The sequence below is a fragment of the Anomalospiza imberbis genome, chromosome 3 (assembly GCF_031753505.1).
Source record: "Anomalospiza imberbis isolate Cuckoo-Finch-1a 21T00152 chromosome 3, ASM3175350v1, whole genome shotgun sequence".
NCBI lineage: Eukaryota > Metazoa > Chordata > Aves > Passeriformes > Viduidae > Anomalospiza > Anomalospiza imberbis.
Window position 1 is genome coordinate 77,685,588 of NC_089683.1, and position 72,089 is coordinate 77,757,676.

A 72,089-nucleotide genomic window follows, 5' to 3' on the forward strand; every position below is an offset into this window, starting at 1 on the left:
ATGTTGTTCAATGTCATGAACAGAAACATGGGCTGGGATGTTTTTAGAGCCCAAGAGTAGAAAATACTATAATGTTTACAAATATTGTAATGTTTAGAGGGCCCTGTAACACTCTTAACAGTGAAAAACTGAGTATTGCATCTTGTAGTAATGATCAGGCATATAACAAGCCAGACCTGAAGCCACTGTACACAACAGCTGGAAAATGGGTGAGAGGGGAGAAAGGAAAGGCCTCTCCAGGGTAGCATTTTACTGTGAACATTACCTGGCAGGCCCAGTGGCCTTTTCTCAGGGTGGTAGGTGAGCAGTTCTGGGCAGCAAATACATACTCCTGGAGTGACACAGGCTGTTCTGCCTTCCTGAGAGCCACAGATATAACATGCAGTAGGGAAGACATCTGGCATTCCTTATGAATCTTAGTCCTTTCCCCTCCAACTGCATGCAGTGCCCTTCTTCCAGAGGAAAGCACCAAACAAGTAAATACTTCTGAAAGAGTACCAAGATGATTTCATACCCACTTCCCTGGGACCAACTCTTAGGATAGGCTGAGGGCCAAACATGTCACTCCTGGATCCATCTTCCTAAGCACTTGTGCAAGTCCTGGTGCACCACTAAGGCCCTTCCAGCACTCACTGACAGAGAAAGGTTAATGGTCCTTGCCAAAGTTAAATTTCTCCAGTTCACTGTATTAAAAGAATGACATAGGTTATTAGGAAGCAGTGTTTGTCCCTCATCCCCACAAGCAACTGTATGTTCTAAAACTGCCTTAACAAAATTAGTCTTAATGTTTGTTTATACAAAAATAAAAGTATAAAAAACTGACATGTAGTGAATGAGTTTTCTTTTGGTTGGCAAGAAAAGACTGGTAACAGTTTGTCACCTTTATCCTGACTCCTAAAAGCTGTCCACAGTTCCTGTTTGTGCTCAAGGGCACCTGAAACAAGGCAAGTGAGGACACAACTCAGATATTTCAGTTACACTGCAAAGTGAAGCACACAGCAATCTGGGGGGACACTTTTACTTCAGGTACTTTCATAGTCCTTTACTGCGGATGACAACATACTTCCCCTCCTATCATACAACTGAAAATAGAGCACTGAAAAGAGGGGAAAGTCTTTGTTTGAATTTATATTTTTTGAGAGCCTAAATAACGTTCATAGGTGACACGTGCAGCAAGGCTCATACTTTTCTAGATAGAAATGTCAGCTTTTTTGGTACCTCCTTAACAACTCACTCCACACCTGTGATTAATCAAGGATTTGTGGATTAAGATGAGAGACAAGACACTAGAATATAAAACCAAACATTTAAAGCAATTTTAAAATTACCTATTTTAAATCTAAAGCTGTAACAAGAATATGTAAACTTGCACTAATGTTTACAAGTAACAGTTTTAAGTCACTTGTTTGTAATAGCAAGTAAAAAAAATCAACTAGATCATGCATTGCAGGCTATTTCTTCCAATTGCTAACCATTTCTAATCTCTCTTCCTTTTCTGAGGCTGATGACAACTGAGGTGTGGTGGGGAAATGAAAGCCCAGGATCAGAAGTCAGTTTTCAAAAAGTAACAGTAGGTTCTTGGTTTTGCCAAACAGAGCACAAGAATGAGATTGTAGAGTTCTTTTCTAGAAGACAAAAATGTCATGCAGAGCACTCCCTGTTCACAGTGCAGACATTCAAGAAGCAGTTATCCCTTAGATAAAAGGCAGTGTCAGGAATTGCCCATCACCCTCTTTTCTCAGAAGGTGACTGAAAGGGAGAACCTTACTTCTGTTGTGTAAGAAGCATCTCACAGTACTCATCTTAAAACTTGACAAGACACTGCCTATTATAATACAAGAGCAGCTTATTCCAGTTAGGTCACCTTAGCAGTCTTATCCCTATGTTGCAAAAAAGTTTAAAATGCGGCACACTCCCACATTTATTTTTAGAAGAAAAACCCTTCACCAACATCTCCTAAAATAAACCATTTATTGAGAAAAACCTTTTTTTTTTTTAAATTTCATTAATCAGCCTTGTGCATAACAAATCCGAAGCTTGCCAAAAACAAATAAACAAAAACCCCAGTAAAAGTTCACAGTCAGTGCACTCAAACAGATTAAAAAACAAGGTCCATAACGCCTGATAACACTACAGCATTTTTCTGAACCTAGAGAGTTCAAAAATACTACATATTAACAATACGAGTTCTCAATCAAATGAGAAACAGAGAAGGAACAAAAGGGGTATGGTCCATATACAGTAGTAATGGCACTTTCACTGAAACATGCAGCTTCTTCCAACTTGCAGACACGTCACATGAGCAACATGTGCCAAGTAAAATGTACAGGAGCAGCAGAGGAAGTGACACTGTCACTTGTGCAGTCTTCGTTAAGGTCAACTTTTATACTGTTTCTCAGCGCAGTCTTTATGTAAATATTACATACAGTAGTGATTAAAATCTTGTCAGAAAAGAAAAGGCCAGAGATTGAGTAACTTCATTCTTCATCTGTGCAAACCTGTGAAAGAAGCAAAAGGCAATTACTTCAGCCATCTCCCTCCTGCAGCAAGATGATAATGGATCAATTTCTTTAGCATCTTCACATCTTTGAAGTTTTTTTTCTCTCCCTTGTTCCACAATAATGCATTACAAGTGTTTGTATGGGAGTACTGCCATTCCCACTGTTAACTGCATCCTTTAGGTGCCTAAAGCAATGTCCACCTCTGATGGATGGGATTTGCTACAGCTGCACAGTTGAAGGATGAGTGATGATGCCAAACACACTGCTACTGAACCAGAACACCAAACTTATCAACTTTATGCTGGAAAATGAGACAGAATTCAATAACCTACTGCACTCCTATTTCTTCAAAAAAGAAGTTACAAATACAGCTTAATTTGTAGCTGTGAATATTTGCCTGTTCTTAAGGAAAGCATTGCACTGTAGTTCATGCAAGAACTGAAGACTGTTACAGCAGCTGCCAGATAAAACATTCAGTATGAATGTTTTAAGTATGAACTTAAAAGAAAAGCAGCTCTTAGCACAGAAGAATGGGAGAGTTCTCAAGCATGTGCTGGTTACACTTTTTATGGAGGGGCCCTTATCTCTAAAAACCTGTGCACTTGGACTTGCTGAAGTTTTTGCTGCAAAGCCCAGTTGAATCCTGACTTGCCTTTTTAACATAATGCATTTCAAAACAGCAGTGAAAGTTTATTGCATGGTGCACACCACATCCTATAGTCAATATGCTTCCTGAAAACAACACGTGCTTCTGGAAAGTTGCCAATCCATCTTTCCTGGACAGCATCAATTTGCTAGCAGCCCCTCACCATGCTACCAACCTCAGTGGCATTACTGAGAACAAAGAAGCCAACTAAAAGCTGTTCCCCATTCCCATCTGCAGTTTTTGTAGCCAAAGTCATCAGACAAACCTTGACAAAAGGATGATCAAGAAGCTGGCTGGCCGTCCACCTCATCTTTGGGTCACTTTCCAGGCAGTGGCAAAGGAAGTCTTTCCCTTCTGGGCTCACTTTGTCAGGAATAGGAGGTTTATGACCCATCCCCACTTTATACATGATCTGGAAGTTGTGCTCATATTCATGCCAAGGCCTCTGCAATAGGTGACAGCATTGCTAAGTGCAAGCATTAGTGAGTAACTTGCTACCCACTAGAGCATGTATTTCTGTGCTCCAGGAAATGAAAAACCATCCCAGTCCTTGCAGACATGAGTGTGACAAACTGCTGAGACCAGAACTTGCAGAAAAACTGCTGAGAACGGTTTGCTTTTCATCAATACATGAAACATCCCTACCTTGCCCGTGACCATCTCTATGACAACACAGCCCAGGCTCCAGATGTCTGCTGCACGTCCATGCCCTTCTCCTTTAGCTCTAGTGATTACTTCTGGAGCCATGTATGCTTTGAAACAACATATATGATGCCATCAGTTCATACAGCAGAAGGAACCGTATACATCAAGTGATACTACTCAGGTTTTCTTGCTAAGTTTTGCCATTTGCTGGTTTCTTGGTTTTTGACATGTTTTCAGCACAACTGTCTTTCAGTTTGAAAAGTGATATTGAAAATGCTGTTAAGGTACATGCTTTCAGTGACTGCCGTTTTCTGAAAATCTATTAAGCAGCTGTTTGGTGAAGAGTACTATTTCAGTAAGGCTGCAGAGAAAAATACAACCCCAGAAAACACATGCTCCAGCATCTCTATAGTTACAGACAAACACCATTTTAACTCTCACATTATATCATTCACTTATTGTTTTGGCCTCTGGATGTAAAGCACAAAACTAGCTAAGGTAAAATCAAGTTTCCTTGAAACACATGGTTTTATTCCAGACTTCTGGCGGAGGTGTCTTCCTTTATGCTAACTTGACAAGTACCTGCCTAGCACAAGCTTCCTCACCTGCAGTCCCCAAGGTACTGTTCACTTCTCCAGGCATTGTCTGGGTATTGTTCTTCAGCTTCACTGAGCAGCCAAAGTCTCCTAATTTAATCAATCCAGATGAGGTAAGAAAGATGTTGGCTCCTAGGAAACACAATGAAACGCAGACACACTTGTTTAAACCAGAGCTGAATTTGAGGGCTTCTCAATAAAGTCTTGGAGGTTGCAATGGATAATAGCTGAATTCACATTTAAATCTTCACCTGTGAATTAAGTGTGGAATATGACAGCATTAAAGATGTCCTGGTGGGTTTGTGCTAATATGAATTGTACTGGAAGTTGACAAGTGTTCAACAAAAAAAAAAAAAAAAAAAAAAAAAAAAAAAAAAAAAAAAACCACAAACAAAAAGTATGGCAGGCAAATTAAACAGCTTTTTATACAAGCTTGTTACAAGAAATTACTTCCTCATGAATTCCAGTGCTTCTCCTTGTGAGCACTAAACTCAGAAGAAACCGCTTCCTGGCAGAGGCCATTGCTATGTCCCTCCCACTAGTACCTCTTCAGTTCTTCTGAGTCAAGACAGATGATATCATATTTATCAATAAAAATAGTGTGGCCAGCAGGACAAAGGAAGGATCATCCTCCTGTATTGGGCTCTGGTGAGGCTGCACCTCAAGTTCTGTGTCCAGCTCTGGGCCCCTCACTACAAGAAGGACATTGAGGTGCTGGAGTACATCCAGAGAAGGGCACCAGAGTCGGTGAAGGGTGCAGAGCACAAGTCCTGTGAGGAGTGGCTGAGGGAGCTGGGCGTGTTTAGCCTGGAGAAAAGAAGGCTCAAGCGAGACGTTATTGCTCCCTACAACTGCCTGAAAGGAGGAGGTAACCAGGTGGGGGTCTGCCTCATCTACCAGGCAACCAGGGACAGGACAAGAGTAAATGGCCTCAAGATGCACTAGGGGAGGTTCAGGTTGGACATCAGGAGGAATTTCTTCACTGAAAGAGTGGTCAGGCATTGAAACAGGCTGCCCAGGGAGGTGGTGGAGTCACCGTCCCTGGAAGTGTTCTAGATACAATTGGGCATGGCAGTGCCGTGGTTTGGTTGTCTGACATAGTGGTGGTTTGTCCAAGGTTGGACTCAATCTTGGAGGTCTTTTCCAACCTTAATGACCCTATGGTCACAGTTGACTTGCAAAAGAGAGTTTAGAGCATTTTATTACTTTTACTACCGAGTGTCTGCTCCTATTGCACTTCACTTCCAGAGTAATTGTGGAGTAGGACTACCATTAAAATAACTTGCTATACTGGCAGCTTACACAGAACAAACTTCCCTAGCATAATTAAAAATCTCCAAGGGGAATCTGCAAGCAGCTTCAAGTCAGTTGTTCAACAGAACAATACAAAATAAACCAAGTGGTTTTGACAACCTGTGGTTTTCTTTCATTCAACATCCTGCCAAAATATTCATTTTGACAGCAAGAGAAAACAGGTAGAGCAGAAGGAGCTCCTTATGTCAGGCCACATTCTGAACTCTTCATGTATCACAATGAAAGCACAAATAGGCTACAAGTATCACCTGGCAGAAATAGAGCTTCAGCTGTGGTCTTTCTGGAGCAAAGATAGATAGTATGCACAAAACAAACTGCTCACCTACTCTAGGAGTAGGCAGATGTTGGGGATTTCACTACACATAAGCCCCTTCCCATGTCACACAAAAGATTAATTCAAAAATGGCTCATCTCAATAGAACCTTCCGAAGTTTCTCACTTTTGTTCCACTTTAAACAGTGCAGAAATTCTTGGCTGCTCCTCCTTTGTGTTAGTCTTAGTTAATAGCCTTTTCCCATTCACTTGCTTGGGCATCCCCAAGATATTCATAAAGAATACAAAGAATCCTCAAAAAGCTTAAGTCAAAAAAAGGCAGTGCAGGTCAATGATGACAAAACCCTGCCCACTTCTCAAAGGACTCTGACTACTCTGACCATAGCTGATAACTATTTAGTCCAAGAGGTGTTACATAGAACTGCAACTGACGAGTGAGCAAAATCATTAACAGAAGTAAATGCCAACCTTTAGTTACTGTAGATTTTTACAAGTCCTGAAAGAATTAATATTCAGGGAATACAACTCATCTCCACATTGTGTGCAATGGTTTTCCACTTCTGGCATTCAAATGCTTGGACATCCTCCAGAATTCTTTCACTGGATTCTGCAATTTGCCATCAGTGGTACCTATGTTCAGAGTCACTCTGCAATCACAGGTATGTGTAATGGAGTTGGGTAGACCATCTCTCAGCTCCTTGACTGAAGGATCCAGAAAGACACAAAGCATGGAACACTAAGTATGGACAATGCATTAGGAGAGTGACAGCTTCTTCCTTTAAACTGTCCACTGCTTTTCCAATGTTTTCAAGCAGTTGCTTGTCAGATAGAAAGGAGGTGCACTTAGCCTAAAAAAAGAGCTTAGGAAAAATAGTCCTCACTAGCAAATAGTTTTTCAAGTTCTGGAAACTTTTGCTTCCATTCCTCAAGAAAGCAACATGAAAATTTCACAGAAGGCTACAAAGTGTTTCCAACTACTACAGTGGATGGAGCCTGGCAGTGCTGAAGTGCAACAATCTCTCTTCTGAAAGAATTTAGGCTACTGGAATAGTTTAGTTTAATACAGTTCAAAATCTTCTTCCAAGGCCTTGAAAACTAGACTTTATCCTTTTTAATAAAAACTAATGACAATTTAGCCTAAGTATTGCCATGAAAGCTCTTGTGAGCCTTTTTCCTGAAAGCACTTAGAATTGTCAAATGGAATAAAGCACTGAATCAAAGTTTCAGCAAGAAGCCAGAGACAGCACATGAAGACTCATGTTGCAGACACTTTCTGTCAGCTTCCACTGATGTGGTATCACTGGAGCTTGTTTTATAAAATGATTGTTCAAAAACCAAGACCAGACTGCAGGAGAAGTCTGTAAAAGCAGTAATTGAAACCTGCATAGATCCAGCAGTACCCGTGTAAGAAGAGCAGACAAGAGGTCAGTACTTTGAAGATGCCTGATGCTTTTTTACCTTTGACAGTTAACACTACTGGGAATGTAACAAAAGTCTTACACATCCACATGGTCAACAGGCAAAATAAAACCAAAGACCATGAGTAAAATGGCAGAAAGGGACCGCCCCCCATCTTTTCCTTCTCTCCCCTTACACATGCACTGTCTGAAGCACCATCACTGGACACCCTTGGCAGAGGCAGGAGGTTGCCCAGTTGTGCACAGCCCTCCTGTTGTTACACCACAGGTCCTCCTGGGCACGCTGTGAAGAGACAGTGCCAAAAGCCATATTCCTGCTAGAGCAGCCCAAACCTAAAGCATTTAAACTCAAGTTTCATGCCCTGTACCTCTGCCAAATCAGCCCCATAGTAAGAGCAATGAAAACTGCACCAGCATGATAGTCCAAAGGTTTTGGTGGAAATCCTGTGAGTACATGGAGCAGTACAAAAAGCCCCACTAAACGCTGTTCTGTAATTCCAGAAAAAGAGGCAGCTCAGACATTCCACAGCCAGTGCTTAAGCACGGCAGCAGCCAAATTCATTCAAGAAACAAGCAGTCCAAATGCTACCCTTGGATGAGAAAATCAGCTTCCGCATACTCTTTTTTCTCAGTCTCTTAGAAAGCATGACACATGCCCACAGTCTCCTGTTGCAGTTTTCCAGCGCTTGCTAAATGACATTCCTTCCTTTGTGCTCATCAGGAAGACAGGATAGCAGAAGTTTTGAGCTAACAAGATTACAAGAAGACAATAATACAGTAGCAGTTTGATGAAGACTTTTTTGTATAGGGCATCTCATTCGAGGTTTCTGATTTACTAAAGCTGCAGATAAAATCCTTTCATTTTGTGTATTTATCCAAGCACTCTTCAAGAACATGCCCTTCTCTCCTGAAGAGAATCCACCAGGCATGGCCTCATTAATTCCTCTCAATTCTGCACTTAGGAGATCACACCTTGAGTGCTGTGTCTTGTTTTTAGGCTCTCCAGCACAAGAGTGACAATGACACACTGGAGCAAACCAGGACAGTGACGTCAAGATGTTCAGAGGGCTGGTGCACCCAACGTACAAGGAAAGGTTGCAGGATGGGTTTGCTGAGCTTGAAGAAGGGATGCTCGGAGGAGTGTGTGTGCAGGGGATTTACTGCTGTTTTCAGCTGTGTAACAGGAGGACAGCAAGACTGCGGAAACAGACTTTTCCCTCAAAGGCACACTGAAATGGTCATGCAGCAATGGACACGATAGCAACCTCTGCAGATTCCACGCAGCTATCAGGAAAAAGCTTTTCATAGTGGGAGTAGGTCAGTCATTGGAACAGGGCATCTCCATCCCTGGAGAGACACATCTATGTCACCTCAACAATGTCCTGAGCAACCTGATCTGATCTGTCATTGGATCTGATACTAAGGCTGGCTCTGTTTAGGACAGAGGGCTCAGAGATGTCCACAGGTTCCCTCCAGCACTAAACATTCCATCATCCTGCATCACTGACCAGAACAGCTTCCTTACAAAAAGTGAAATAATTCTAACCAAGGAAACAGGGCTTAGCCACAGGAATTAAAATTCAATACCCAGAACAGAGATTAAAAGAGTATCACAAGAGACTATGTCCTGCTACAGACCAGCACCACCCGCTTTTCAAAATGATGCAGACTAAGCAAAAGCAGTGCAGCCAAATGTAATAACCAGCCGACATAACCCTGCATCTGCCCTCACCACCACAGGCTGAAAAATGTTTTTAGCAGCTGTATCTTGGTCTTTTATCCACACAGAGCTGGATGCCATAATAGCATCTGAAAGACAACAGTGGCACAAGGGGACACTACTAATCAAAAGTCTATTTTTGAGCATAAGGTACTTGCAGACACCAAGTACAGGTGTCTTGCAGGATACAGATAAACAGTCATTATAAGAATTGCTTATCTGCTGCTAAAGAAATAGATCAACAGTGATGTTAAACAAACTGGCTATGAGAGATCTAGTGTGATCTGACAGCGAGATTTTCACAGGAAAGTAGTTTTAACAGTCTGAATGTCATTTTTCCTTATCAGAAAAATAAGAGTACCAGTCTACCCAAGAGATAAAATTAAAATTGGAGTGTTCTTTACTGCTGTTAGCCTGAAAACTTGGGGATGCAATGTTAGCATAAAAGAAGTCAATGAGCAAAAGACTTCCAATGCATCAAGTAACCTTTATCAAAATACCCTCTGTGGTCTGTCTTTATATTCTGCCATGGAGTTTCAGGAAGGTCTATACACAGATGTGCCTGCAGTGACCCACTGTTACTCTCAAGAAACACTCCAACATTTGACGTAAGGAACCTGTTGCAACAGAAATGCTCTCAGGTAACACAACATTACAGTTCTGTTAAACAGCTTTTCTCACTCCATACATTTCCCTGAAGAGCAGAAGACCTATTTGGAAACATATCCAGATATCAGCAATGACATTGAGCAGCACAAAAGAAATCCCTGTCAGCCAGCCTTGGATTTTGATCACAACGAGCTTCCAGGAGAGTATAATCCAGCTAAGCAGAACCTGGACAAGGAATGATCAAGAAAAGGGCAAGGAGGGAACTGTGAAAAGCACAAAGGGAAATCCACAACTGGAAAGAAACCTTTGGTGAGGAAGGAGAACCAGAAAAGGTAAGATTGCTGGGGAATGGGAGTGAGGGAAAGTGTTTTCTAGGAAAAAAAAAAGCCAAAACTGACTCAAGAGTGGCCTACCTGGGTGGAAGGCCTCTGGATCGTAGATAGTTCTTTTCCCAAATGAGAAGCACGAGGCCAAAGGACCAAGAGCAACTGGGAACCTCCTACACTGCTGCGGTGATTCAAAACCCTGTGAGCAAGAGGGACATAGAAACCCAGCATCGTTGGGTTGCACTGCCTTGTCACAAAATGAGCATTCACAGGGCATATTGTGTGCATTGCTTCCCCTACCTTCGCCTAAGTTTCCTGCCTTTGGTGAGCCAAATATGCCAGACTAACAAAACCAAGATAACCAGACATGGAGGATGTTGTTGGAAGGCGCAGAAAAAGAAAAATGAACCTGAAATGAGGACTGACACTGGGTATCTTAAATGCCAAGCCCAACCCCCCTTTGGTTACTGTAGTTTCAGTCTGCTAATTACATATGCAAATGCTGACAGCCAGGCACAAGAAGATAAATGTACGGAAAAAAAAACACTAGATAAAGGGATATCCTAGAATCACTTAAGTTCTTTTAACAACAGTTTTGTTACTAAGTTTAATCAGCCATTCATCTGAAATTCCAAAACTCTTTGGGAAAATGGAATCACAAGGAAAAGTTCTGATGCACAACTAGCACTGTACACTGCCTGTCAGCTCCAGAAAACACCACTTATTTGCACAGACAAGAAGGAAAACAGCATTACATAACTCAGTACATTAGTGCTAAAAATGCAAGGACTAACAACTGAGTTCAGATAAATCCCCAATAATCTTAACAACCTCTAAGAAAACTATATAAATCATGGGCAAAATTTATGAGTTTGAAATGACAATTGTGAATGTTTTTTACGATCTACACATAAAAGAAAAAGCATGAAACTACCCAATAGCTTGTAAATTGAAAACTTAATAGAAGGCTTTATACAAATAATGGCTGCATAGATAATGCACACTAAATATGCAAATACATGCCCCCATCCTTCCCCCTGCTCATATCTACCACACTGAAACAACATTACCTTTTTGGTTAACATTACCTTTAATGTCTCGATGAACAATACCATGTTCATGTAGTACATTGATAGCAATCGTGATCTGCTTTGAGTACAGCCTAATGACATGCTCCTGAAGGCCCAGTTTTGATACCTCCTCCAGAGTGCCCTCATCACAGTATTCCATGAAGATGTACATTTCTTCCTGTTTTGGGAAGCAAACCAGATTTCATTAAGTTTTTATCTTTTAAACACTGAATTAAGATATAGTTTTCCCTACATCCTTCATTGTTCATTAAATAAATAACAAAAGTATCACGTAATGCCTTAATGAAAGTATCACTTACCACGAAGTATCTAATATTCTATTGCACAGCTATGGAAACTCTGCTACATGCCTATCTGCATCATTTGTACATAACTGATACTATTCAGTGGTATAAAAATACAGTGCTTTGGCATCAAGCAAATGACACTGTGGAAACCTTGCAGGCATATTACACAGACATTTATAGAGATTCTTTCCTTATTTAGAGAAGGGGGGAAAAAAGGGCACGAAATTATGTTTTGGGCTTATATTTTATCCCTTCTCTCTGTCTCAGTTCCTGCAGTATCATGTGTTAACTGCATGAAATGGGCAAGCTTTTTGTTCTTTGCTGTGGCTTGAACAAGCATGCCAACTCTAACTCACTCTAAGGAAAAAATTAGGTTTCTGCTCCCACTCTGTCTCCAAGCCCAGCTGATTTCAAACAGACTGAATTAATATAAAAAGATGGCAAAGACACCAAAGAGACTTAGAATCTAGTCCAAGAAACCAATGACGCAGTGGCACAGACACCCAAATTTGTGTCTCAAATAGAGAACTGCAGAAAGCAGCCTATGTCCCCTTCTAAACCAGCAATGGGTCACCAAAACCACTTCTTTCATATTGAGCAAACGAGTCAAATCCAAGCAGCACTTTCCAGCAAGACATGAGGACTTAAGACTCACAAGTGGGAAGAGCATGTGGAAAGCAGAAAGTAATAAGAAGCTGGGTATCCCAGTACACAACATTGGAATCCAACTCCATAGAAAAATACATTTAATTAGCTCTGCTGCTCAAGCAAGAAAACTTGCTTTTTCCTTTTGAAGAGATGCTAGCCAAATTCCAATACTTGTCTGGAGTCAAGATTTATATGTCAGCAGATTTTTCCAGGAATCAACATGATACAATACAGGTACAACCTTTGCTGCTAACAGGGACAGGTTTTAGCCTGTCTAGTCTTTATCTACATACAGAAATTACCATACCATATATGATATAAATTGCTTTTAGACCAGTTCAACAGAATAGCAGCATAGAATAGTTCCAGGATTACTTACTCTATTCACTTATTTTAAGCCTCCTCTGTTTATGTACCAGTTCCAAAAAGTCTCTCCTAACTATGTTTCAGAGACCTCAATATCCAGAGGAAAAAAGCCACACTGCTACTCACAGAGATAACCCGACAAGATTAACTAGAATGTTCTCATGTAAAAACCTCCAATAATGCAAGGCTTCTTAAAATTTTCACTCTGCCTTAAAAAAAAAGGCCCAATCATTTATGTTTTCTTACCCTGTGGAGCTCCACACCAAAATAACGAACCAGATTAGGGTGTTTGATGCCTTCAAAAATCTTCAGTTCATCAGCTGTTTCTTTGATGGTTTTGTGATCATTAGGTTGAAATCTTATCTGCAAGAAAGATTTGCCATTATTTTGCTGCTATTTCAAATTAATAAGGAACAAAAAAAGCAAACAACCCATCCTAAACTCAAATGCAACAAAAAGTTTTTGTTGTTCTTGTTAAATAGCGTATCACACAAAAAGTCCCAAATTACCCCTCCCATCCCCAAACTGAAACAAATAAAGCACACTAAGCTATTTCTGGAAAACTACCTACAACTATGATGATTTAGAAACTTTAGAAGAGGAAAATTATGTTACTTAAATGTGTCAATACACTTGTGTGCACATATATAGCTCTTCTGTGCTAGCCTGCTTGCATTCTAGCTTAAGGGTGGTATACAGACACAATACAAGAGAATCTGAAAGCAATATCAGAGAGAGCTATCATTCAACAAAGATTTTCTGCCAGGTACTTCATCACCAGAGTCTAAGTGATCTCTTTAAGGAGTTTATTCAATGAGAACAAGGTAGCTGCAAAAAAAAAGATGTGGCATGAAACAAATACAATCAGAAGTTTTGATGAAAGGAACAGGTTTTCATTACTTCTACAATTTGCTGTGATGGACTGTTCAATGGCGAAAAACATTATCAGGTATTCTGAAAAACTGATTTAAAGCTTCTAACCATGCAAAGATAAGCAAGATGAATAGCAAGTTATGGAAGATGCTACTTTTACCATGTTGTTAGAAAACAGAAGCTTCATTAATTGAGTGCAGGACAATTGCTAAAGAAATAAATTCACATATATTGTTTTCAGTTGCTGGGATGTTATGATTGTTATGTTCTGTGTAACAATTCCAGGATACAGTTTGTACTCAAGCAGTAGTATAATTAAATATATGAAGATTACAAAAAGATGACAAATGATATTCAAGTATTTTACATATTCCCTAATGCATAGGTGCAATACTATGTATTTGTAGTAAAGCTTGTCCACTATAATCTGAAGTCATTTTAATGACACTGTGGTTGAGGTAATATAACCACAGTGTCATTGGTGCAAGGGCAGGGGAATGCAGTATTCTTAACCAGTTTAAAAAAAAAATCAATAAATCTATCTTCCCCCAAGTTATTCTTAAAGAAATCCAGAAAAGTCTTTTATTTGGAAGTTGCAAAGAGTTTTCATTCAAGCCTAGTGAAACAAACATCTCTCAAACAAGATCTATTTATGAGCTTACTTCAACTTCTACTAAAGAGTACACACACATTAATCTGTAAACAGCACCTGCAGCTAGAAAGCAGCTCTGAATTACAGAAACAGAGTGCAGCTGATGGGGAGGGGTGGAAATGTTATTTCATCGGGAGCAAAGAAACATAACAGCAAAAAAATCTCAAGTGTTGGTATTAGTCAGTGACTGAGTATGGTACAAGAAGTTAAGCACAAGCCCAGTCTTGCTTTTCTACACCTTGGACATTCATAACCTACACCTCTACACATACATAATGTGCGTATGTGTGTGTGTAAGAACTGGCTCATAAATTGTAACTGCTGCAACATCCAGCGGCTGTCACAGTAACTGCTGTGAACACTTAATGCTTGCAGTTGTCTAAAGATGTGGAAATGCATTAAAACTAAACAATAATTTAAAAGAAAAACAACCACGAGGTGTTGTAGGGAAAACAGATCTCTACACCTACACAGCTTTACTTACTTCTATCCTGAAAACTAGATTTTCTGTACCCACCAAGTTAGTCAGTTTTGTGACTCAACTTAGCTCACACTACGGGAGAAGCTGAAAAACATCTGATGTCACAATTCCTATCTTTTGCTCTAAAGAATGAAGAAAAAATTAATAAAACGTGAGAGGAAACAGTGCAAAGTAAAATATAAATTTGTGTAAAGTCTTCACTAATCTCTCAAAATTATTTAAAATCTCTTAATGGAAGTTCACATATATTAAGCATTCATTTAAATTCACAACCATCCTATGAGATCAGTAAAAAAACCATCCATTTTACAAACATTTAAATTGAAAGTTATAAACTGAAAAGCAACTTGAGGAAAAAGTGCTAACAGCAGCTGTGGCTACATGAAGAAACAGTTTGTCTTCCTATCCTTTCCCCATTAGCTAACAGCAGTGTGCAGAAACCCTCAATGCCTCATACGTCACCCACATTTGGTTTAGGAAAAAAACAAGGGCAGCAGCGATTCTTGTATTCACAGTACTCACTTCCTTCATAGCCATCAGCTCTCCAGTGTCAACACTGATACAGGTATACACCTTCCCATACTGGCCTTCACCTACAAAGTTAAGGTAAGGAAAATTCAGTACATTGCCTTCAACAAGCAACAGGTACATCAACTGCAATGAGGAAACATCACTGCTTTTTACCTTCCTTTTAATTTACAACTCCAAGTTGCTTTTAACTGTAACAATACCACATTCATAGCCCTGAATTCAAGCTGAATGAAAGTAAAAACATTAATCGACTGACCTGAAAGAAAACTTCTCAAGAACAAATATTTTCCCCCAAAATCCCAAACCAGAGAGTAAAATATGATAATATGGGGGAAGCAATAATACTGGTGAATTAAATCCCAGAGTTCCAACTAATTTCCATTCATATTTCTGGTTCTTCCAAATGTAGAACTTGAACATTTTATAGGTTTAAACACAAGGAGGTAACACAAGATCATACCTAAGTAATAGTCCTAACCAAGTCCTTCTCCTTGTTTCCTGTTATTTGACCAATGAAAACGTCAGTGACCTTCTACATTAAGAAAATTCTAGCCACAACAATATTTTATATTTTAACATTTTGATTTCAGTAAAGTTGACAATACCTATGCAGAGACAGAAAATTTTTAAACAGTCTTTGATTTCCTTCAAAAATATGAAGTTTGGTATTTTAGCTAGATAAATGAAAGTATAAAGAACATACCAATTTTGTTTCCTCTCTGCCACTTGAAAGTCACTTTTCTCAAACCTACGTGCATGACATTATCATAAGATTTTGGTGTGTCACAAACTTGGCCAATGATGTTCTTCCTTCTCATCTCTCTGTATCTCCTTTCTTCAAACAACTGAACAGACCTTTGAACAGCTTCCATCGGGGCTTGCTTGGAAGCAGTGTCTAAAAAGAGTGATGAACAATTTCCTTGATTGAGAAATATTCACCATTATATTGTGTTATCTTTTGATATCACATGAAGTAACCAGAGATAAAGGAAAATTATTTTGTGAGTCTAATTAAGATGTAGGAAAAGAATAAGACATTTTAACAATCACATATGAAACTATCATTACGAATCACATACGAAACTAAGGTAAAATGAGAACAGTGATACTTTCCTAATCATCTCTTACTTGATTCAAGGAAATCACATTTATGAAATGCAGCACACTTGTCTGTATTTGACCTGTAACTAACCTCTGAGAGCGGAAATATATTAGGGTCATAAAAGCACTAAGGAAAGAAGGACAGGTAAGGTTGTGTCTTCATAAATATGAGAGGTTTCTTGAAAGAGCCCTGGCATCTGCTATTTCAAAGATTTAGATGTATTAGAAATTCCAGCTCTCAAGCCTTATCATGAAACAGCATCCTAGTAAGTGAGACCAGAGATCTCAGGGCAGTGTTCATGCCCTCCTAGTAAAGCACAAAAAATATACATCTGTCACTGCTGACATCAGTAGCCTAACCTGTTCCTGGCAGTCTCCAAAGGATGGAGATGATATTCCCAACTATATATTCTACTCTGCTACCCACAGTTAATACTAGTTCTGCTGTACCAAATATACCTTGCTGTCGTTTTAAATCCAAATCTTTGTCTTATTCACAGTGGACAGTAAATCCAGTTCCCATTACAGCAATCTTCTAGAAATTTTCAAGTTTTCCTTCATTCTTCTTTTTCAGTTTAAACAAACTGAAATTCGTTCAGTATTTATGTTCTGACTTCTAGATTTCAGAATAAGAATTTGTAATTCTTCCTGTGTTCTGTGTAACACACATAAGGAGGCCAGTTTCCAATGTGACAGAAACGTTTTTCTCATGTTTCATGAGGTTCTACTCTCATATTTATGTTTGCCACAATATATGCAAACAAGCTTCATGTATCGATCCATACAGTACAGGAGTGTCTGAAGTGATCAACTTACTTTCAGTTTCATGAAAATCAGTAGTAAGACAGAGAGGAAGGAGCCCCACAATAGCCTTAAATTTAGGAGACAGTGTGGGATCACACACTATTAGACACCTAAAATCGGAAAATCCCACACTGGGGAGAGCTATTGGGAAGTGAGGAAGTGCCTCCTACTGTCATAACTGGGCACTGAATAGGGATAGCAAACTTCTGCAATTTCTATATAGTAATAAATGAACTCAGTTTTGTAGAACACTGAAAATAATTAATTTTTATAAAGTTTAATTACCCCTACCTCAAAAAGTACACCTTGTGATTCTGTTAGCAATATCCCATACCTGCAATCAGGGTTTTATTTTTTCTCTTTCCTATGTATAAAGCTGTGAAAACCTCTTCACAATCCACAATAAAATCAAACCTTTCAGTACAGCACTAGTGTAACAGACATTACATTACAGTGACTCCTAAACACCTACCTTTGGTCTGGTTGATCAACGTTCTGAGCTCCCAACTCCGGCGGGATGAACCACTGGAATCTCCTTTTGGATACAATGGCTCTAGAGAAATAACAGTGTGAGGACAAAAGCAGTTTTATCTTGTATTAAAGATTATGCCACTATTTCCAGCAGAAGCTGAAAATTAGTCCTACATATAGGACTAATAGCCCTACATGTATAGCCACATATGCTCTTGAAATCAAAATTGACTTCTCTTCAGAAAACAAATTATAAAATAGAATTTCATTTGTATAGAAACAGAGATCTCCTTCCACAACTTAGGGAAGCACTTCAAGCTAGGGCACTCAGAATTAAATATGCAAGATATCTGTAGGAAAACAATTTTCTAAGGTTCCTTAGAATAATATTCATTCCAACCTAAGACATCCTCCTTTTAATATATATACACTAAAAAAATGGAATAAGCATGAGGCAGACAGTATTTTCAACATTTGCTTAAAAACTAACAAAGATGAAAAAAATCTCCCACACCTTTTAATATAATTTTTAAGGCATTTCTCTCTATGAAATCCAGTGCGGATGTCCACAATATCAACTCTATTTTGCTTCAGATTTTGTACTTCCTTTTAATTTGCACAATCAATCTTTCACTGTATTTGTTGCAATAAATACCACATATACAGGGGCTGAGGAAACCTGACGGAGAAGTCCTGATCAGGACATCAAGTCACACATCCTGTCCCTTCTTCCAGGATTCAAACAACAACAAGTATTTGTAACACGAATACTGCAGGAATAAAGAACTGGACAGAAAACACTTCACTGTCCTGATGGATCCAGTTCATACCTCATTAACAGTGTTTTGAAATTTAGTATCAAATGGGGTATATAATTCCGAAATCGTATTACTAATTTCATTTTGAACATTGGAACTCAGTAAAGCACCAAGAAATCCCTTCAGATACAATTCAGAAACAATAAGAATGGCAAGAGAATAATGAATATATCTGAGAACAAAAGGACTTCCCCTAACCATATAAGCCCACAAGTAAAAAACTACGATTTCTGAATGCGATGAGGTGAAAAAATTTTGGAAAGGGTAAGAGCTGGGAACAGAGAGAAATATATTAATGACATAAAGCATCTGCACATCCAGGTCACAATTTGTTACTGTGACAATCACCTTCTCGCTCTTCAGTGGGACTGGAGTGACGACTAAGGGATCTGAACTGCAACTCAGCTGCTATTGAAGCAAGTCGATCATTTTCAGGGACACTGGAACCCCTGTTAAAAAAGCCATCATACTAATTAACTTGTCATTAGTGTTTATTTAGCGCAATGCTAATTTAACTGCAGTTTTTAAGAGACAGAACCTCTGAAGCCTAGGATATGAACCATGAAAGCAACATGAAAGAAAAACTGATGCTGAAAGGTAAACAGAAAACCCTCTCTATGCTCTTTTTCCCTCAAATGAAGATTTTTTTGATTATTTTAGTTATGCGGCCATATGAAAAAGCCCTAAGCATAAGCTACTTCAAACTGTTTCTTGCCTGTAGTAACAGAATCCATTTTCATGACTTGTAACCTACTACTAAAACAGCTGCTGCAGGATGCAGCTTGTGCCAGTGTTGGATATACAATCAGAAGTGATTCAGCTGGTGATAATGTGAGCCACATCATCAGATGAAATGTAGTAATGGAATTCATATGTGCCTAGTGCACTGCAAATACAGTCACAGTCCATAGTTATTAAGTCAGAACCAATGGAGAGAAACATAAGCTGATTGACAGGAAGAACACTGTTAAAGGACAGCAGCCTGATCACTTAGAGGCCCCAGTTCTTCCAGACAGCACAGAGTGGAATCAGATGCCTCTGACTAAGAACCAGATGAACAAGAAGGCTGAACAGAAAGGAAAACAATATTAAGAGAAACAAGACTTAAATTCTTAGGTCTTCAGCCATCTTCCTCCAGCCCCAGACAACAATTAGTTCACTCATTTCAGAGCCGTAAATTCCTTGTGGAAGTCTTTCTACCCTTTTGTAAAAGGTTCCCCTTCAATTTTTAAAGTTTGACGGGGAAGAATTGTGACTGATGTCTCCTTAAACATAGTATGTTAGAGGTATGAGCCAAATGTTATTGAAAAGTGGGCAACATTGTTAAATCCTTCACTGAAAGCTAACAACTACAAAAAGATGAAAGATACTTTGCATCACAAGGTCTACACACACCTATGAAAGACCTATCAGTCCTATAGTTGTTTCCAAATTGTATCTGAGTATTATCTAAAATTTTTAAACACAAAAATAACAGAAAAACACCACTACAACCTTGAGAACAGAAGCCAAAACCACAGACAACCTATTCCCGCGCAAATGTTCTCCATACAGTGTTTGCTTTGCACTTCCTACTACTGCCCAACCAGATTTTATAAGTTTGAGCAGGAACTTAAACTCCACTAGTGAAAATCCTCATTATTCTTCAGGAAGCTGATGTTTTAATGAGCAAGAAGGGTAAGGTAGTACTCAGCATATACACAGCAACAATTCCTGATGCACGAAATGCTTAAAAACAAGCAAAGCTACATCACCTCTAAAATGAGGCAGCAGCTGAACAGGCCTCTAAGCACCACAGCTTCGAATGCAGGTGCCTAAACCCCATTTCAGGCCCATCTTAGGCACCCACACCTTTTATTGATCCAGAAAGTCTGTATGCATATTATTAGGCAAAAATTATAGTAAAAGAGAAGAATGCTAGATAATTTTTGGCTCCAGCCCTGGATAAATAAAAAAAATGATGAATAATAACCACAGTTAGCTCAAAAATTGACCATCTTTAAAAGTTATAAACATAAACCTAGCATTAATGTATAAATACCAGAAAGCTCAATGTAAACAACCAGGTATTGGTGCTTTGGATTTTAATTTCGAGTTATACTATAGTGGGTTTTTTTTTCTTTTGATTTTTGTTGTTAAAAAAAAACTTCACTAGAATTATGGTGGCATTAGTGCACTACGCACTGCCTGGTACAATTGATTACAATTCATTTACCAAGTTCCTACATTCAACTCTTCATAGATATTTAATGCTTATAATCACGTCTTTAAATGTCTGAAGAGTTTCTGAGAAGTGTACAAAGCTTCTGTCTTTGTGCTATTCCAGCACTGGACTCCACACTTTGCCAAACCACAAAACATTTCATTGATCCAAAAGATTCAATTTCTCTTTTGGAGCACAAATAAACAAAATTCATAATTAAGACCATAATGCATCAAAGTTTGCAACTTTCTTTAACTATACTAAAACAAAAAAAAAATTGTAGAAATATATTACATTGTAGTATTTTGCCTTCCTCAATAAACAGAACCCCCAAAAAAACCCAGCAGCCTTCAGAACTCTGTCTCTGCTTTCATAAATTCTTTCTTCAAATGATTCCTAGCTCATACAGGGTATTAAAAGCTACTTAAAAATCCAGACAGTGCATTAAAATAACCAAGATTATGGGATATTTTATGAACAACCATCAGAAAAATGGTTTCAGAAAAAAAGCTGAGAACTCTAAGAAAAATACAAGTCTTTGAAAAACACTAATTATCCATCCCACTCTCAGCTTATTAAAAAGCTACCAGAACAACTCAGTGAAAATTTTCTAGCATGTTACTTACTTGAAAGGGCTATTCCAATGCTGCAGACTACTGCCTACTCTGTCTTTTCCATGAGGGGGCTTAAAACAGAAGCATAAAGGATAAATAATGTCTGTGTTTGAATGACAAAAATTTCAGGATGTATTTTCAACCAAAAAAAAGGCCTAGATTCATAAGCTATACATCTGGAGGCTGCTGTAAAAGGGGCAAGTCACATCTTGCAATAAAAATAAAAAACGTGCAGAAAAGATTGCATATAAAAAGTGGCAATTTACTTCCCTCTTAACAGCTTAATGCATGCTTGTGCCATGCATCTGATAACAAATCAAACTATGATGGTCTGCTGGCTCACAACCAAAAATTATTTATTACAAAACAATTCATAATCAAGTTATAACCAAGTTTGCTTTGGTCACCACCAATCTATTGTTCCATCACCACCTCTTTTTTTCTCTACCAGCTTTGTGATGCAGTCAGATATGTGTATCCATTCATATGAATTTCCATCCCAAAGAACTTTCAGTACTCTGCAGTAATAAGAATTCAAAAAGCTATTTTTAAACCCTAAGATAACACCACTGAGTTAAGAGCAGGTTTTTCACAGTCAGGGCTGCAAGGGAATAAAAAAGGTAAAATCAAGCTGGGAGATATGTCAGTGGTCTGACTTGTAGTATGAGAAGAAGAAATACCAACAGTCTGAAATTACAACAGCCAAATCAAACTTCAAAAAACAAGAAAGATACTACATAGGCCTGTCAAAAAAAGAATCACTTGTGATGATACAGAAGCAGTTTCTGTACATATCCAGATACAAGAATAGATTCTTTCATATTAAGTTTATTCTGCACCACCCTAAGAACAGGTGTAGAAGAAATGATTAAAAAAATCCTCATGGGTTTATTTTGCATTTGCCACTATACGATATTTCAAAATATTTATGAAATAACAATACCAAAACTGTTAGTTAACATGAAAAAAACCCAAAAATCCTTGCCCTTGGTTGTATCTTGCAGTTATCCTAGTGGAAGTGATTCTATGATTCTAAGTGTTAGTTATCAGTACTAATTATTTACTGAAGTTATACCAATGAGCTGACTGGCATATGTTCATTGCATGGACATTTTACTGAGCAAATCTGTAATCTATGTCAGAACTGCATGCTTTAACTACCACACATTCAGGCTTTTTGAAGCTGAAAGTGTTCTCACCATCGATTTCTAAGACACGTGATTTTGCTCAAGTCGAACATGAATGAAGGAGCCAGTGGAAGACACGATGGGAGGGAAGAGCGCGGTGCAAACGATCTATTAGGATGTATGTGGGAACAGTTATGTGAGTGATGTAGGGAGGATGAGTCTGCTACATCACGGAGCGCAGCTACCTGGTCTCATTTGCACTGCTGAGAGGTTTGGGCTGGGCTGAGTCGCTCCCAACGGGAGCGGGGCGACTCACAGCAACACTGCCATGGCTCCGCGCATCGCAAGGGACGCTCCGTGTGCTGTGGCAAGAAGAAAAACTTCAGGAAACAGTTAAAAAGAAAAATGTATGGAGTTCAAAGTTTGTTTTAGAAACAAAATATTGAAGTGTGTATAATGATGCCTGATTTTAGAAGTTTTTCAATTACATAAAGATTTTTATGTGGAATAACTCTGGGTCTCAGGAGCTTTGTGGCTGCCAACGTATACAGTAATAATAATCTTCAAAATAAAAATCTTCAAATCTTTAGAATACTAGCTTCTGCCAAAGCTAAGTGGCTTCTGAAAGAAAAGTCAACTGTGGAGTATCTCACTGTTGTCATACTCTTGGAAAATAGGCCCCTCTGTGTAAAATTATGCACGGCGATGTTTATTTCAAAATTTTTTTAAACTGTTTTTGCAATAATTCTCATGTCAACACTTTTAAAGGCAAGAGAAAAGATCCACTGTTTTAAGCTTATTCACAGTAGGTTGGTAATAATGCAGAAATGCCACTATATCTCAGAATGCTACATTTTTAAGTTCCATGTATGTAAATTCCAGAAAGGACTACCACAGGAACTTAGGCAGGCATTCAAAGTGTGGAAGGAAATAAAAGTGTTGTTAATGAGCAGTTTTCACTGAATTAAAGCATTTTACATTGAAACACTGGTTTCAGGAAAGATAAAGGGGATGAGAATGACTTCAAAGTGAGAACCCATGCACCAAGAAGTGGCCAAGCAGCAAGTAAAAGAAACTTGTATTCTTGTAGCCTTAAAAGCACATCAATTAACTCTGGATCACTTATGTGCTAATTTTTTCTATCTGCTTTGCCCTCAAAGGGAAAGAAAAGGTGTTCCATTTACTGATATTCAGCATAGCCAAGACAGAATAAAACAGTTTAAAATGCTGTACTAATGCTCAATACCTGAAGCCTTCAGGCGTGGGGATGATGAGATGAGGATTTGGTGGATCACTGTGGCACCGAGGCACTTTTACAGGACGGGGACTGTTTCGATGAACAGCTGCAAACATAAAAACAGATCACATTTACTGAGATGTCAGAAAAACTCTCTTAAGGGCCACATCAAGACACAAAATTAAAACAAATTCCTATTTATAGAGCTAAGTGTGAACTGGCACATATTTTCTTATCCTTTAATAAAAATAGATATTATTCCAACTTCAAATAAATCAATTGTATGTATTAACACTTTTCATATTTTTGTATTACTTAACTCATCCATAAAACAATAAAAATTCCCCAGATAGTCAAAAACTAGCAATTAGAAAATGTGTACATACTTCATTACAACTTCATCTTTCCTACTTCACAAATTAATCTTATTGCAAAATAAATATTAACCAAATAATAATTAGCAAACCAAAGAGCAATATTATGTTCCTTTCCATAAGAATTAAGTTTTCTCAGACAGCAATAGAAAGCAAATTAAGCTGTAGAAAAAACCCATATATGACAGTTTTACCCAAACTAATGCCACCCATGACAGTCTGCCCCAAGGAAGTGGTCCAAATAGACAGGACAAAACCTAAATGGGCAGTCACTGTCTTTATGCCTAACTAATTCAGTGCCTCCAAGAGCAGTCTGCACCATCTGCCCCCAACTCCTCCTTAAATACTACGAAAAATACTGTGGCAGTCACATCTCAAGACAGCTGGTTGCCCACCAAACTATGAGTCAGTACTTTCTGCCAGACTAGGTTCCTCTCAGGGAGCTACAGTTCTGCCTTGTTTGCACTACTAGGGCAAGCAAAAGATGGCAGGGCCAGATGTTGGTTGTCCTGCTGTAATTGGCAAATACACTAGCAGGAGACCCAGAATGCAGCTCCTACTCCACCCAAGTAGACAACAGCTGTTTCACAAAGCAAAAAGACAGGATAAAACACCAGGAGATACACAGCTATGTGTCTAGAGGCAGCAGCGTAAACACAACTGGATTCTCAGCTTCAGGAAAAGGAGTAAAGACCACAGTGGGTTTAAGTCCTTCAAAGTGGTACGCAAATGTAACTAGGAAGTCTTATTTTTCTTCTGATCGGGAGACAGGAATGGGTATCTGCAATATCTGCAGCCAAGATACAATTTAAGTTCAATTTCACATGTATTAAGGTTTCAGACCGCTGTTCAAGTCTGCACCACTTATCTGTGTTAGCACCTCCCCATGCCACTGAGACAAAAGCTGTCGAGCAATTTAAGTTGTGTGATCTGCAGTGTCTGCAATAGCATTTATAAGAGTTTCAATAATTTGGCATCATCATACTGGTGATTCACCTAATACAGGCCTCCCTCTCAACAGCAGTACTGAAAGTGAATGTACAGATTTTACATCACTGTACAGAATTTGGCTAAATTTGATTTTAGACTATGCTTCTTTGACTGACTTTCACTGCAAAAGGTTTGTCAGCTATAAGACTTTCTCATCAAAATTATATCAAAACAAGCTTTCCTGAAAAACTGGAAAACCTCCTCTGCTGGTGGCAGATTACTCTCCCCTCATGTCTTCTATTATCAAGCCTACCCAAGACGTGGGAGAAAGGAGAAGATAAAAGAGATGACAAGACAGGAGAAAGATAAAAGAGATGACAAAGTATTTTGAAAAGTAAATGGGTCAATAGAGTTGAGAGGAGAAAAACAGAAACAGTGCTGAGAAATAAAGGAGTAAAAGGCACACGGAGCAGGCAAAACGTTCTTTTCTCAAGATGCATCATCAAATATGTTAATTTCACTCTAATGATTATCAACATTTATATCTATAAAAATGTATTTTACATTATGCCATATTTTATAGCAGAGAACTGTTTTGCACAGTTCCCATTTATAACTCATGTGTACTTGACAATATAAAGCCCATTAGAAGCAAAAAAATCTGCAGTGCCAAAGTGTAAGTAACTGCAGTGCCACAAATGAAACTTTGGAAGAGGGAGCTGTAACTGCCTTCTTAAAGTGAAAATCACTTCTTTACCCAAGCTTTAAACAACACAGCCCTTTCCTAAAAGATTTGCAGGACTTCACAGGAAGGATAAAATGAGAAGAAAGAGTCTGTAAAGCTTTGAAATTTCTTGGGTAAAACTAGCACATATTTACATTTCATCAAGGAATAACGGTTTCACATCAACAATCACAAATAGATTGAAAATACTTTTATTGGTATTTCTCGCATTTTAAAAGCACTTTACAACCAAAATTCTGCAAAAGCAGCAGCAAAGCTCCAGAACAAATGCCAGTAACTTCTGCCTTACCAAGGTACAAACCTGTAACAGGACTGTGAGGTTTTCCAATAACATGGCCAATGCACTCATTCATGAGAGCTTGTAAACTCTAGGAAAGACAAACATAAAAAGTTGTGATGTTTTGTTACAAGAAGGTTGATGGTCATATGACAAAGTTCACAGTAACAAAATTACATTGTTCAAGTGTGTAATCTGTCAGATAAGCACCCCTATATTCTACCTATTATATTAAACTTCTGGATCCACATTAGCATGTTGACTTAACAGATTTTTTTAAAGCTAGAAGTCTTAGCTTTGTCTTGCCTTTTGTCCTTGTCAAAATTACATAACTGTAAGAATTGAACAGTGGCATATCATAAAGAACATTTCAAAATATAAAGGTATTGGAACTTAATGTTCATTGTTAGTATAATTAAAATCACATTTCCTGAAAAAGCTGTAACAACCTTCTCTGCTCTCCCCCTCCACATCCCAAGAAGAAACCTAAAAAACTTGAGTGAGAATATGATGGTCTGAATCTCAAGATGAAATTCTGTTAAAACAAAAAATATTAAGCCCTGCATATTAAAAGAAATGCACTTTCCTTACCTATCCATGAAGCTATCAAAACTTTCATGAAAGGGGTTTTAGAAGTTAAAAATCACTGAAATGGGCCTCAGACAATCTGAGCCAAATTATTAGGTGTACTATTCAATAGGTATGTAATTCTGGACAAGTTGTTAAATCCTCCTCTCGTTCAATTTACTTGTCAGAACACCAGGAATATAATGCATATTCACAAAGAAGTAGAATTATACTTTATAGCTTTGGTAAAGCTGCTATGAAGGTCACTGCTATATGCCAGTCACTCAGTGTAGCCAAAATTTCTTCTAGAAATTCAAAAACTTAGTGAAGATAAGGAACTTCAAGGACTAAGAAAAAACAGAATTATAGAACTAAAGAAGTGTTAAGCTTCAGACTGGCATATTTTACCAATGCAGTCTGAGCTGGAATTTCATCTGGAAATGTAGAGCTCTAAATATAGACCATCATTCTTCCATGACATGCTGTAGTATCTGAGATATCAGGATTGACATTGCCATCTCTAGGTAAAATACTGTGACTTGTGCTATACAGAATAATGAAAGTGGCTTCAAGTGATGATCTCTAAAACTGCAATCCAGTTTAAGAAAGAAAAAAGTTTAAAAATGCAGTTAAGGTTTTGGCTTCCCCACTTTTCTTTCCCCCCTACTTGTTCAAAGTCTGTTTCAGAAACTGTGTCAAAGCAGAAGAATTTGAGGGGCTACTTCCTAAAGCTAAAGTATCAGTGTATTCCAAATACCAGCTTAACTCTGTCATTAAGGCAGACAACCCTTTCCCAGCAAAACAAATGCAGGACTAATACATAATTTACTAGAGAGCTCCTGATAAAAATACATGTGAAAAAAAGACTAAATCATGTATTTTCTGGATTATGCAAGATTAATGTGGTTGGCATTTCATAACACATCTTGAAATAAGTAAAAATCAAGAGGTGCTAACACTCACATTCTGCTCTTTTGTGGCAACTGTGCTTTCACATCTCTGTAGTATTGTACCAAGATGAGAGATTTAAATTCTCAGAACAGAAAAAAGAAGAAAGCAGAGCAGGCAAAAAAGCCATCTTTAGTCTACTGGTTTTTTTCATAACAAAAACAAAAGAAAGATGCTTTAAAATCTGTTTCAGGTTGGAACTACTTGAAAATAATAAAAAAAAAATCTGTAAATGACAGGGATTTTGTATTCATATCCACAGATGAATTTTGGGTGTTAGTTAAGCCTCAGAAGCTTAGAAATTGATTTATCACAATCTCTGTAGAAAGCTGCTATCAACTTTCCAAGACACAAAGGGAGGTGGCCTCCCAAGACAGTACCAGCAACTTGTCAGCAAACTGAAACCATCACTGCCAGTGGTCACAAATCTACTATTTTCAGAATCTAACAAACAGAAGAGATAGCAGTATCAACAGTGATATACAACAGTAATTGTTATGGAATTGCATCTGTGTTCAGATGTTGTTTTATAAAAAGTATCCCTGCAAAACATATACACTGATAGCTTCACAAGCATTTATAAATAAACACCAGCAGAAAAACTTATCCATACCAAGAAGTCATCTTCTGGGAGAGCTGAAATAAATGCTGGCTCAATGGCTTGAAGAAAATCAAAACCTTGAGTTGCCCATCTACATAAAAGAAAAAGACAGAAAATGAAATCGTCTTTGGCTAAAGCCATCATTTAGAGTTTCAACTACATCCAAGAACAGTAAATAACAGCTAACTATTTTTCCTCTATAAAATATGATAAAATCCTAATTAAAAAAAAAAAACAGACTAGTATGTCAAATGTAAAAATGTTACCTTTTATCCAGTTATATTTGGACAAAGACTGATTTTAGCAAGGACACTGTCAAATAAGGTGAGCAGGCCATGCTATGTATATACACCCATATACCTGCTATCTTCCACACAGTATCATCAATTCAACCATCATTTGTTTCAGAGCAAGAAACCAAACCAGTGATCCCCGCCTGAAGTCTCCTTTCTGAAACAAGACTGAAAGGATACTAAAGATTTCATGACTATCTGATTAATAATGACTGGGCATCAGTGGTTTCATGGCCTAGAATGGCAAAGTAAAGTAAGTAACTTGGCTGGAGGGAGTTGAGTCTTCAGCCACCTGCTGTCCTCCACTGCCTCCCTCTTTGACCTACTTGAACTAGCAGCAGCAACCTACAAAATGCAAATAGAATCACAGGATATCCTGAGTTGGAAGACAGACACAGATCATCAGAACTGAACTTCTGACTCCATAAAGGGCAATACAGAAGTTAAGAGCACAGTCCAAACGGCTCTTGAACACCACAACCATTTTTCTGGGGAGCTTTTTCCAGTTCTTGACCACTTCTCAGTGAAGAACTTTTTCCTAATACCCAATCCAAAACTCCCCAAATGCAGGTTTTAAGCCATTTTCTCTTGTACAGTCACCAGAGAGAAGACATAAAGACATTGCAGATAGCAACTCATTTTCCCCTTCCCTTAGCTGAGTAAAACTAGTGTCTTTAATTACTCCTCATTATATCTTGTCCTTTAGTGCTTTCACCATCTTCACTGCCCTTCCTGCTGCAATATTTTTATGTCCTTCTTAGATTATGGAGCCCAAAAGTGCACAGAGTACTTGAGGTGAGGCTGCACCAATGCTAAACACAGTGGTACAATCACTCCACCCAGCTGATTAGATCTGTTGTGCCTAAGGCACCCCAGGATATAGCTGGCCCTTTTCACCACCTGGGCACATCGCTGACTCAAAGCTTACAATCAACAAGAACCCCGAGGTCCTTTTCTGGTCCCTTTCTGAATGGCTACACTCCAATCTCTTGGCCTCTCATCTATAGGGATACCCAGAGTTACAGCACGCCAGTGCAAAATCTGGCACTTGTCCTTGTTAAATTTTATAAGGTTGGTTATTGTCCAGCCCTCAGAATCTATCAAGTTCTCTCTGTACAATCTCTGTTTCCTTGAGAAAATGAATGTCTTCTCCTAATTTAGTATGGCAAACTTACTTAGTATGTACACAACCCCTGTATCCAGGTCACTTATAAAAACATTGAAAAAAACTGGCCCTAAAATTGAGCCCCAAGGAACACCCTAGTGACTGGCCACCAGCCAGACATCACTTCATTTACTCTAATTTTTTTGAGCCCAACCCTTCATCTCTACCAAAAACTACCATGGCAGTAACAAGTTGCCTGTTACCTGGGTCGAGTGCCTCGGCCACTCTCACATTTTGTGAGCACATAATTCATCCATTTTCTGGCAAAGTTGATATATTTGTCTCCAATTTTCTGCCTGAATTCTCCAGACATCAGACGAACAACTTCTTTATGGTACTGAAAGAAACTAAAGATTACTTTTCACATATTAATAAGAAGAACAATATCCACTGGAGTATTTGCAAGCTAACAAAACTCTACAGTATGGTAACAGTCACATTCTATTCTTAGACAAAATTATTTTATGCAAGCAGTTGCCTACTTATAGACAAAAAATTAATCAAGAAAATATGATACAAAATATAATACAGTGAGAGGCAGTACTGAGCCACACTGTATTTTTCTGTGTGCATCAGGCACGTGCTGATGTTTTACAGTGTACACATCATTGAAGAAACATCCTACATAAACACTTATTTCTGTAACTAGAGATTGAACTGCAAAGTAGTGTTTATTTTTAGTTATATTGCAGTAACATTAGGGGATAAAAAAGCTATCTATGTACATTTAAAAATCAAACAAATACCAGCTATTTCTTATAAGACTATCCTAGAAGTACATTAGGATATGACACAATCTTTAAAAAATTTACAAAGCCCAGAGGAATCAAATAGCAAAACAGTTAAAACATCTGAACATAACATTTTGAATGCCTGCACTCTAATGCAAGCACTCAAAAGCTCGTGCTGCATCAAAGAACTATCACAAACTCTGAAGGAATGTCTCATGTTACAGTATTATGCTATTCTAGGCTGAAAAATGGTGAGAAGGTAAGTTAAACCATACGGTGGTGGAGTGACCAGCCTTGGAAGTATTATAAAAATGAGTAAATATGGGCCTTTGTGATATGGTTCAGTGAGCATGGTGGCACTCAGTTGAAGTTTGGACTTGATTTTGGAGGTCTTTTCCAACCTTAATGATTTCAATATCATCTAAAATGCTGCCAAGCAGCAGAGCTTACAAGACTATACCTGAAATCATGAAGTTCTTAAAAGCTTTTCAGATTTCCAGACATTGCTAATTTAACAGATTTATCAGATTCATCTGTTGCTTTTCAATTATTCTCAAGTAAAATTTCTGAGGCAACACATTTTTTATGACATTCTGCTAAAACTGGGAAGTCACAGTTCACTACAAATTACCAAATGTGAGGCCCATCTACATGAAGGACTGCAAGGAGAATCCAGAAAACAACAGACCTGTCAGTCTGAAGGTTATGGATCTACAGGACAACCAGGAGATTAGACCCAGCCAGCATGTGTTTGTGAAAAGCAGGTCGTACTTGACTGACCTGACTTCACTATATGAGAAGGTGAGCCACTTAGCAGATCGGGTAAAGGTTGTGGATGTCATCTACCTATATTTTAGTAAAGCTTTTGACATTGTTTTCCACAGTATTCTTCTGCAGAAGCTGGCTGCTCATGGTCTGGACAGAGGTTCACTGTTTGCTGTGTAAAAAACTGGCCAGGCCTAAGGAGTGGTGCTACACCCTGTTGGCAGCTGGTCACTTTTGGGGTTCCCCAGGACTCAGTTTTGGGTCCAGTCCTGTTTTATGTCTTTATCAATGATCTGGAGCAGAGGATCAAAGGCATCCTCAGTCAACACCAAGTTGAGTGGGAGTGTTGATCTGCTGGAGGGCAAGAAGGCCCTGCAGAGGGATCTGGACAGGCTGGATTGCTGGACCAAAGCCAGTGGTGTGAGGTTCAACATGGCCACATGCCAGGTCCTGGCACCTGGGTCACAACAATCCCATGTAGCACTACAAGCTGGGGGAAGAGTGGCTGGAAAGTTGCCTGGGGTAAAAAGACTTGAGGGTGCTGGCTGACAACTGGCTGGACATTATCCAGTGTGTGCCCAGGGGGCCAAGAAGGCCAGTGGTATCCTGGCTTCTATCAGCAATAGTGTGGCCAGCAGGACTGGGGCAGTAATGGTACTGGGCACTGCTGAGGTTGCACCTCAAACACTGTATTGGGCCTTTCACTACAAGAAAGACATTGAGGTGTTGGAGCAAGTCCAGGGAAGCTCAACAAAGCTGGAGTTCAAGTTTTGTGAGGAGTGGCTCAGGGAGCTGGGGTTGTTTACCCTGGAGAAAAGGAGGCTCAGGTGCACCTTTATTGTTTTCTACAACTATCTGAAAGAAGGTTATAGTGAGGTGGGTGTCAGCATCTTCTCCCAAGTAAAAAATGTTGGACAAGAGAAAACAGCCTTAAATTGAGCCAGAGGAGGTTTAGATTGGATATTAGGAACATGTTCTTCACTGGGAGAGTGGTCAGGCATTAGAACAGGCCACAGGAAGTGGTTGAGTCCCCATCCCTGAAGTTACTTAAAAGATGTGTAGATGTAGACATGGTTCAGTGGTGGCCCTGGTGGTTAACAGTTAACAGAGTTAACAGTTGGGATTGATTATGCTAAAGGTCCTTTCCAACCTAAATAATTCAATAGTTCCATAAATTCTTTGTATTTCCACAAATTATTTGCACCAATGCAAAACCAGAAATTTCAATTGGTTTTTGTTTCCTTACCTCAAACCCAAAATTATAACCCTGAATCATGGCTTCCCGGTAGTATTGCTGCAAAGTGGCAGATTCAGATTCATCAACTTCGGCATCAAACTCAGATGTGAACATGTGATCAACTCTATCAATGGCACTGCTTATCTTATTGCATAGCTGTAATGCATCATTCTATGTAACAAGAAAAAGGGTGGGGAGTAGCAAAATATTACTTAGTCTTGTCAACTGTAGAATATAAGGCAAACATGAATCTAACAATTAAATTATTTTAAATGAAAAGGTACTATAATGCCACAAAAATTCATTCAGTCTTGAAAAAACAAACATTTTCCAGCAGCTGCATGAAGCAAGTCCTGTAATTAACTCAAGTATTATAATAAAGTTCGCTTGCATGTGATTAACTTTAAAAACAAAGACAGCAAAAGGGTGAGCGGGGAACCAATAAAAAAACCACAAAACAAACAAAAACATCCAACCAAAACCAGACAGACAAGAAAGGAGAAAATGAGTTCTACTATCTATAGCGTGACCAAGCTTTTGGTTCTATTTTCACCTTGGTATCTGGACACAGCCTCTATTGAATGCAGGGACTGGATACAGCCACTTAAAGCCTCACAAACAAACAAACAAACAAAACCCATCAAAGAAAACACTCATCAAACAAAAGCAAAGCAAACAAACAAGAAAATCCCACACCACATGCACAAAAGAAGCAAAGAAAGATTTAAAAACCTACACCAAATCCAAGAGAAAACAGACAGAGAGACCACCCACTTTTGCATTTTCAAATACAGGAAGAAAAGTTGCTTGTTGCAGATCACTGATTTTGACAGAGCTTGATTTTAGAAAATCATACACTTTCTTTCAATTGAATATTGCTGCCACCCAAAGAGGTATTCACTCTGTTGCTATGGTATTTCATCTGCATTATGGGCTTATTTCCCAATTACCCAATGCAGAAATTATTACACCAATATAGCTCAAAAACACACCCACAAGTCATTTGCAAAAACAGAGTGAAAATAGTACTGGAAGTAAAGTCCATAGAGGACGACCACATAACTTAAAATTGCAGAATATGACATGAGCTTTGCAATCAAATCTTCATCCACTTTTTTACTTACCAATGAGCAAAGCACCATCAGTTTTGATAAATAATCTCCAAACCTGCTTACCTTTAGCTGCTGTAGAGCTTTGGCAATGATTGGTTGGCTGGATGTCTGTTCCTGGTGCAGAGATATGAGCCCTTCAATAGACTGCTGGAAAGCTTTTCTCTGACTCACAAGGTGGGCAGACTGAATGACTACAAGGAGGAGGTTATCAACCTAGAATACAAGACACTACTTCTTGTAAAGAAAATCCTCTCCGTAAAAATATATCCAATATCACCAGTTTCCAATCAGTTATTTTTTAAATTCTAATATATGAAAGACCTCTAATCACTATTCATTAAAATCTAAATTCACACAGAAAAGCTTGATGCTGGCAACTAAAACTCTCATTTAGTGGCAGAGTTCCATTAGAGTAAATGCCACAGAAAGTTGTCATGGGGAATATGGCCCTATTCACTTCTGGAAAATATGGGAAACTCTACATTAAATTACCTTCCGACTAGCCATACATAAAAAAAGCAACAGCTAAGCAAAAATAATTATATTTTTTCAAAGCAGATGGAAATAACAACCATCACATAAACAAAGAGGTTTTATCCAAGAAACACAGCATACTTCAGGACAAAAGCCCACTATTGAATAGGAAAAAACACAGATTTAACACATAGTATTTGCTCAAAATTTGAAAATTATCAATATATGATATGTTTTGGAAACCAGAACTCTGATATTGCACAAGTCTATAAAAGCATACAGTCACAGATGGTGCTGCCATACTAAGCTCTGCTGATTTCAAACTACAGACAATGCATCTGCAACAAGTTACTCATAAATCAAGACCTACTTCATCCTGATTTTCAGTATCTCCTCCCCAAAGAATAATTTCTTGCTCAAAATTCTTTAAGTATTGATGAGATTCTTACATTTGATGAGTATTTAACTGACACCTTACATTTTCTCTAGTTTGCAATCAAAATGCATTTTTTAAAGACAGAATCTTTCTGAAGGACTTTTTATTTCCTAACCTTCCAATCCTGGATTTAAAAAAAAAAGTGTTATAGACATATAAACACACATGCATAGTGTTTTATGTACACTTACATATGGAAGAAACCATTTGCAAACCAATTTTCATCTATTGCTGCTTTCATTTTCTGAATGAAATACTAATTTTGATAGAAGTCCAAAGAACTTCTAAGCACTTAATCAAAGGCTGTTTTGTTATTCGTAAATTGGAACAACAGGCAAACAAGAAAAAACACGTTTGCACATTAAAAGCAGCAGTATGTAGAGCGAGTGACTTTTTCAACTGCCTGTAATTGCTAGAACCCTCTGAATGCCAAAGGTCAGGCACAGGGACGTGGAAAGTCACTCTCTTCGTGGACAGTACAGCCCATTTACGGTAGGGATCCAAGGAACTGCATGACACACCAAAAGAAAAATTCACATAGCTTAACACTAAGGATATGAGAACACGAGGGGCACAGAACTGGCCCAGCTGTCAGAATGCAGCAGAACTGCTGGCAGAGAAACCCTGTTGGCTTGGGAAGAAGGAAAGTATGACTGGAAACATTTCTTCCTGCAGAACTGTTGAACATCTAGTGACTTCCAGAGAAATTTAACATTAAATGTCACAATTCATCCAAGAATAAGAGTAACTGGTTTCATGCCTCAGTGTGTGGAAAGCACAGAACCATTACATGTTCTTGGAGACTGATGATTTCTTAATGAAATGTTCTGTTTTCAAGTCTTTCAAGCACTTCTGAACACCCAATTAGATATTAAAAGTATCTCTTTTTTTTAATACTATTATACAAGTACAACTCTGAAAAAGGTACATTTGTAGAGACTGATCCTGCCAGTAAATGCTACAATCCATTTAATATTTGCATTTAACACAAGAAAGGATCAAACTTATTCCTGAATTTAACTTTTTATTACCTATAAAAGGACACAAACTTCACTTGAATCACTCCAGTTAATCTGATAGAATAAGCATTCATAGAAGTGCAGAGGTAACATACAGTGGGGGAATAAGACCACACCCACCTGCATGGTGCGCAGTGTATCAACGGTTTCTACCTGTGGCACTACTTTGACCGGCTGACCCTCCCACACACTCCAGCTGTCATCTAATTCATGGTCTTTATTACTGTGTTTGGTCATTAGCAAGTAGGCCTCATATGTAAGCTCATCTGAATCCTTGGAGCAATCCTTCCCAGCAGCTGCATTGAGGAGCTGCAGAATCACGGCCTTTTCCCCTGCAATACTGCCTGGTACAAATACTTGTAAACTCTCGAGTCCAGGAATTTGTACCTGCAGAAAAGAAATACACTGAATGAGTGAATCTCATTGTCAGTATGACAAATAAAAAAGATAAAATAGGTAGCATCATTTAAGCAACAGGAAGAATCTCCATAATAATGGGCTGTACAATATACAGTAAAACGATACCTTCAGCTATTTTTGCACTGGAAGTCAAAATGCATTATAAATTATTTCTTTAGAAATCCACTGGATCACCAGTGGATCTTTCTATGTACTTCAAGTTAATCCTTCTACATATTCTTCTAAAGGAATTTTGTTACACAAGAAGTCCAGTTTCACGTATATACTATATATGTATGCATACACGAGTATATAATATATATACACATATTTTAAGAAGTAAATTAGTCATCAAAGAGTGGAGTATTAAAAGAAAAATTCCTTCAGAATTCATAAATTTCTCAATGACTACAAAAGACAACAAGTAAACAAAAATCTGTCTAAAAAAGTATACATTATTCTTCTACTTTCATAAAAGCCAGAATAAGTCCAGTTAGAGCATTCTCTTTTAATAAAATACTACTGCTACTACTTAAAAACTATTTCCAATTATATCTGTCACATTGGTAGCAATACTTCAACCAAGTTAGGCATCAGAAGCAAACTGTAAAATAACCAGTATTTTGACCTGACATGAGGTAACTCACGGTGCAGTTAAATTCTCTCTTTTCAGAGTGTGATATTATCAAGCTAAGACAAAACACTGCACTCAGCACTTCTACCATTAGGCAGACATATTTTATAACTAAAAGAACTATAATCTGTAGGTCAACGCAAAATACTAGATGGGTGTTACTAAAAGCTAAATTAAATTCCCAAAACTAATGAGCATCTGCCTGAAAAGGCTGTTTGAAATTTAAGCTCCCTACATGATATTAGAGGGCCAGTATATAAAGTGTTCATTATCAAAATGTGTGTCATTTAACCTATGTATAACAGATGTGTCAAACTCAAGACACAATTTTTTCTTCCAGAAATGTATGTTAGAAAAAGAGACAATCTTTAAAAAGTCTACTAAAACTAATATGGTGTCTTGAAGTAGCCAAGACTACATACCTGGGGGACAATATTTTTTAGAAATAAACATATACTGATTTCCCTGGCTATTTTCCAACTCAAACAATTCACAGACCAGGGCCCTGCTAAGCCAGTTGCTTTATTCATGTATTTACAATCCCTTATGAACTTCTCTCCTGTGAATTTGTTTGTGTCCTCTTCAACAAAGTTCTGTATTTAGCAAACATTTACATAAATCTAACAGGAATCATGTAATGAAAAAGTTTGTATGTTATTTCCCAACTGCAAAATATATATTAAATGCATGGAAGGACAAAAAAGAACAGCAAATCCAAACACATTTGAACTGCCGAAGCTGAATTTTTAAGGAATTTTGCAAAATCCACAAATGTGGGACTTTACATTGCAGTAAACTTAGAGCACCAAGATCTTAACTTACTTCTGCAGTGCAACAGTTTTCCAGCAACAGTTACTCTGGAACAGAACAGAGTCCCTGTATTTCTCATGTCCTTAGTACTCTCAAGGAGGCTTGCTAAAGCAGACCTCCACTATAATACTGTTGCTTTATAAAAGCAAAACAGAAGTCTATAGTCTGAGATTATCTACTCAAACATGTATCCATTTACCTAATAGATTTGAAAGCATTTGTTTCATAGCACTCACTGCTAAGCATTATTAAACAGAAAGGTTTTTCCTCAGTCACAAATAAAATCTTTAGAAAAAAAAGGAATTAAGACACTGATTTCCCAAAACACAGACTAGCATTCTCACTCATACAAGCCCAAGAACAGAATTTGGCTACCACAATTCAATATTAAATACACAACACTTTAAATGTTGAAATATAAATGTCCCATTAAAACACTAAAGCATGCCAATATTTGACATTTTGCTTAGCATACTCAGTTCACTTTCATGCCTCTAAACTTTATTACCTATGTGAATTTACCTTCACATACTCTTTTGTTTTCAGAGCATTCAGAAGATCTCGCACAGGGGCTGACAATGCAAATTCTGCTGCTATTTCAAGGTCCTACAAATAATGACAAAACAAAGGAATATGCTTTCAGACTAAATTTCTTTAAAGCATGTAAGTAAGAGAAGACTCTGTTAACTTACCTTCCTCAGCATTTTAGCAAAACCAAGAGCTTTGGAGGCCCTTTCTCTAGCTTCATGGAACAGCTCTTTCAGTGCTCGGCTGGTCTCTATAACAGACCTCCTGAAACATTGGTAGAAATGAAATGACAATGTTTTAATAAATCATATTACACTTACACAGCCATTAGAAAATAATTATTTACATATATGTTAGTAAGAAGACCATAAATATTTGCAAGCAGCTGACATATAAATTGAATTTGCGTAGGCACATCTTTTGTAAGAATATAAAAATCTAATTCAAATATCATTACATGAAAACCTCTCAGAGCCTGAACTAAAGAGAAGGTTACTAGGCTTCAAAAAAACAAAATGATGATTCATTACTACTGCACACAGAAAGAAAGTGATACAGTCCATGGAGCCTTGCATTTACCAAGCTTGGATTCTAAGGAATAAAATACATTATGCAGCTTTCAGAGGTAGAGAAATATATGTAAGTGTTCTGTTATTATCAAGCCAAAAGGTTTAATACCTGATTTCATCTGATGCAGTACTGTCATCGGCACTGGCCCAAAATTCATCACAACTGTCTTGCAGTCCAGAATCTAAAAATATTCCTGTAGACTTCAGCAGCATTCCTGCAATATCACTGTAGCAACAGAAAGGGTGGAATTTCGGAGTCTTATTGAGGTAGCATGGTATCTTATACTTCTTCCTTCTTAGTGCAAGAGAGCTGTTTACAAGTCCATGTACAGAAACAAGGAGCATCTTGGGGCCCACAGAAGCCACCTGCACCTACTGCATTCTACAAATACAGCCACTGCAATAATCCATACATTCACAAAGACTAACAGCTGCTTAATGACATCTCAAGAAGGCCCATCTGGGAACCCCAAACAACTGCTGACTTGAATACCCCTCTGATATAAAACAACACCATAAGCAGAGGAATTAAATAAAACCTACCAAAATAGTTTTCCAGCTTGAGCTTCACCTCCTCTTATATAAGGAGTTATTTCTTTGGTGAAATTCCATTCTTCCTCTAACAGATTTTTTAAACTATGAGATGCTTGAGGTAACTGCTGCAGCATTTGGATCCAGCTTCGCATATAATCAAAGTAAACCTTAACAAGGAAACAGATAATTTGAACAGAAATTGCTACATAAGGTGTTAAGGACTAGAACTTCTCAAATCAACAGAAAAACTCAGTATTATAGAATTTTTAGAAGGTACTTGTACAGTAATTTTCATTTGCTCCAATTGAAAATGAGATCCATGTTTTCACATAAAAGGTGCAATTTATGGCTCAGCAAGTAATAAATTCTATGTCTTCACAATGCCTTTCTGTAAATATTGACCACCTTGCTTGCTGTGCTGCTATTTACCATTATAGTAGTGAATACACACAGTAGCCAGAGCTTTTAAAGTTAAACTGCTGAACACAGTCTCTAAACGTTTTATTAACTGGATTATGTCAAAAGGTTTTATCTGAACATATCCTCCTGTGCCATGATTTCTGAGATTTCTGAGGTTTCTGAGATTCTACATTACACTTGGTGTTCCTTTATATCAAGTCTTATCTCTCATCTTTATTTAACAACTATTGTTTTAAACCAATATAAAAAAAATCAGGTAAGTTCAATTTTTCTTTAACCATCTGCTGTTCAGGATTATAACAAATGCAAAAAATTACCTTTTGTTTCAGTTCAATAATCCATAACATTTCTCCTCAAAAATGGTTAAGATACTTTCTATTGGTTTCAGGTATTATCAGACTACACTGTCAAAATGCCAAGATCATAGAATCATGGAATTTTTTGGGCTGAAAGGGACCTTAGGAATCATCTAGTTCCAACACTTATATTTCAGAGGCCAAGTGTTTTTCTTAAAAAGACTGTTTTAGCTAATTGCAGCAATGAATACACATTAAAACTAAGGCATCAATTATGCACTAATGCAATGCCAATACACGAAGATATTGTGCTAGTCAAAAATAACACTTTATTCAATATTAAAAAGATTATTAAAAGCTTAGTTCAAACTTATGGAATTTCAAGTTCTATATATGAACCACTTTTGGTAAATACAGGCAATTTTCAAGTATACTGTATCACAGAACAAAACCCAGTATTGCTAAAACAGCACTGGCTTCTGTGTTACCTTTACAAGTCCATTAAAACAATAAAATTGTATCAAAGTAGAAAAAAAAAAAAAGGCAACATCCCTAAAAGGGTTAACAGATTTCTGTTAGCAGTATTCAGATCAATACACTTACTTGAACACTCGTTTTTGAAGCTTACCATTAACATTTTATGCAAATCCTCTTCAAAAGAATCAATGTTGCAATCAATCTTTTGTAAATCATCTAACACTTCCCGTAACATGAACTGGTAATATTGCTTCATTAAGAGTCCACCCTTCAGAACTTCTTTACACTCTCTCACTAGCTACAAGAGAAAAACCCCAAAACTGCCATCAGTCAAGACATTACTCTAAATTCACCCCTTGTCAGCCCAGTTTGTCTCAATATGTTAGTTTGCCACTAAATAATTTCTACAGCTTTTTGAAACAAATACAGTTGCTCTACACATCTGCAAGAAAGATGTCACTAGTTTTTCAGGATTTATTGCAATCCCATTATTTGCCACATCAATAGAAATGATGATGGAGGCAGATGTTTCAGACACTCCCTGCACAATGCCACAGCAAGCAGCTTACTGGATAATTAGTTTAGAAAGGGGCAAAAGACCTCACAGTCACGAAATCACCACTTTCAATGGTAGCAAGTCAGGCAAAATACGCAATGTGTTTAGCATATGCTTAGAGAAATGTTTTACTACAGTGAATTCACTGTCAATCTCCTGGGCAGGTGCCCTCAGTTCCAAAATCCATATTGGACTGAAAACAATTAGTGGGTTTTTGTGCTTCCCTGGGCAAAGCTAACATGAGGAAAGTTCCCTTTTCAACTGCAGAAGGGGGTGCCTTTGGAAGAGCTGTCACCTCTCCCTGAAAGTCTTTTATCTATTTCAAGAGACATGCACAACCACAGGTACAGGAGCACACAAGGAGCAAGGATCATTTCAAACCTGCGTGAACATGCTAATGCCTTTCTTTCAGAGGCCCTTCAAGTGCTAAGTGTGTATTCTGAGATCACCATCATTGGTCTTCAGGTTTGACAAACCCTGATTTTTTTTCTGAGGGGATGGAATTGCTGACTGATTAATATGCTTTTTAAAATCTTCTATAATGGCTCTCCTGGCAAAGTAATATATCAACATAGTGGACTCAATGTATGAGAAATTGTAATAGCACAAAAGCAGAACAAGAATGCTAGTAGTATGACAAGAGTCTCTGGAAACCTTTACAGGCCAGAACACCTTATACTGTGTTCCTTGATGTGCAGAGGAAACAAGGATAATAGTCTACAGTTTAAAATTTACCAAGTTAGGTGAAAAGGGGTTAAAAAAAAGTAATTTTTTATAACGTGGAAAGCCAACTGGACACTTTTATATCCCTAACATGTCATATACTTTAAATTAATTCCTTCTTCACTCAGTCACATCCAGTGTACTTTCTGTTAACCTATGGGTTTTTTTTTTCCCTTCAATGCACGTCCATTCCAAAATAAACTTGAAAAGTTTCATTAAAAATTGAGTTTATTTAAATAATACTTTTCTACAGGGGTATGCTATTGAGTAACAGAATACAGGATTTACAAAAAACAAGTAGAGCTAATCTTAGTGTCAACTTTCGAAACTGAAATTCACGAGGCAGCGGCCAAACATAATTTTGGTGCATAATGAGCACATGAAAGAATACTCAGCTTAAACTAAAAATATTATCACTATTATTGGTTTGATGGGTTGCTTTTTGTTTAGGTAGTTTATACAATAAATTATTTTCTCAAAGCAGGCAGGGCAAGAAAATACCATATTTAACAACCAAAAAGAAATAATCCACATGCACATACACATGTCCACCTCTCAACACAAATGCTGAATTTGAGAACCATCTTGAACTGTTCAGGTACTAAACGGCCATTAAAAGAGAACAGCTCTCTCCAATAACATAGGATTATCAGGATTACAAAAGCTAGTACTGAAAGTGAAACATGGACAAAAAGGAGGAAGGTAGCAAGAAAGGACAGGAGAAAAGGCATATTGTAAGAGGCATAAAATCTGTGTTAGTTTTTTTTGTGTATATACTTTTTATTGAAAATTGTATTAATTTTTTAATACAACTGACTTCCTAGTAATACAAAAATTTAATGTCACCTTGAAAAAGTTAAGTAACAAGACTACCATACCTGATATATCCACACAGTACTGCTACATAATTCAAATGGTACCAAAAAGCAAGAGACACATAGGTCTTAGTGCCTCAAATAAGATTCTCTATGACAATCACTACAAAAAACAGACTCTGCTGTGCTTCTTGCATACAAAGAACAATCAAGATGGTAAGACCATCTTACAGAAGGAAATGAAACAGTGCCACTTCCAGAACGCTGTGCTGCAGCACCAGCTCTCCTTCCTGAATAATACCTTGAAAGAACTAAAAAATCTTATGTCTGCACTTAAGATGGCCCAGCTGTCTTGAGTTGTGTACAAGTTCTGCATCCCTGCCCACTGGCCAGGAGAGCAGCATGACTGAAGATACGCGAGTTGATCATATTTCAGATGGTCAGCTTCTGAGGGCTACAGAGTGTGATGCAGGACATTGATGAGGTCCCCTCTCGGCTGTCTCTTCTCATGGCTGAACAGGCCAAACTCCTCCAGCCTTTCCACACAGGAGAGATGTTTCAAGCCCCTAATCATCTTTGTCCTCCACTGGACCCAGTCCAGGAGCTCTACATCTCTCTTGTGCTGAGGAGCTCAGAACTGGACACAGCAGTCCTGATGCACCTCACTAGGGCTTGAGTAGAGGGGCAGGATCACTTCCCTCAACCTGCTGGCACTGCTCTGATATGATAATAAAAAAACCTAATTTGGGGATCAATCTAATTGTAGGACCCAGCTTTCAGAAGGTTGGACCAGAATATCTCTAATCCAGTCTTCTCTGTAATTCTGTAATACTCTGTGAACTTGCAGAATAACAGAGAATCCTGGATTCTTCTTTTCAGCTTGCTGAAGGTTTTAGGAATTATAATTCTTCAGAAAACAAACAGATCTATTTGCAAAACATCCTCCACAGCTTCTTTGCCTGTTCAGAAATATTGTGCGGGACAGGAAGCATTTGCTGAGTTGAATTAATTTTTTCAATGTCATTAGTAAAGCCATAACAGTCTGGTACAAACACATTGTTTTCCAGGAAGAAAGTGTAGTTTTTACTTAACTTAGAGTCCAGAAGGAGCACACAAAATGTTTAGGGGGGAAAAAAAACAAAATCACCCCCATCTCTGAAGGGTATACTGTTCTTAATACCAGAGTATGCTATGCAGTAGATTGCTCTGCGACTGTTAAGGCTGAAATTGTAGGCTTCAATCAATGGGGAGAACAAGGGAGAGCATAGGGCAGGAAGGAAGAGAAGACAAATTTATTTGGGACCACAGAGTAACAAAGCAATGGATTTAGGATGAGAAAATAAAGGGAATGTGAGATCATAATTAGTCTAAGAGCTTTTTTAGATGTTTACTCCTAGAGATCATCTGATAAAACCCCAATTTGGGTATGCCTGACAGGATGCAGGGACATCAGATGAATTGATTAGGTCCTGACACTGATCTAAACAGCCTTCATTGTACCTGACAGCCTCCAGAAAATAAATCGTTATACAATACTCTCAACCAGTGACAAGACTGACAGTCTTGAGTCACTGTCCACAGAAAATAATACAATAGGCTGGGGAAGATTTTTTTTATTTCATTTTTCTTCTCAACTTTCACTATGCCACTACTGTATGTTAGCAGATGTCTTACATTCACAAGAGAAAAAATCAAATCAAAGAAAAAAGAGCAACACAGACCCTTAAAACTACTTATATTGCCTAAGAAACCCAAACAGAAGAAGATATGCTAGAGAAGATTATATAGCTTATAATGCAAATGGAACCAATACTGTCTACTTTTGTTGGCTAATAATGTTTTTAATCACTAGTTTTGATATGGAAGCCTAAATCAGAGAGCTACACATGACTAGTTATTTATTATGCAAAAAGCAGATCTCCATATGAAATACAAGACTATTTACAAAACTTAGTACATAATTATACATTGTAATTTCTTACACTAATCCTCTTTAAACTGACACCATACCATAATGAAATGACAAAATATTTCAAACAGGAAATACACATTAAAAAAGAAATTGACGCAAACCTGTTTAATACTCAAAAGAGATGGTTCCCCAGCAGGTCTTTGCTCCAACCTCAGCTTGAGACATTCATGGATAACATTGAGGAGGACCCGGCAGAGAACCAAGAATGCCGGTTCAAAAGATGGCAAATCCATGGATTTCAACTCCTCCCATGATACAGCACTGCATTTTTGCTCACAACAAGGTGGGAAATTTAGTAACTGCACATAATCGGAACACAACATGGGATCTGGAAATTCTGAAAACTGTAACAAAAAATGGATATCATGAAAAGGAACCTTAAAAGTCTTTAGGATTTTGTATTTTTTTAAAATAGCATGCACAGAAGTATGTTTTTAAAAGGTAATAGTCTACTAGCTGGCAAGTCAACCGCTCAAGTTTCAAGTTTATATCATTGGGAGATTTTTAATGTTAACTTTTTTTTTAAGGATCATCAGTCTCTGGAAAAACAACTATTGACCCTTTGGAATGAACAAAACCACTTACTTTATGTTTCTGTTATGGCATTATCTACAGAAACAAGTGTATACTAAGCTACATCAGGTATATAACCTTATTCCTTTTCAAATACATAATGCATATATTAACATAAAACTCCACATTGTAAATGAATGCAATATTCAAATAAATATTCAATAAAATGTCACTAGCTAAACTAAGCCAAAGTACTGAAAAAGTAACTTCTGAATTTTGGTAGCTTTTTAATTTAAACTGTTTAAAAAAGGAAGATGAAATACAGAGAGCAAGCTGGTTTGTTGCTTTGGGGATTTTTGGGTTTTTTTTAAATAACAGACTTATTTTTCATTTAAATTAAGATTCCATTTAAATAAAATTACTTTTCTAATTAGAGAAAATAATTAGAGACTCTATGAGACTCTAGAGAAATAGAGACTATGAAATAAACATTCTAGAAACCTAAGCTATATACCTTGTGATAACATTCTAAGCAAGGCTGTACATGGAAGTACTCTGGGGTTTAATTTTGAAAGAAAAGTTGGACTGCAGAATGTGCAGCTCCTAAAGACAGCAACACACTAGTCATCATTTAAGGATAAGATCTGTTTCAGATTAGGTTTGTTTTGTTCTTATTCTCGTTTCTCAGCTACTAACAATGACATCTGAATATCCTTCATTCATATATAAACATTTTCTAGGTTTTTCTTCAGCCAAGCATTTCCTAGGTTTTTCTTCAGCCAAATTTAAATAACACCACTACAAAAGGGAGAAAAACATTACCAGTAATTACAGTAAGATAATGATAAAACTACTGCCTAAAAAGTTTTAAAAAAAACCTTTTAAGCTCATAATCTAGCAGAAAATTAAAACACATATTTACAAACATATCTTCTTAGATTAAATGTTAATGTCTTATTTTTACTCTCTTTAGAAGGAACATATAGCACCAGAATAGCATCAGAGCTAAAGACTTTTATACAATAAGTTTTCATTAACAAACAGATCATGAAAATACTACACTTCCACAGTACAACAAAAAACCTTAAGTACAGTCCTCATGGTGATGTAAATATAGTTTGGGGAAATTCAGTTCGTATAAAAATATTAAAGAACTAGTCTATGAGCAAGAATTACACAGCCAAATTGAATAAATTTGTAATATCTTTTTCTAGCATCAAGGATATCAAGGATACTGTTACAAAGGATAACAGTAAATGACATAAGGGCTTAGTACTAGATGCCTAAACTTCTATTGCTCAATCTGACTAATCTTAATCTTCTGCAGGCCCAATCTGAAATGTTTCAAATACTTCTTATAAAAACCTCAAGAAAAACTCTAAGCCATTTATTGAGAGCATATAAAAAACCACACTCAAAATTGCAGTCAGTTGAATAAACAGAGTACACAAGCTTAAATACGTTCTATTAAAATAACGTCCGATTTCATACGCTAAAGTTAGAAATATTATCCCTCTTCACCAAGAATGAAATTGTAAAACTTCTATACAGAATGGACTCTATAATGCCTAGAGCCTTGTTAAAGTATCAGAGCCTAAAGTGAAATCAAACATGTTTTAGAAAACTTTAAGACCAGGAATTTGTATAAAGATTTACACATATTCAGGATGAAATGAGCATTAAAATGTATACAGTGGAAGAATCAAGAAAGCACATTTGAGATGTGTTTTAGACACCATTTAAGCAACAACAGAAACAAAAGTATATCCAGAGACTTAGAAGTATACACAAACACAGATTCAAGTAACAAAAACAATAAAGATTAACAGAATACTAACAATTCTGTCTGCATTCAAATACCAAACTGAACTGCACTAAAAAAAAAAAAAAGACACTGCATTCAAAGTACTGTCAGGTGCAAAGGCCAAGCAATTGAAACCCATCTCCTCCATTTTAGTATAAAGTCATCTTTTGCTGCAGTAAATACCACAACTCTGACAAAGAGTTGTTTGTGTTTTTTTTCTGATAACGTCCTTTAAATGTTGGTACAGGAAAGAAGTCTACAATTTACAACATTCACCTTTACAAAAAACATTTCTTGGAAGAGAATAATATTCCAAAGAAAAGGTAATAATTACTGAAAATGAACATTCAAAGTAGTTAGAAGCGTAGAGAAGAGAGAAAAGATTAACCTTACATCTTATACGAGTCATCCAACACTACATTACCAGGAAGTTTAATTCTGTGAAGCTGCAGCAAAAACTCTAGCTACTTAATGTTTCATTAACTTGTTTTAAAAACCCTTATGCAGTAATAGCTTTTGAAGTATTTAGCAGTTCCAAAAACAGATTCAAAGTCCATTTTCAATACCCCCATATTATGTCTTGTTTACTTTGATTTTTTAAAATTTTATTTCAACCTATATATTAAGCTGAACTTTCTAAGTGTACATGGTTTGGGGGTGCTTTTGGTTACGGTAACAAGATACTTGCAAGTTTTGCTCTAGGCACTTGACTCTAAGGAAATGTTCGCACATTTCTAATGGAAGTTTTAGAAAACACAAGCTGAAACCAATTAGAGAATAAATAAAAATTCAACTAATAGCCTCATTTCTACAGTAATATCTACACTAGTAACAGTAACAGTATATCTAACTAGTAACAGTACAAATAGAAACTTTCAAAATCAAATAGCTTTATATTTATACATTTATTCATCCTAAAAAAATAACCTCTAAGAGAGAGCAACAATTCTTACTCCTTTTGCAAACGTGATAGTCAACATTAAGAGATCTGCAATATTTTGAAGACCACATATGCTATCTATATCAGAATGGAGACGTTGGCTAAGAGATGTCTTTGTCTAGAATCCTCAGTGCCACTTTACCAAGGAGAGCAATTTTTACCACCAGTTTTTCCTAGCATAAAAATGCCTACAAGTTAGATAATAGTTTATATTAAGAAACAATACTCTGCCTTGAAAGAATTAGTGACTGCATCTTACAATGTGAAACTACAGTCCTTCAGTTACTGCTTAATTCCTACATTGGTTTTATTAACTCAGTCAATTCTTAATTACGAATATAAAATGACCCAAAGAAAAACAATAATTAAGCTAAAAGCCAGCTAAAGAATGGAGCACAATAACATTATTTGTTTTCATAGATTTCAAGGTTGAGTCTATTCATTTATCCCATCTCTCCTCAAGCATAATGGGCCACCACAGTACTTCATTTGTGTAGATGAGAAAAACCACCAAAAAAACCTACAGTGACATTTTTCTAAAGAATGTCTTGCAGAAAAACATCCAGTCTTGAAGACAAGAAATATTACCACCTCCATAGCTAATTTTTCTCACAATTGCAACTGTTGCACCTCATTTTCTACAGTGATTTTTCTGCCTTGTGGATATAGCCATTAAAAAATATAATGAACAAAGATGTTATCACAAAAAATATCATTTCAATTACAAACAAGAACAGAGAACTAGCTTGGGCTTCACACAAATTCAGTCAAACAACAGATTCATTTCCATGGAAGAAGAACTGGACTCCTAATCATAATATACACTGTTTTTCAAAAACCAACTAAGTAACCAAAATGTTCGTAAGTTCCCAATTCCTACATTTACAGTTAGGAACAACACAGCAAGGAGGTGCTCCTGTTATCCATTTACACTAGTAACCTACCTCCAGCTGGTGATCACTCCTTACCAACGCCATACGGGCCCTTTGCAATGAACCATGCATTAGCTTGTGCAGTCTTAAAATTAGTTTCCTTAACCCCATTTGCTTCAGTGCTTTATCAACAAACGGCCTGTAAATAGAGGTCAAACAGTGTTGGCTGCAGCTTCCCTCAGCACTGCATTCTGGAATAACCCAGGAAGTAGAGTCATCCTCAGATTCAAGCCTATCAAGCCTCCTTGAAAAATGGTCCTGAAAGTCAAAATTTGGCTTATTAGTAAAATTGTTCTTGATGGCTTGTCTAAGTTCCTCAACATTCTCCTCAGAGATTTGTTCTTCACCATCACTTTCCTCTGTGCATGTTCCTGAGGATTCCTTTACTTCTGTTTCCCTATCAATGTCTTCATCGTCTGGATCATTGTCCTTAGACAGTCGAGGAGAAGGAATTTCAAACACTGGCCAGCCAATGTCAGAAAGATTTTTGATGCCCAATACAGTTCCCATAATCCTTAGTTTCTGGTTTAAGTCTTTTGTAATATTTAACCATAGACAGAGTGCCTGCACCCTGTCTTGGAAGTCCTTTGCAGCATACTTTTCGTAGTCCTTTTGAAGCGCCTGCAGAGATGGATAAAGTGCTTCTATGTACTCCAGCAGCTCCATTATTCGCTTTACCTGCTCAAATGAGACCCGCTGGCGATGGAGGTGTTCATGGTAACTTGAGTAACCCAAAGCACTAGTTCCATGTGTTGATTTGCAGACTCCTTCTCCTGAAGTACCATTGAGACTGGCTCCATTTTTTACAGAGGAGAAGTTTCCATAGTCCACTTTGAAGGTGAGGATTTCATTGATAATATCGGGGATAGCTTGACGGGCTGCATAGAGATAGAGGTCTTGGTCATTAATGCTCCGGCCAGCATGCCAAGCTTGCAGCTCCAGCCAGATCAGCTCATTGGATCGGTTCAACCAGACAGAAGAGGTGTTTTCCTGTCCTCTTTGTTCCCTGTCCTTTTTCTTCGAGACTGAGGTAAGTTTTAACAAAAGCCGGAGGGTTTCAAAGAATTTTAACCGGTCTGCTGGGCAATCAGTCCTAGAAGTCTGGCGTGTAGTTCTGGGTATTGGCATGGGCACAGAGACTGGAAGCTTAGCATGGCTACAGCCAAGGCTGAGGTAAGGCTTATTGAGATCGACATCTGGAATTGGTTTTTTTGGCAGAGATCCACCAACTGAGTCTAACATAAATGAGCACTGCACATTTTTCTTGTGATCTCGTTCTGTTGTCCTTAGGGCATCTCTGATCTTTTTTCCTTGCTTATAGCTGTGCTCCTCCACATTCTCAATGGATTTCCCATTGTCTTTATGCAAAGTCTGAGAAGGCACACTCATCTTTTCTGTAAGCAAAGAAAAAAGAATGTGACTGCAGCACAAGAACAAGCATATTTCAATTCAGTTCCCAACCATTTTTCTTAGGTTGAGCATAAAAGTGTTTAATATCAATAAAACAAAATAGGCATGTATAGAAGTAAAATGTAGTCTTATAATTAGAAGTTATCACTACTATACCCTAAACCGAAGGATTTTTTCTTTTTCTCTTGCTTTACCTTTTTTTGCAGACAGGACTTCAGTTCTCATCTTGAGTATGCCAATGAACACAGTGTGACAGAAATTAAACAACCAAGTACCAGAAGCACAAGTAAGCTAAACTCCTAATTCCCAAAAATTCTTTCAGTTATCTAAATGAATATACCTTAAATCTTATTTGTAACCATCTAAAAAGTTATTTTAAATTTATTTTTATAATGATTAGTTACAGCCAATCAACCTCTGATAGACTTCTCTTACTGAAGTAAAACATTCAAGCTCAGTAAGAGCATAGGCATACACATTCAAGGACAACAAACTACTCCACATGGTTTTGGAGTGGGTTTTGTTTTTCCTCTTCATAATATAAAATAACTGTTCTGAGATGTTATACATAGGCAAAGTTAAAAAAAAACCAACCATAAACTTTCCAGAAAAAGATACTTTACACACATTAGCCAATTAATCAGAAAAAAACCCTCAAACATATTTTAAGATACTCATAATAACAAAGAAAAGAATATTATCATGCCAGAAGTCAGAACCATTCCCCTCACAAATAAAAACACCTTGCTCCAAAAACTTAAAGTATATAAGCAGGGATAAACAACACCACCTTGTTTCTCATAAAGGTATCGATCTTCCACATGTGCTCAGAAGCAAAGGCTAACAAAGAAATATAATACATTATATTTCTTTAGTATCACAATGTCTCTGTTTAGAAACAAGCTCTTTTTTAAAGCACATAATGGAAAAAACAACTAAAAATCACCAAAAGCAAGAAAAGTTTACTATATACAGGGTTAAAATAGAGTTAATGCTGCGACAGAAGAATTTTATTGGCTTTTAAATGTGCCTTTTAGCAAAGTTAAAGAGGCTTAATAATTCTAATGCCTACGGTTAACTGGCAATAGTAACAGGATTTTTCTGTATTTTCATATAAGGAAGAGGTATTTTGGTGAATGTTCTCTTCAGTGACATTATTTGGAGGCTTCATGAAATGAAAGGGAAACAGAAGCTTTGGAAAATGTTTGTACTGGCCCTTCTTTTATTATAAATTTGCATTCCACAGCCCTACACAACCAACGAATTTAGTGTATTCACCCCAAACAATTCACCTTTTTCTTCCCTACATTTTACCTCAAAAATGTTACCCTTGCTATACACTCTAGTATTTCCTTGTTTCATGCAAAGCAATTTAAAAAATTGCTTCCAAAACATTAACTGGCAATAGTCAAGCTGCCACAACTCTGGCAAATAATTGTCAGACATTGTTATTTGTCTAAAAATATATTAAACAAACAACAAAACAAGCCCACAAAAACCTAGTTGTAAGCTGTATGAAAACATTGAACATACAAACTTAAATGGCTTTTTTGCACCCATGCAATTTCAGCAACAACAAAAAAAATCACTTTAAGCTAAAAGGTTTTATTATTTGGTAGCATTACTTAGCAACATTAGGAAAAAAAATGCATATCAAGTATGGGTTTTCCCCTGTTATCTCCTTATACTGAAGCATCAGAAGCATGGAGAAGTAACTACACTTTAAGTGCTTCACTGACATTAAAGAGTAAAGAATAATCACTAAAAATTGTATTTTGCAATAAAAAGCCTGTGAAGCGCTTCAGAACATGAAAACTGAGCAGAAAAGCAACTACACCAATACTACAGATCACAGAATTGCAGAAAAAAGTGATTAGAAAATACTTCTGAAAGTAATGTTTTCCAACTTTCTTCTCAAAATTGGGTTTATTTCGAAACTAATTTAGCCTGCTCATGATCTTAACCAGCTCTGTTTTAGAAATCTCCAAAGATAGAGATTCCACAAGCCAACAATGCCTCTGGTAAACTTCATTGTTTAAGCACTCTAATAGCAAAATTTTTCTTCTAATACCCAAGAGCCTTCCCCTGTTGCAATTCATGACAGCTGCCTTCTGTTCTTTCACTGTACCTCAGTATCCAGCTCCACCTTCTGTATAACCCCTCCACCAGGTAACAAGAGGCATTTTAGGAAAAAAAAACAAGACAGGACACCTACCTTTCAAAGTGGAGCGGCCAGCAGGTCTGCTGACATTATTTTTCTGATGCTTTGTTGACATACGCTTCATCTGGCGGGGTGTACTAGGGGGAGAAGTGCCATAGAAAGTGTCAGCACTTGCTTCATCTGATAATTCCTCAGGGTCAGATTCAGAGATCTTGGAAGTAGCATCCGATTGGCACTCTTTCCTGCAGAGAACAAGATAAACCATTACATTCAAGATGAAGAAATTTTACTTGCAGTATCTGTTTTAAAAGCTAATTCATCCATTAATCCCAACCACAGTCAACCTTCTGTATTTTACTGTCACATCCCTGTACACTTACCCCAGTTTTTTTTCATATCCCTAAGGATAAGATTCCAGTCAAATAAATAACAGGCAACATATAAAAAGGATGGTATAGGCAGTGTCACTAGAAAAACACAATGTAAACATACAAGTATATGTATCTCTTTCTGAAAAAACTTGTGGCAAGCCTAAACTAAGAGGTGCATGAAATAAACAAAGGTTCAAACATACAAATATAACACAAGACATTCCATCTAATCAGTAGCAGGGACAACAGCAGAGGTCTTCCTTTCCATCCTCCACCCTCTAAACCCCTCATACCAAAAAGTCAACTTCAAAAATCACTCTCCCACCCTTCACAAAGCTTTTATCTAGCATAGGAGATCTGGAGTATTTTTCACAGATTTTAACATCAAGAATATTAATACCATTAAGATCATAAATAAATACTATCATTCCCCAGTGGTGCCATACGTGGAATTCTCTTGCTTTAACACGTATCAGGGAGAATAACACACACAATTTTCAAAGAAAGAAAATAAATGGTTTGCCTCTATTCCCTCATTTCTGAAGCAGGTGAGCAAATAACAACTCTACAGAACTCTCAGTAACTCCTGACTCTAGTAAAAGACACTGAGGCAAAGAAACAGTCAATCTAAATCAGTGCAAGATAGCATCGGTATCCAATAACTTCAATTTCATTCAAATCACAAATTATATTTTACTTGCTACTATTTTAGGGGCAGACAAGGAATGTTACTCATACTCTAGTGAAATGAGTCTGAGTTACTGCAGCAAGAAATATGTCAGAATATTGACAGCTAGTAGAAAAGCAGTAAGGCTAACAAAACAAAAACGAAACACAAATACTGTTCTTTTTCTTGCCCTATAGCTATAAACAGAAATAAATACCTTAGCATGCAGGACAGTTATGTTCTCTACAAAGCCACAGAAACAGCACATGAAGTACTCTTCTCACTCTACTACTTCAGCTTTGAGAAGGCAGCAAGTCCACCAACTTCTGCAGATAAACTTATTGGTTACCGAATAAAAATGACCCAGGCGGTACCGCAGCACCACCTGGAGTCTCAGGAGTGCCCTACAACCTGGTCATAGTGACAACCACACAAAAACACCAATACTTTTAGTCTGGTTTCCTTGCCTTGGGACATCATAATGCTACTGTATTTTAGCAATCTGATGTAACCAACCCCCACTGTCCAAATATTAAAAGAAAGTCTTACAATTGTTCCTACATATCTTGTGAATATAGGTGTATGAGTAGGAGAAACAGATCTTGTAAGCATAGAGCTGGGAAAGTGGAATTCAAGTTTACATCTTTCTGGACACCAGAAGAGCTTTATTTCTGAGACTTCTTGTAAACAGCTCTACTGCAAAAAACACTTCAGGCAGAGAACACCCCTCTGATCTTGCCATAGACAAATCAACCACAAGAGACTAAACCACATAAAACAGAAGTCATTAGTTCCAGTGCTTATGGAGCCATTTATTTTTTCAGTGATCTCACTGGCCTGGCAAGGCACAGGGTGGGGTGCTGATGCTCTTGCAGAGGCTGGCAGAACAGATCCTGCAAGCACTCACGTTAGGTCTCCAAGGCAGTTCTAAACTAGGACAAGTTACCTCATTAGGAAAGACCAGTGAAAGCACTATTTTCCTTCTGCTTTCCTTCTCTTTTCCTTCTGTTTATAAGTTCTTCTTCGAAGAACTTAACAATCAAACCTCTCCACCAAGCCATATTAAGTGATCTTTAAAGAATGTTAGGTTATTTTGGTCACTATTGCTGGAGGCATTTGAAAGATCTGTAGATTGTGGCCCTTACAGGACATGGTTTATTGGTGGACTTGAATGTGTTACTGTACAGTCAGACTCAATCTCAGAGGTCTTTTTCAATCTAAATGATTCTATAATTCTACCTTGCTTGTTTCTTGCTATGTCTGATGAGAGGCCATGAGTGTCAGAAGTATCTTAATTACCCTCCAACCTCACACCTGAATTACATACATACCTAAGCAGCGGCATCCAGTATGACTTACTTAACATTCAACTATTTCTGCTGGGTAATTTAGTAACATGTTCTTTGATAAGAAGCACAGCAGACATCACAAAACATGCAGCACTTGAAATCATATCACAAAACAAGCAATCATGCTCTCATTCGTAACAACAGATGCAGTCTCATTAGCAGCTGGTGAGATGATCTAACCAAAGCTGGCTGGTCTGCTTAGAGAGAGAAAGGCACAGGTTGCAAAGCAAGTTTCAAAAATCCAACATATTCCGTTTAGGGTTTGTGTGCAAAGCCTATACCTCAACTCAGACCTCAAATCAGTGTCAATTACAAGCAGTGTCGCCAGCGCAAGCCTTAAGGTAAAACAATGCACTAAATACACAGGGTCTGAACTAAAGCAGCTACATCAGCTTTGACAAGCTAGGATCAATTTTCCTAATCCAGACAACACCAGGCATATATGATCTTCAGTAGCAACACTCTAGCAGTGTTATGCATTAAAATCAGTTATGACTTTTACATATTATTGACACAGCATTTGCAATGTTTGTGTGTTATTTACTGTCATGAACAAACCATAGACTAATTAAACCTGCCAATCTCTAAAACGCAGTGCTGGCAAACCTAAATCAGATTATAGTGTTGGTTATTAGAGAGAATTGTTGGTTCCTAAATACTGTTGCAACCAGGGTTGAGAAACATTAATCAAGGTTAATTTCTTCTTTGCTACCAAGATATGAAGGTTTTCTCCCCCACAGCCAGTGAGAACCATCCAAATCTTAATTAGGCTTACACACAAAAAGTGAAAGCTAGAGATGTGACAAATGCAGTTACTATTTGCTAATAGCAGCCTAACCCTAATTCCTACTAGGAAAACTAGAAGAGCGTAATTTTCATATTCTATTTACAGGTTCCCAGGCTCAATTTTCATGAGTAAAATGTTTCTTGGAAAATAAGAAGGACTGTAGCCAGGATGCATAAATCACAAATATTGGGAAAGTTTTAAGAGCAGTATGGTAATAACAACAACCAAAGCAAAACACCTTGACAGCTCTGAAATGCACCAAAAACTTCAACAAACCAAGAATGCTTCCAGACATTAACTACTATATGTTACATCGGGGTGCATTTCAACCAGGAGCTGAAAAGAAAGAATACATAATTTCTTTAATTTGCACTTCTAGGTGACAGCAGAATTTATTTTTTTTTAACTAAGTGATGGTAATGTATCTACAACTCCAGCTCAGTCATGAAAATCAAGAAAATTCTTCTAGATTTTCAAAGGCCTGCAAACAAAAATAGAAGAGGGGACAGAAATAAAGGCATGAAATTTGAAGCATCAGGGCAGGGAGCAAAAATCTGGTAACCACCACTACTGATAAAGGCCACAACTTTTGGAAAAATACATTCATTTATCACTAAAAAAAAATTAATAAATGAAAATACCACTGAAGATCACATGGGAACATTACAATTAATTAGGTTAAAGCGACACTCAGGAATACGATTTTTAACCAAAATTTTGCAGTTTCCTGAAGCATTATGCAAACTTGCAAAGTTTGTAACAGCCATTAATGAGAGATCATCCTAAAAACTGTGACAGCTATAGGGGGGAAACATTTTTTTACTCTTCCCTTCTACAGCCACCCTCATCATAAGCAGGAGTTCAAATACATTAGGCACATACATCATTAACTCAGGTTCAGCCATTGCTCATCATCCCACAGGCAGGTTAGAACCTTGTTGGGGATCAGAGGTCAATGTACTGGACTACAAGCACTTGGCAATAAGTTTGAGTTATGCAGTTACCACACAGGAGCCAGGATCATCGCCCACCACAATGGGGCTGTTTGGAAGCTATGCACTCCAGACACTGCCGCTGTAAACAGCTTCCTGCAGTTTCAAAGACATCACACCATGCAGGAATCAGGAAGGCTCTTTCTCAACACTTCTTACTTGCCCTGCCACTTTCATATAAAGAACTGCAATATCTGTACAGGGTCCAGCACCAAATTACCAAGTACCAGCTCTTGACATTCAGTGGCCTTGTTTTAAAAGCAGTGTCTGTTTTTCAAATAAATACTCCTTAACTCAGATTCAGCTTGATAATTAATGGAGGAAGACAAAGCTACATTAGTCTGTTCTTAGTAATGCACATTCCCAGTCAGCAAAAGCAGCAGAAAACACAGGCACTACTCACTGCCAAACACATCTTGTTAAAGTTAAGGTAGTTCTCCCTAAAGATAGTTGCAACCAGTCTATTTCAAACAGTATTCTGACAAGAACTGTCATCACCCAACAGCTGCTGGTAATGCAAAAAGCAAACAGAATTTTTAGGTACCCTCCTTTGCACCTGTTAAAACAGAAAAACTATAAAGTATTCAGTCGGTGCTGCTAAACACCACACACAACAAAACTGGAATCAGAAGCTCCAGTTTCTTTGGGGTAGTACTAGGTTTCATTTTGTTGCAGAAGAGAATGTAATGGTAGTCCTGGACCAACAGCACAAGGAAGGAACTTCACTAAACAATCAGTAGCACCTTGGGTATCAAAGACTGAGGTTTAGACAACCTAATCAGGAAAACAAGATGGAAAAACCTGAAGTTCTGCTACAGTACAGGACAGTTACCTGGTGTAAACACATAGTGTTACGTTCCAAAGTTAGGAAAGCATCATGCACCCCTATATTTTACCTACTTTTTAAACATGATGTTCGGAGGGAAGCTGTAAGCCTAAATAAATGGACATGATTCTGAAAGGTTGCTGAACCAAAAGCAGAAGTAACTAAAAATCCAGCTTTGGATAAGGTATTTTCAAAGATCTGCGACACATGTGAATACAAAAATGAAGTATTTGATGCTACTGCATTTACTACAAACTGCCCTAAGTGCAGCAAAAGGAAGTCTTCTGTAGAAGGCAAGGAAAATATCTTGTTGGGTTTTTTAAATTACATTTTTTATTACAGCACAGCAGGAATTTGCACACAGTATGTACAAATGAAGCTGTATTTTTTTTTTTTTTTTTTTGCTATATGCACCCTGTTTAAGTCTGGCACAGCACTTACAGGAAAGAAATTTCAAATTATGTTTTAAAGAAGATACAGTACCAGCATAAAAATTTCAGTTTTAATAAATGTTTGAATTCAAATTCAGCTACACATAGCTACAATTTTTTTCTCCCAGAGGAATCAGGGGACAGCAGGATATGTGATCATTTATCTCTGCAGCCTAGGAATGAATAACCAGCATACTGGGGGGGAAAAGCTGATACCTGGACAGGAGTAAAGGAGAACAAAGAATGTTTTCGTAACAGATAGTAATTTTACCATTTACTCCTGACACAAAATGCAAAAACACAATTGCATCTTTCATCTAGTGTGTCTACATATGCAAATCCTACAGAATCTAAGTTTGCATTAAAACAGCTTGCAGCAGAGACTGTAAGAGCACAAAAAAGAAGCAATATTAAAAAAAAATTATCAATTATGAAATGTAATGCTGTTCACACAACTTTTTACAGTGAAGACCCTCAGAAATTACCAACACTACAGTCACAGTAAGATGACACAGTAAGAAGGGGAACCTGTTCCAGTGCACCTTTTGCTTCCCAGGTTGCACATCCCTGCCCCTTTTGCCATCCCTTCTGCACAGAAGGCAACAATCATATGAACTCAATCACCAAGCTGTCAGTGAAGAAACCCATTGGTTTTCTGGTGCACCATTTACCCATCAGATCAATACCCACAAGCAAAAACCCCACAGCCACGCAACAGCCAAGCTCCTCCACTACATCCTTCCTGAGCCTGGCATTCTCTTGTAGAGACACCAAGGTAAAGAAGGCAACCTGCTAAATGTTAAGTGAAATTGTGCCCTCAGTCACTCTCTTCTGGCTGCACATGAAGCAATTTTACATGACTATCTGTCCCTTCTGCTTTCCAGACACTTTGCCAGAAGTCACCAGCGCCCAAGATGCACAGGTGTAACTTAAAGTACCAACCTAGGCTCTTTACTGCTGCTGACAAAACAATCCAGCTTGGCTGGAATGCCTTTGTTAGTAGGATTTTTCCAACTTCAGCCACTTTAATTTTGATTAGGCAGCTAAATGTACTTAATGTCACACTAGCAAGTTTCATGTGGCAGACATTCCTAGTTGAGGGAGGGCAAGCGAGGGATGTTAGGAGATGAGAACAGTAATTTTTAGCTGAGTCAGCTGCAAAACTAATGCAGATTTTTACTTGCAGCAACAATAAAAGCAAAATACTTGGGCAGGAAAATGCTTAGGGTCATACTGGTGTAACCAACTGACTGATTACATAATTCCAGTAGCTTTCTTATAAATTAACCTATGAACGAGAGGTTGTGAACATAGGAATAATGACAGAAACACTAAAACTTCATTACTGAATTGTCAGGATGTAACAGAAGCCCTTAAAAATCCCTTTGTTCACGATTCACCTTGTTTCTCTTTGAAAACTAAGTTTTATCAGGGCTGCACAAATGTGGACACTCAAGGCTGCTATGAAACCCGTGTCACCCACTGCAAACTACAGGTTTACACTACAACAACCCAGCTAACAGTTAAGAACCAAGTACAATAAATTCCACATCAGCTGAGGAAGCAATATAAAGCAAGTATTTCTGCTGCAACACAAACAGTGGTTTGGAGTCAGACTTCACTGTGAGAAAACCACCACTGTTTCTCCAGAAACCAAGGACAAAATAAAAGTCATCACTTGGGAAAAGACTAATGTACAGCTTTGAGCTAAACCCTTAAACTGTAATTGATTCCCAGCAACAACTTTTCCTCCTTGGTAACTCACAATTAAGCTGTTTAATTAGGATGGAAGGACCCAGCAAGTGTGAACACACTTCATTTCTAAAGTAGACCTCAAGCACATGTCTGACCGGGCATCACAAATTTCCATAGAGCACAAATGTACTTACTAGCAAATTTTAGTTTAACAGAAAAATTTTAACACAATTTTCTCCTTCTCAAGATCTGGATGCCACCAGAGTCAGTTCTGCGAATTACTACTACTTTGGCAGTTTTCCCAAAATTCTCCTATATTCCTGGGCAGAAGCTTCTATATGTGCTTACTATATTTACAAACAAAAAGACAATGTCACAGAAAAATCTAACAAAAGTTATTGAAAGAGTGGTGAGGTATTGAAGCACCTTTTGGCTGACTAGAACAAGATCAAAGAAGAAACTGGCAAACATTGATTCAAGAATAAATTAAGCAGAATGCAAAGTAGTAGTCATCTTTTTATAGCAAGTAGTGATAAGCACTACTGAGACATATTTAAATGATCTAAGGAAGCAATTTTTCTTCTGCAAGTTATACCAATCAGAAATAAGTATAAAAAATTAATAAAATAGAGCTCTTATAAAAGTTTTAGCATCTCAGAAAAAAAAATACTCAGAACTTTCTGTTCTTTTTTACTAGCAAATTTGAAAACAGAGAAAGCTTAACTAATTTTTCCATCTTGGATTATTTTAAGTTTTCATACAAATCTGAACCATGATGTAACAGTATTTACAGTAGATTCAGTTCTGAGCTTGCTCCGAATAGATTATTTGATTAAAACTATGCCATATTTTATTTCAAAAGAAAAAAAAAGCCTATTTAATTCTACCCTTGCTCTATAACGTGCAATAAAGTGTGAAAGTGTTGATGGGTTTGTTAGGTTTCCACATCCATGTTTAAGCCTGTCCAGTGAGGCTGCAAATGGATCAAAGGTTAGAAATGCAGAAACAGGAGCTAAGAGAGCTTTACCCAGCCCAGTTGGTATCCAACTCTCTTCACTTAACAACTGATGTTAAAATATTCATTGATTCCAGACCCCATGCTTCTCCATTAGTGCTACTTTTTCAACTTCAACTATATCCTAGCTCATATTTGGGAATCTGAACTGATTTTTTTTAAGTAAGAATTTCTGAAATATGCTTTCCTCACTAATGATGCTTGAGCACTATATAGTACAGTATCAATCCAAAGGGTAAGTGCTGCAATTAAGCTCTTGGCACCTGCACAGATCAGATCCCAAGGTCTCAAGCCACAAACCAATACAGTTAAGAAGACTTAATTAAGAACTACTTATGAAAAATCTGTACTAACACACCTGCATGGATTTTCTGGAAAACTTAAGCCACACCAAGAAAAGTTACATACTACTGGGAAAAAGCGTTAAGTTGCTAGGTTCAGCTATAAATACATCATATATAAAAGTGAAAAACTGGGAAATGCACAGACCTGTGATAAAAGACATAAAGAACTGTAACAGCCATTCTTCCCCCACTCTCCCACACACACTCTACTCTTATGGCAGAAAGTTCCATTCCCAGTTAAGAAAAAGCTAACAACTGGTTATGATCCCAAAGTTTCAGATCATCATTTAGACAAAGTCAAAGTCTACAAGAACCCTGAAGGTGAAGCACTGAAAGTTAAATAAGTTTTCAATGGAAGCTGCTGTCTGAGCACGGCATGCTGGACTTCTTGTCTGTGATGTTTGGAAAATCCGTGCAATGCAACAGGACTTCAGGCCTCTGCACTATTTGGAGCATCCCAAAAGCTCAGTGGTCACACCCACAGAGAGTTCTATAGTGAGGCCAAGAAGTAATCAAGGCATGAGTAACTGTGGCCTTGTTATCATTTACTGAATGGATGTTCTACAGCCAAAATGATAAAAACCTTTACAAATACTGCTCTAAGGAAAAGCAACAGCAAGTAAACCAGCAGCACAAGTAAGCCAAGGGCGGAATAAACCATACATTTACACCAAATTAAAAAGCAACACATGGTACTCAGTACCACTGAATATCAGCAGGACACACACAGAACTAATTTCCTCCTTCTACCCTAAGACTGCAGAAGACATTCATCAGCACAATCGTTACTGCCTATCTTGTCCGGCTCCAGAATAAACCTGATCAGGTTTCATGACAAATTAATGTGACTTCACACACAGGGTTCTTGGAATGGACACAAGTAAACATTTGACAATTCAGTAGCACTCAAATTCAGATGTTAAAGATTTTCATTTGGCTTTATGTTTGCAGTAAGCCAAGAGTGAGCATGGGACCCTTGTCAACTCTTTAAATAAATAAGTTTCTAAGTTATTTTTTAAAATTCAAAAATTATTTAATTAATAAATTACAGACTAAATGTAGCATCAGTGCAGTTAACATCTGAAAAAACAATAAAACTGAAGGAAAGTAACAGTTTTGCAAACATAAATATTGTAGGCAACAGCAAATCCAACCACGCAACTGAAGAAATGAGCTGAGATTCCTGGGCTGACAGAGGTCAACACACTATTGACTAGCACCTGATACTATGAAAAATTGTCTTCTAATTGTATTTTAGCTGCAGTTTAAAAGAATGGTTTGTATGTAATTTAAGAAATGTGGTTGTCATGGAAATCAAATCTTTATAAGCCTCTAAAAATCCCAATTAGCTCCCTGAAATAAGAATTACTGCATACCCCTTATGCTTTCCTTTAAATTCAGTAGATTTGTTTTTATCACAGCACAGTTTGCATTCCACAAAGGTCACTATCGCTAGCTTACATAATAGCAAAACCAACCTTGACAGAGACAGCACTAATTAACAGACATAAAACCAACCCAAGCAGCCACACAACACAGACTAATCCTTACTGCTACAAATGCCAAAGACATCTCAACTAGCACTTCATGTGTGTTTGTGCGTAGGTGGAGCAATCAGTCATTCACTCCAGTCTTGCACATGTAAACAAGAACATGCAATACATGTAGAACAGAGATTACATCTTACCTCATTTAAATGCATGGGGGAAAAAAAAAACTATGGCAAAGCTCTATATACTTAAATCATTTTTCCCACTGAAGCTATGATCTTAAGTTAATAAAATAAACTCTTTTACTGCTCATATACTATCAGCCATACAGATAGTCTGGCAAGCAGGAAAATATGTTGAACACAATTCATGACATAACCTCAGGCTTCCCCCAAACCACAGATGCTGCAGACTGACAGCCCCAATTCATTGTCATCCTAGAGACAACAAATCTGATAGACCGACAAGTTCTCCAGCAAGGAGGAAGCCTCCACATAATTAACAATTCTGTCCCACCTTATTTACAGCCTTGATCCTTCCTTCACCCCTTGCACTGGATGTGTGCTAGGAGAAAAGAGGGCTACAAGCAATCAAGGCACAAGTCAGGGTAGCCCTATGGCTCTTCATGCCTTTGCAGTGCCCCCAAACAAAGGACAAAGTCTCAACAAAGGACATGCTTAAGGCCTCATTTTTCTCTATAGTGGATTTTGTGCCAGAAAATTCTTGGGAAAGGCTAAAATTGGGCTTTGGAAATATAAAGCCTATGGGTAATAATCAAGAAGCACCACAGACATATCTGTTTTAATTAGCATGCTAAATTAACTAAGTGGAAACATTTTAGCTTGAAAACTTTCCATTTGTTTTAAGGATTGATACTTAAATGTATCTTAAATGATACTTAAATGAATGTTTCATTAAACCTTTCAGTAGTATCTTTTCACTTATCCATAACCACTGCATGCTATCCAGGGTCAAAGTGCAATTCTATCTCAAAATCAACATCTGCTTGTAGCTTCCCTGAGCATTTTTCAGTTTAGAGCTGTCTCCCCTCTCTCCCCCCACCAAAGTGTGTTTATAGACAGAAAGGAAGACCTGGGAAAAACAGCGTGTTTTTGGAGAGGGATTCACAATCAAAAGCTTTTGACTCAGGACTGTGTAATTAAAAAATATATATATATATATATTTTATGTTTGCCTTCAGTTACAAAATTTGCCATTGCATTTATATTCTAATAAGAGACAGACACCTCACACAAAGACAAGCTGATTTCTCACATCAGGCAGTCTCAAAACAACAAATCAGTAAGTTTTGTTTATTAAACAAATGTAGGCGTACTGCTAATTCAGAATGACTGAATACTTCTCCACCAGAATTAAGGTTAGCTTAAAGAGAATGCATTATAGCAATGCACTTCATTACTAGCCAGAACTCTTTATCATAGGAACACATTCATACTCTACAAACAAGATTAAAAGTGATTAGCTATCAAATGGATTTCAAATGCCCAAGCCTGTGCAAAATAGACTGATTTCAACAAGATTCTGACCTCACAGCTCCAAGAATAAACACCTAATGACGACTCCAAAATTTAAATCAGAAGTAAACATGTTTGAAAAAGCTTCAGATACTTCACTTGTATTACATTTAAGTAAAAGCAAAGGCTGCATAAAGCCAGAGAAGCAGGTGTGAACTTGGGACACAAAGTATATGCAGAAGTGAATCACAGTGGATGGAGTACATGCATTACCCTACACAAATTAAGGCTACCTAATTGTTTTGAGACATCCCCTTCCCACCCACCAGCTCACTCCGAAATAGCTAATTCAATTTTCATTTGCTGGGTGAAGTTGTCACCACATTATCCACACCCACATCCGACTCATATAAACTGTCCTGTAATAAGCAGAATCCAGCAGAGGTCAGAAATGGCCCTGCACAGGAAATGCCTGGGTGTTTTCCATTCAGGCTCTGAAGATTGCTCTTCTACATGGAGACAGCCCAGATCTAGGGTCATGCTGCTGTACAAACTTTATTTCAAATAATTTTCTGCTTAACCTGCAGTATTAGTCTTTGAAGAGTCCTTTAAAAAGGAACTTAGACACTTACTAATTCAGTTGCCCTGCAGCATTTATATTTCATAATATTTCTGTTAAATCTTACTAATTTTATATATATTCTGATTTTGGCATTCTCATGACAGAAAAACAAATCGTTAATGCACATTCATGAAAACTCAAAGGCACTGTTCAACCCCACAGCCTTGACCCACACAGGAGCACATCACCACTTCCCTTTTAATCCATCAGTACAAAACAGCAGCTCGCAATACTCAATAACTATCTCAGCAACACCATAGCAGATATTTTGCACAGCACACCTGGAACACAATGCACCTGACGACTACCTTACACTACTAATTGATCACACAAGCGTTTTAAAAACGCTTCCTGAATGCCTCCTAGTGAGAAGTGAAGTGCATCAACAGGATGTTATTTAAAAATGTGAAATAATTGCCACGGAATTAATAGCTTGGACTTATGCAATACTTCTGCAGCCAGCTGGAAACACTAAACCATAAAGTAATTTGCATCTCCATCTCTCAGCCGGGCACAGATGGAGACTTGCAAAAAGCCAATCTACAGGTCAGCACATTCAGGAGGTGACAGCAGTTGCAGAAAGCTGTGAGGCATCACAACACTTCTTTGTGAACGCTTTTTTTTTTTTCTTTTTTTTTTTTTTAACTCTATCTTCTTACAACTATCCTTTGCAACGTTGCCAGCAGCGATACTCCATGACCCTGCTGTTTTACCGGCACGCCAAAGAGAACCCGATTTTAATCACGGCTGCCATAAACACGAGACAGCCTTCCAAGAGGGCAGCGCTTTTATCGCTGCAGTTCACAAATCAAGGAGCACAGGTCACGCTCCGTCAGCCTCCCGCGGGCTCCAGCTGCTGCTCCCCCTCCGCACCTCCGGCCCGACCCCGAGAGCCGGGCGGGCACTGCCCCTACACACCCGCTTGCACTGCTGCGAGGCTGGGGGCGAAGCAAACGATTTGCTTTTAATTGCAAAGCGCCCACAAAACACTGCCTTACCCACCGCAGCCACTAGAGATTTCTTATCGAAGCACCGTCTCGCTCCGTGGCGCTCTGCAGAAGCGCTGAAGCAGCAGCAGCCGCAGGTTCTGCAGCGCGGAGGGGCCGGGACGCAGAGCGTGCACCCCCGGCCCCGGCGCTCGCAGCCCCCGCCCGGCATCGCTCCCTGCACGGAGCTCCCCGTGAGGCAGGCAGCGCTGCATACTGACCTCCCCGGCGGCGACTCCTCCATGGCGGCGGCGGCGGCACAAACCAGCGCGGCGGCGTCTCTCATGCATGCACCGGGGCCGGCATGGCGGCGGGCCCCAGTGCGCGGTGCGGGGGCGCAGCGAGGAGCGGGAGCAGCGGGAGGAGGGGAGCGGGTCCCTAGCCGGCTGCAGGAGCGCGGCCGCGCAGAGCCGCCCGCGCGGCCGCCATCTTGGGAACAGCCTCCGAGGGCAGCGGCGCCGGCAGCATCGCTACGGCGCGCCAGGAGGGACCGGCCGCGCCAGAGGCGCCCGCTCCGCCGCGGCGGGGCGGGGGGAGGCTCCCGGTGCGGCTTTCACCCTCTCGGCCGCGGGGTCGGGACAGGCTGTGGGACAGCGGTGCTTCCCTCCGGCACCGTGGAAATTACATCTCCGCGCTTCCCCGCGAGGGGCCGCGTTTATCCCGAGGCGGGGCGGTGATGGGGGCGCGGCGGGCGCTGCCGCCCCCTCCCTGCCCTGGCGGCGGAGCCGTCTGGCGCTGCCTGCGGCCGCTCGCTGCGGGTGCCGCGGTCCCTGCCGCTGCTCGCTCCCACACCGCCGGCACACAGAGAGAGAAGAGAACTGTTACTGCTGAGGGGAAGATGGTTTCCCTCAGCAGGTGCCCGCTCCCTGCAGCCGTGCTGGCCCGAAGTCCAGCGGCTGCGGAGGCGGGGGCGACCGCGGCCGGATCCAAGGAGGTGGAGGGCGTGAAAGACCCTTGAGGTCCCCTTTGGGGGCGTGCATGGAAGAGTGACCTTCTGTCTTATATACTCTGCTGCTGACAGAGTAACTTGCTTGAATTTATGAGCCTGGACTTTTTAAACCCTCCAGCAGCACTGGTTATCAGCCTTGGACAGAGAACCGGAGCCACATGATCCAGCTGGAAATACAGGGAGGAAAATGTGATTTCCTGAACTGCAGGTTGGCTGGAACGTCAATATCAATATTAACTGCCGCCAAAGGCAGAAAAGTGCCACGGGTCTTTTAATTGTTGGGGTCGGTGACAGGGAGCGTCACCTTCTGTGTTACAGGACTGGGAGCACAGCAACAAACCCTGGCATCAGTAATGTGTACACAAAGCACATGCATTATTTCTGATGGGTGAAATTTGAGCTTGGACTAGAATCAGTTCTAGATTCTGCATTTTTGCACCAGTTTCTTCATTAGCTGTTCAAGAAATTTGCACCCATCTAGTCTGATACCAAAATTCAGCTGTAAAGTCACTGTTCATGAAATAAAGTTGTCCACCTCTCTGTTGAAGTTTAGGAAACAAATTCAACAGTCCTTTTGAAATAAAAGAACATTTTAAAGCTGAAATGCAGGATATACTTCTACTGTATCATCTTAATACTATCTACTATTTATCATCTTAATGAATGCATTCTTTAAAATCCAGGACCAGATAAATGTCATTATGCAGGAAGCCACTTACACTGTTTTTCCATAGGTCAAGAAAGATAACCAAATCACCATGACCCTGATGATCGTGGCATTGAAACATCAAGACATTCAGGATTTATGTCAAGAATTATTAGTTAAGATACCTCATGTAATGGAAAAATGTGGTATCTATCATGTTAAAGACTTTTGCTCGAGTACTTGAGCCCAAAAACCGTAAAGCAGTTCCAATGGCAGATACACACAATACATTCCCACTAATCTGTCATGGTGAACAGAACTTAGAAATCATAGCTGAAGGTCAAAAATTCTGAAGTGCTAACCTAATAAATTAGTTGTTATCTCCATAAAAAGTATACATTATCTAAGGTAAAGCTGCTTACTTCACGGTATGCATGTGTTTTTAGTATGATCACAAATAACAAAGAGTCAATGTTACGGATTAAATTTGAACATTCTTTTCAGTTAGGGGTCATTGTCTCACACCATCTCTGCAGCTGTTTGCAGGGCAGAGATGTATTTAGCAATTATGGCAAAATATTTCAGCTACTTTGCTTCTTCTATTGAAATAATCAATGCAGTGGTCTGTTAGAAGCACAGTTTTCATTAAATCTGATACTGCATTTTGCCATAGATGTGATGGTGTAGAAGCGGAGCCATCCCAAGGGCCCTTGGCAAAGGGAGAAATGACCACTGCCACTACTTTCTGTAAATATTAAGATAGTTTACTGGAGTAAACTGGGGTTCACTGCAGCCTCTCAAACAAGGTGGTCCAGAAAACTCTTCCCTGTACACATTTTCCCCTTTCCCTTGAGGGCAACCCAGCATATTGCGTTGCATCACAATCTTGTGGTATATCACAGAAAACATCCTAGAACTACAAATACTGGCCAAGAAAAGCAAGGCTGTAAATTTGATACAGAGATGCTTCTTTATCTGCAATTGACCATGGTGAGCAACATAGCTCCTGGCATCAAGGAGAAGACTGTAAGCGAAGAAGTTTATGAAGGGCCTTACGGAGAACTTGGGAAGAAATTAAGAGATACGGGAATATTTGGAGGTGATAGCACAGGAAACACCAGATGATAGAAGAGTCTCAGAGCCTATATAGGCATAATATTTGGCAAAGAAAAAATTTCAAGGCAATACAGAGGTCTTAAAAATTGATATGCAAAAAAAATTCAATTATTTTTTTTCTTTTAAGGAATATCATCATATTTCAAAGACTCCCTGACTACCAGTTTCTGAGTCTAAACATATCAATATTTCAAAGGTGCATGGAAATTGATAAATGACATTGTTCACTCTGGTTCTACTACTGGAAAAGAATAAGGCACAAGGTTAAAATACACATCATAATAAGTAGCATCAGTCTGTAAGAAAATAGAGTTAAAATATTAGGAATTGATGTTATTGTCTGATGTGGCAAAATCATGACTCCAAAATTCCAGGTTAAAAAAACAAACCAAGAAATAAGTAACTGTCAAAATAGACAAACTTATTTCAGTTTAACTTCTGTTTTCAGAAGTTTTAGAATTAATTTTCTTCTTTTTCTTCAGGAAACATCTGGCTTTATAATTTAGCAGATGCTGCAATTGCTTAGGAATTACTTATTATTCTAGCAACATGCCTTTTATTACAGTAGCAGTCCTAGAACTTGCAATAGAAATTTGACATGGCAATAGCATCCTAATAACAAAAATAGGTATTTGAAATAGCATTTTCAAATTTCTACTGCAACTACCCTTGAAATTTCTATTGACTCCTGGGGCATATAGGCTGTTCCTCCTCAAGTCATCACAGGTATCAGACACAGTTGTACACGCAGCTGTGCTTTTGCCATCTGCTATTTCTCCAGGTATTTTCTCTATACAAAAAATCCTAATGTAGACAAAGAAATATTTGGTCCATGTAAGTAAATAAATATGTTATAAGAATATATTTGAATTTTATTCTCCTGGTATCTGTCACAACGCCAAACTTCCAAACTTATTTTTCACATTATGAATGTTGCACAGAATAAGGCACAACTTGGTTTTGGGTTTTCTTAAGTCATGTAAATGAAATCTTAGTAAATGAAATCTAGTAATCAGATTTTTCTTCACTGTGTGAACTACATGCAAAAAAAATTCAAATTCTTGACAAAACTAGCTTTGTACAATTAGTTTTTCCTTCAAATAAGTTATTTATTTTAATTCTAATAAAAGCTATTTAAAAGTAAAAGCAAAGTTAATCAGACATTAGAAAACAGCCTGCTAGGTATAGTTAGTCTAGATTTAGTAAAATGTGCTGAAGACAATATTAATTTTTTCTTGGTCATGGATTAGAAATGCTCTTCTGCAATGCAATGGAGAATAAAACATGAACAATACATGCATTTAATATCTAGAACACAACCTGACACAATTTCTTATGTAGACATTGCAACTAGCATTTCCAGAGTCCAAATAAAATACCAAGATGTATTTCTACCTGGGCATATGCAGATTCCTCCATCTACAGTTTCATTGTTCTCACAGAAGATCAGGCTGGGGGTGGCATTGAAAGAAACAGAACTCAGTTTTCAGTGTTATCCAACCTGAACATTGCTGCAATTGATTTGAAGTGTGAAGCTGAAAGAAATTAAGGAGTCCCACTGTATATAGGCCTGTTCAATCACCCGTTAGTGCTGTGATTCATTCACTTGGGAAGCTGGCATGATAGCTGCCAAAGCTTGTTCAGCAGCATGGTTTGACTCCTGTGCTATAATAGGAGCTGGCTAACTTGACAGAGGTGGAATATTTCTGTCTGAGCACTGTCATCTCACAAGCTGCATGTCGGATTGCACAGGGCTCAATCCCATTAATTCGCCACTATTAAAGGAGTACTTGTTAGTAAGAGCAGCATGAGGTCAGAGACATTCTTGTGATTATTGTTTTATCACTTCAACTGGGCATTATATTATTTTTTAGGTACATCCTGTCCTAAAAAGCTACTCTATGTAGCACTGCCTCTGCACTATTAAAATGGCTTGACCCAAATGGGAGAAGTACAAAATCCAGTTGTGCTTAACGCTGTATGCTTTTACTGTGCAAAGCTGGTCTTTGGGCTTAGTGTCTATAAAGCTTGGCATAGCTAAACCCACTGGCTACTCTTCAAAGATACCAAGGCACTGGACTTGGGAAATTACCTGAAACTGAAAATGTTGACACATTGTGTATAGTAGTGTGGCTACAGCAGTTTATATTTTCCCAATTACTGATTTTGACCAGTGAAAATCAGCTGCACTGAATTCAATGCTACTCGAACTTGCCTATCAACAACAGAGTAAGCTTGCTTAAAGCTAGCTTGGCTCCTGCTAAATCATATTTTAATTCTTTCCCCAGCTGTATAATAGACATGCTCAGTGGGCAGCCATGGGACATTTATAAACAAGACCAAATTCTTGTCTCCATTTATGTTCACTGCATTAATTTCATGTTCAAAGAAGCTCCAGTGAAGAGCTGGGGCCAATTCTTTGAAACCCTATTTGCAGGCCCAGAGCATATCCATTTATCTTCTGTGTGTGCCTGACAGTGCAATTCAATGCATTGTTGCACGCAACTCTTTCAACATGTTTCCAAGCCTCCTGCAAGCTTGACTAGTTGCTTATACCAAAATTTATGAAGTGATGCTTATTTCCATCATCCCAGAAAGCACCAAAAAAAATTCCAGACTATATCTTTTTTAAATATCTGGTTGTGCAGCTGAGATTTTGTCTACATCTGCCTTACAGCAGCTGCATTATCCCAGCAGAAAGCAGCTGTGAGATTTGTACCAAACTTCCCTGTCTAGGAAGACTGGAGCTGCCCATGACTCCTCCTTCCCACAGCTCTTTTTATAAGTGAGAGTAATCATAGAAAAGCAGCGTGGCTGGCATTTTCCTTTACCCCAGCAGGTCCTGGCAGTTGTATCAGCTGGATGGAGTTATAAGCAGCCATGAGAAAATTTTAATCTTCATTAAATGTTAATCCCTGCAAACACTTACATACACATCAGTTCACTTATATAATAGGCATACTGAAATCAGTGGGACAACCCTGGGAGAACAGTTACTCATACATATAAATGTTTATAGGATTCATTTCCTCCTTTTGCTCTGAATCATCTGGAGTAATTCTGTCCCCACAACTTCACAAGGTGAGTTTTGTGGTGTAATCCCGTTGATGGCTCAGTTCCGGTGAACATCAATAGGAATTAAGATATTCTCCGTTTGCTGCAAAGCCCTCCTAACTAGAGCAAAGTAAAATAGCATCTTATTCTACAACTCCCAGTTGTGTCCCATTCTGCAGTGCCTCAGATTTTTTCATTTCTGTCCATTTCATTACTTCAAAAAAGCTGTTCCCTCATTGTTAACATAACTATTTTCATCCTTCTAAATACTTATACAGTTCCTACAGTATAAAACACTATAAAGAGCTAATCGCCTGCCATTTGACATTATTCCAATGCATTCAGAGTTTTTATTCTCATTTGAATCTTATTGGCCCCTATCATTATTTCTATGATTTATTTGCATTTCCTCTTCCTCACAGGAATTGATGCTTATTTTAAGGCACATCCATGCTAGGAGAAATAGCACACAGCACTTGAAATAACTGTGGAATGATGTGAGCTAATATGATGTCCTGGCACAGCAGTCTTTCCAGCTACAGCCAGCTGAGGAATCCAGATTATGACCTTTGTGTTAGGAAGCTGAGATCCATGTGATATTTTTTACTGAGCTGTTTGTTTAAAAGATGGCTTTTCTCAACACCTTTGGGTGAATTTCTCTATGACTGCCAGGATACAATGGGCATTGATAAATTTTAGGAGTAGTTATTTTAATTCTGTATTTCAGTCCAAAGCCTCTCAAATCCACTGTGGTTGCTCTTCAGCCATAGTGATTATCAAACATACAAAGGGGTCAAAATTTTGTTAGTTTTTCTTCCTGTCCAAAGAAAATAGAATGAGATAATGTGTTGTTTGAGAACAAGATGACCTTGTTGAAGCTGAGGGTCTGTAATTGCTTGGTTCCTCCTCTCTTGCAGGCTCAATGCTATGGCATGTTTGAGCCCTGCTTCTACTGTTTATCTGTGGGTAGTGTGAAGTCCAGGAGAGAAATTTCTTCCACTCCTAATCTCAGCAGAGCTACCAGTCAGTTAGCTCTACTACTTGGCATAGGCGTTGAGGCACTGGCAACATAAACCAGACTAAACTTGGTTAAAAGACTCCAGCTTTCCAACAATGCATGGATGTTATGGCACGCAGAGCTAGGAGAAAAATGCTGATCTGGAGATTCAGCACCCAGTTTTCAACAGGGCAAGCACACATTATTTGTCCAGTAGTATTGGAGAAGGACTCCTGGCTAGAGCGTGCTTGTTCACCTGTCGGAAGCATTCAGTATGGATCAGTTGCAAAACTTTATCACATGTTGGATAGCTGCCTGAGATGAGATCATAGAAGTATTAATCTTCCAACTAACTCTTTAGATGGACATTTGGGCAATAGCCCGTCTGTCTGAGGCAGTTATGGTCTTCATTAGGCATAGATGACTAGTCACAGAACAAGGAGTTATGTATTCTATAAGCTGTGGAAGATGACTCTAATACATACTATATTTCTATATGTACAGTTACAGTTAATAGAAGAATTGCATTGCTATTCTTACCTGGATTTTAAATTTCAACAATAACATTTCAGTTCAAACTTTTACATTAAAATTTGTATTTGTACTTTTCTAAACCACCCCCAAGTGACAGCTTAATTCTGGGCTCCCCATCACAAAAGAGATAGGGACATGCAGGAATGATTCCAGCCAAAGACCATAAAGGTAGTGAAGGGTGTGGAGCACCTGAGATCTGAGGAGAGAAGCTGGAAATGTTCAGC

At 38.2% G+C, this 72,089-nt stretch overlaps 1 protein-coding gene across 7 annotated transcripts; it reads right to left on the bottom strand.

The window, feature by feature from the left end:
• Positions 1-1,954: 1,954 nt before the first annotated feature.
• MAP3K4 (mitogen-activated protein kinase kinase kinase 4) lies at positions 1,955-51,799 on the bottom strand. 7 transcript variants are annotated; one of them, XM_068185247.1, is made up of 26 exons: positions 51,574-51,799; positions 47,961-49,342; positions 43,861-44,103; positions 39,845-39,991; positions 38,510-38,667; positions 38,076-38,192; positions 37,562-37,661; positions 37,392-37,475; positions 35,147-35,413; positions 33,161-33,310; positions 31,995-32,156; positions 29,456-29,589; positions 27,807-27,885; positions 25,703-25,769; positions 23,362-23,458; positions 22,361-22,477; positions 18,520-18,620; positions 17,355-17,435; positions 15,681-15,872; positions 14,969-15,039; positions 12,687-12,803; positions 11,137-11,296; positions 4,398-4,520; positions 3,793-3,899; positions 3,413-3,592; positions 1,955-2,498 (listed from the first exon to the last, which is right to left on the bottom strand). In XM_068185247.1, the coding sequence occupies exons 1-26, from the start codon at positions 51,782-51,784 to the stop codon at positions 2,478-2,480; spliced, it is 4,668 nt and encodes a 1,555-aa protein (XP_068041348.1). In that variant the 5' UTR covers positions 51,785-51,799; the 3' UTR covers positions 1,955-2,477. The 7 variants fall into 7 exon arrangements, 6 of the variants coding, with proteins under 6 accessions (XP_068041348.1, XP_068041347.1, XP_068041349.1 ...); XM_068185246.1 differs by having other exon boundaries at positions 25,691-25,769; XR_010997446.1 differs by lacking the exon at positions 1,955-2,498 and adding an exon at positions 10,136-10,247 and having other exon boundaries at positions 3,547-3,592; positions 25,691-25,769.
• Between the last annotated feature and the right edge of the window lie 20,290 nt (positions 51,800-72,089).

What these genes read in the sequence shown, in the direction of transcription:
- MAP3K4 (XM_068185246.1), bottom strand. Translation starts at nt 51,784, where the DNA reads ATGGTTTATCTTGTTCTCTGCAGGAAAGAGTGCCAATCGGATGCTACT. An exon ending in GGCCGAGGCACTCGACCCAG is followed by an intron (nt 27,886 to 29,455) that starts GTAACAGGCAAC and finishes TCTTTTATGTAG; the next exon opens with ATGGGCAACTCAAGGTTTTG. An exon ending in GCAGAGAGGAAACAAAATTG is followed by an intron (nt 15,040 to 15,680) that starts GTATGTTCTTTA and finishes TTAACTTTGTAG; the next exon opens with GTGAAGGCCAGTATGGGAAG.